We start from the raw sequence: 72,089 nt of genomic DNA on the forward strand, positions 1-72,089 counted from the left end.
GTCATACTGCAAAGCACAACAGTATAGTAACTGGAAATTTAGGGAGGAAGAGTCCACTTGTCCTAGATAAAGGGACAAACAACAGAGGACAAACAGAATGATATAACTTCAGTAAAGTACCACATCAACTGATGTGTATATGAAGCTGCGCACTCTCATTTTGTCTGTTAGTATCTCCTCGGAACTTGCTGCTGAGCAGAACGATGTATTCAGACTCTTTCTGTTGTAGGTGTCTCTCTCTGTTCCCACCTCTGACTGTCCTTTCGATCCTGTCAATATTAAAGAAAACAAGAAGGACAGCATTTTGTTGATGCATCCTCACCCAGTGTCTGGCAACAGGGTATTCTTGATCTAGATTCGTTATTACCCTGTAATGTTCCAAAATACACGTTTTGACCGGGCCGATATTACTGCCACATTTCTGTGACCACATGGACAAGTGGGGACATAGACACAGAAGTCACTTCCATAGGTATTACACTTTTTAATGCATTTCTGTTTACCAGTGGCTGTGATAAATTTGTTGATATTGCTGCTTCTTTTGCCTGTCTTGTACCTGCCACATTTGAAGACCCACTTTGTTCCTGCAGCCATCCCGCTCTCCTGTTGTATGTCCCTTCTTAACTATGTACCAGCATATCACGTAATGTTTTGGGTTTAAGGTAGGTGATTTGGGGAAATTTGCTGACTGTTTTGCCAATGACAGGACCACTCCTGATAAGGTGCCAATACTGTGCAACCACCTTCCTGACCTGTCAACTTGTCGACAACTGTTAAAAAATTTCCAATCTTCTCATCGTTAATTATATCACCTACTGGTGGTATTATTCCACCAAAAATATCTCCCACTAATTGAGTTCCATCTTCTGCTCTACATGTGCCTGTGTGATGGTATCATTGTTAATGCATGTGTACTATATACATCTTAGAAAACAATTAAACTAAATAGCAAATACCCTCCCGATCAGTGGAAAACGAAGTAAGATTCTTGTCCACAAACAAAGTAAACTGTAGGAATAACTGTTTCTTCCCTTTGTAAAATTAACCATGTACCCCCATAATTTCGAATGTGTGTTCGCAAGTACTAATTCCCATGTGCCTAGTCCTACTTTAGGTTCATCTTTCATTGTTCATGGAGAAGTGTGGCTCAATGGTTAGAGCGGCAGACCCTGATACAGAGGTCTGGCCCGGGACCAGGGTTCAATTCCCCGCCTCGGCGGGTCTTGGGCTCAAAAATTCCACGGACCTGATAACTCTCGCCTCAGTGCCTATTCCAATCATGGAGTCCCACTCTGCAACTCTGGGCAATAGCTTGCTTAATCTCCACAACGGCCCCTACAACGCTAAGGATGCCTGGCATCCACCTTGGGGGTGCCCAGGAGTGGATGACTCACAGGGAAAGTCAGGATGGGTTCCACAGCGGTATTCGTACAAGCGCCTTGAGACCCTTGCGGGTCAGTAGTGCGCTATACAAGTATCAATTTACATTTTACATTTTCAACACATATTTTCCCTTTTTGTCTTCTATCTAATTTCAGTTTTGTGTAAACCATTTTCTTTTTAAATTCATCTTCTTTCACATTTTTCAAACCATCTTCCTCCTTAGTCTTACTGTGTGAAATGTTATTACTTCTTACCTATAGTGTCATAATGAATACTTTCTCTAAGGGTCTAATTTGAATCAAAATATTCAAAGTCTTCTCGTCTATATACTAATTTAAGGAAAATACTACATGTGATTGCGTATGATAGAGGTTTGTGGTGGTAAGTCACTTCATAACATAACAGTCCTCTGCGTCAACAGCCTGAGTGTATTTTTGAACTAATCTAGAATAAAAGTAATTTGAGTGATTCTCTCTCTTGAAATTTGAAATTATGTTTTCAATTGCTCCTCATCTGTGTGTCTGCAGATGTCACAGGTGCATGTAGAGACCTAATTTCTGTATCAGGTTGTAACAAGCGGGGTTGCTGATATGGCTCAGACTACGGTAAGGGGAAAAAGCAAGGTCCACACATTCTCGTCTTCAACGTGGTTTATTTTATATCATGGACCCGTGTTTTTCAAGTTGCCAGAGTTCAAGGAAATACAACAAAAATAAGGGTGGATAATTCCGTTTATCCAGTTCTGGTTCCGGTAAAGTAGCTCCCATCTCCTTCTGAATCTTCCGTTTGGCATGCAGGCAATCTCAAAATAAAAGCAGAGCAGAGGGGCATGTATTAGGGGCAATGATTAAGCCTGAAAAGGGGGAAATCCGGAATTGTCAAGACCTCCTCTCTTTCCGGAAAGCCTTGAAGACCTGGCTCTTCAGACAAGCATTTCAATAACGCAACTCCCCCCCTTTGTTCATGTTACTGATGATCACAGCGCCAAGAAACCAATCGGTGAAAGCGCGCTTTAGAAATATTTTAATAACATAACATAACAAAAGGAGTGAGGGACCACCAGTGCACGTTCAGACGTCTATAGAGTGTGCATGTGTAGAAAAAGATACCAGGAGGCTTAAAAGAAGAGGCAGACACTCTACTGGCCGGTTCTCTCCCTCCTCCCAACCCAACCCGCAAACCGCTCCTGCACCAGGGAGAGCCGCGCTCCTCCAGGCGCGTGGCTGGGCGCAGCATCTTGACGTTGGCCTCCTGGCTCGCCGGTCCTTCAGGTTCCCTCCGAATATCGATATCGCTGCAGGGAGTCTTCGTCAGGCGTCTCCGTTGTCCTCTTCGTGGTGTACCATTGTGCCTCCTGCTTTCCTCTTCTGGGTTTATGACGTTAGCTCCCTCTTCCTGCATTTCTGGAATTGGCCTCGGGGAGTGACGCCAGATTTTGGGGCGGGGCTGTAGACGAAAGGATTTCCATTAAAGGTGCCACCCTCGAAGAAGGGGATATCGTCCTCCAGGGATGTATTTGACTCGCAAATCCAGTCACCCGTCTGCAAAGAAAGGAGAGGGTCTCATTCAGAGGGCACAGTCCACCAGTCCGTGTTAGACACATTTTCCCACTCTTCCCTTTTGGCATTCCTGCGGGGTTGCGGATTTGCGACACAGGTATTAAATAAAAGCCTACTACTGCTATTATAATTACTAATACTGCTACTATAAATAAAGCCTGGGCAGAGCTGGTGGAACAGCACTATGCGGAGGTCCAGGAAGTTGGGGACCAACTCCGCGGAAATGCCGCTCCCTCGCCCGCCTCCAATCCCCCCTAGGAAGAATTACATTAAATATACATTAAAGGTAAAAAAAATAAACACTTACCTTGACTGCAGTGTCCCCGGGCTGTCATTCTTCTCTTCCTCTGTTTTTTGATGATCTGTGCATGCACGCGCACCCGCATTTCTCATGAGGGATGCGCGGGCGCGCGGGCATGCGCAGATCATCGTGAAACTGCGGAAGAAGAGGATGGCAGCCTGGGGACGCGACAGTCAAGGTAAGTGTTTAGGTTTTTTTTTACCTTTATTGTATATTTAATGTAATTCTTCCTGGGGGGGTTGGAAGAGGGGGCTGGGCAACTCCACTCTGCCGCGGAGGGTGCAGATTTGTGCCTACTCTGCGGAACACGGAGTAGCCACAACTCTGCACACTCTGGGGTTGGAGCGGAGCTCTCCACCCACGGTTACTTTAAATGTAATGACCCAAAATAATCCATTTCTAATGCAACATGTTTGTCTGTAGTCAGACAGTTCAAGCATAAAATATACAGCAATAACTCAGCAGTTCAGGTTTTTCTCAAAGAGTTTTCTTGTGTTTTTCTTTTCAAGCAGTTAGTTTTCTTTTTAAGCAGTCTCTTTTTACATTGTCTCTTTATTTTCCTGAAATCTTCGTATACTGAACTTTCAACCTACTTCTTGTTCTTCTAAAAATGTTCATCCCTACTTATTGACGCAACCTTGAACCTAGGGAAAGTTTCCTAAAACAAAAAAAATATATTTTATTACAGTCTTTTACACTTTCTCAATCAATATTTGGCTTAAATGTCCCTCAAACTCTATTTTTTGGCTGATTTTTTTTGTGAAACAGCTTTATTTAATTTTTGTTGTTCTCAGAGTGACATCAAGAGGGTTAAAACAGTTCATATCTCAGATCAATTCATCCATCAATACATTCAGTATTTGATTTACGTAGTATGTCCATCGGGGGTGCAGAATACCTTTGACAAGGAACTTTCATCATTTCTGATCTTCTCAGTCTTTGTTGCTCTTCCTCTGTGTTACTTACACTACTTGACTCTGTTTCTTCAGTGATAGTCTGTGATATTTGATCAATTGACACACTTTTTCTTAGTCTCCTTTGACCATAATTTGGTGGCCATTCAGCATTGCAGTTCACTCTTCTGGTCTCGGTGTTTATTCCTTCACCCGAATCCTCTGGTGGTTCAGGTGCTGTTTCATTTGTTTTCTCATGTTGGGAACTGGTCTCTTCTTCTTCTTTGGTGTCAGATACTTCAAGGCCTCTTTGTGTAATCACAAGAACTTGGATTGGTGCAACTGTCTGCAAACCATCCTCCCTTTCTTCTCCTTGTTGTGGTGATTCTTGTGACACTGCATATTTCAGTCATTCAGCTTGCAGTGCTGGTAAAGATTACAGGAATCGCTTTTAGCATGAGCTGAAAGCCATTTTGTGCTTGGCAGCCATCTTAGTTAGCCATGTGCTCGCCATGTGCTTTCTCCCTCTTCCAGAGCCTTGCACATGCTCAAAAGGCCTAGCTGGTAGAATGCTCCTGCTCCTAGTGTAGAACTGTCAGGCTATTCTTACTGATGTGTTCAGTTTAGTCTCCCCTCCCATTTTGTTGAGCAAGCAAATTGTGTATACCCATATTAGTCAATAAGCATGCTTGTATGTGCCAGGACCTCCCCTTGGTTTTATGCTGACTATGTAACAAATGAATATATATGAGGCCCCTGTTCTCAGTATTCCTTATAATGCCTCCTACAGTGGCCTGAGGGTACTGTGAGATGCAATCTCCCTCATGTGAGGTTAATAAATGCATTGCTTTTATATTACAGCTTCTGTGCCAATCTCCTCTTTGTTGGTTTAAAGGACCCGGTGTATCAGTGAACCCCTTAGAAGGTTTTGATTTCTTCAAATGGCACCCAACATGGGGCTCAACAGAGAAGCGGATATCCAAGGGAGTGATCTTGACAGGAGGCAGGAATATACTGAGGTGGACAGGACAGAAATCTACTGAGGAGGTACCCTGCACAAGGAGATTGTTTGTCTTTCCAGTCCAGTATATTTCTGGTCTTTCCGATCTGATTCTCCAAGTGTTTGCTGCTCCTGACTGAAAACTTCTTTGGCGTGAGTATTCTAAAACGACCGTTAGGTCATTTAGAACTTGGCTGTGAGAGGTTGGATATTTGTGCTTGGTAAGGTCGTCGACATGTGCTTGACTTCAATTGGCCAATAATGTGATTATTGTGATTTGTGTGATTATATGTAAATTGCAATTTATGTAGGCAGGTAATGAGGAGATTTTTCTTTAAATTGTGAAAACTTGAACAGCACACATTAAGTTAAGTGCCACTTGGTGAATAATATTGTATATGCTGCAATGTTCTTGCATGCCTGTTTCAAGCGCACGTCGAAGAAAGTGCCGCTTTCTTGGAGGTACAAATGTGAATCTTGAATGAACTAAGCCGGTTCCCCTAGAGGGGATACCTAAATAGGTTTAGGTATATTACAAAAGGTATTTCTTCCTTGGTGACTAAGTCCCCAATGGAACTAAATATGTACATAAAAATGGATCCTGATCTGCGCACTTAGTAATATGCATAAGTGGTGATATGCAGAGCGTTTTTTGAGTGTTCTGCCAGCCAAACTGGCACATTTGGTGTATTTTGGCTTCTTGAACATGAAACAGTCTTTTGGGCTGTTTTGGTGCAGTCTTTTGGACTACGTTTGAGAGCTTTTCTTGTAAATATGACTTACAATTAGTATTTACAAGTTTTGGTTTATGTACAGTCTGTGGGCTGTCTTTTGTTTCTGTCCTAAGTGTTGATTTGTGGGTTGATTGTGTGTTTGAATGTCTATGTGGTTTGACACCAGTGGTACTTGTGTGAGTAAGTTCCGATTGAGTTTTTTGTGTAAGAATGGCTAGCCTTAAAAGCGCTGTATTGTGTGTTCTGAGTGTATGACCCCCTTCTGAAAATGTCTGGAATGAGCTCAATGTGTTTTTTGTCATCATTCTGTTTTGCAAATGTCATTGAATGAATTACATTTTTTTTAAAATCCAAAAATGAATTATGTACCTATGCTACATAGCTACACGCTACCATTAAAATTGACAAAGTAAGAAACTATAGATATGTGCAAAGTGACACAATGCAATAACTAGGACTAAAATACAAAATGTTACAGCATTCTCCTTAGATACATTGTATTAGATATTAAAAGGCATTCACATCATGAGTGAATTGTGTGTTGCTGAAATAAACACAACATTATCAAACAATAGATTTTCATTGGCTTGAAATGCCTGACTTTTTTAAATAGACTGTGACCGTGCTTACTTTCAACACTAGAAAACAGCTTTCAAACAGCTGTGATTAAGCTGTCTTAGTGAGAAGAAGCTGTCTGACACAACAAATGGAGATTAAACTTTGTCAGGACATTACAAATACAGAAAAAAAGTTTTTCTTTCTCCTGAGAGAGGCGCGGAAATTGACGCCTGCTGGTCAAGAGCGCAGCTGAGTCAATAACACATGGCTATTCTTGGTCCCAAGTCACAAGGAAACTGCTGGGTCAACTGATTTTAAAAGTTACAAAAGACAGTTTCATTCTTTTGGATAACAGAGAAAAAGATTAAAGGAAGGGACTTTCTTTCTTAATGCCTTTTTTACATAAGTACATCTGTGATTCTGATGTTAAATAATAACTGTCTTTAAAAAGGGATTCAGACTTTTCATATTTCAAGTTAGGCTTCTGTGCGTAGGGTTATAAATGAATGCATTAAAGGCAAAAGGGAAGGAATGAGGCTTGCTTTTCATATGTGGAACCATCAAAAGGGTTGGTGATCATTATTAAAAAAAAGGGGAGGAATTTTGACTAAATGAAAAAAATTGCTTATTAAAAATAAGTGCACTAAAATCGTTTTTTGATCTCTATAATGCCAAATAATCATACTGTGAACTCCTAGCATCAAAGTTGAATTTAAGCAGCGCTTTACCGCAATGGGGGGGACTAAAATGTAAAATGACACTTTACCTAGGCGTACAAAACTCATTTGTTTAAGGGTGTACCTTATACATTTCTGATCCCCCAATCCTGAGATATCTAGAGGACACTCTGGGGATCCCTAATATGCCAAAACACTGTTGGTTGTTAATTTTTAAGTGCCCCTACTACCAAAGTCAAATTTGGGCAAAATGTACTTTTTAAAAGCAGTTCTGCCACTCAAAGCAGTTTTCAAACTGATCTTAGGCTTCAGTAATGCACACATGTAAGTATAGAACAAAGAGCTGACCTCTATACTGCTAGAAAAGCACATCACACACTGCACACAAATGAAAATAAGTATGAAAAACCAGCAGAAGTTATTATCCTACCTTTAAATTACTGGCAAACAGGAACAGAATAGGACTGCTTTTCAGCTGTGAGTCTCCATAAGTTGTTTTGTATTGGAAAAGCCGCATGGAAAAGCCTTGCACAAAATAGGACAGCTGGTGAGGGTTAGAGGTCAAGTTCTACATATATCAGCCTAGCAGGGCTACAGGCACGGTTTGCTTTGACACTTCGACCTCTGAAAGATTCTGAAAGATGAGATGACAGCGCAGGGATAGAAAGAGAAGCTTTCCCTACTATTTTTGGCAAAAGCAAGTTTTTGTGCAGTCACATGAACCGAAGGACAGATAGTGGTATATGTGGGCCCTGAATAGAGCATATTTCTACCTTGCATATAAAAATGATGCTTTTAGCTTGAAGATTACTGTGCAAGGACTGAGATAAGGAGGCAATAGGATTTAGTTTGCATTCATTCGCCCTCATGTTCCACTAGTACAATTGCTAAAGGAATCAGTAGTTGGTTATTAATGTTTTCTAGCTAGCTCAATGTGCTATTTACCTCCTACAAGTTTGTTTGTGCCCAGTTGCCACAAATAGGGTTAGATAGTGTCGACAGACGGTAAACCTGTTTCAGGTTTCCTACTGTCGAAATAGGGGAAAGAGGTTAGCTCCTCTACAAATTAAGGGCAGGCAAATATATGTTTTTTCTCTCTTTTGCTCACTCTCTTTTGAGCCTGTCTAAATTGTCTAGGAAATAGCCCTGAGGCATTTAATTGGCTATTCAGTAATACTGGTTTAAAAATTGATAGCATTAATAAAATGAATAAATACATATGCCATGTTACTGCCCATCCTGTCTGATGAAATTGTGAAAGGATGAGTAGTCTAGATTGCTGTTCCCTTTTTTTGACCTCTAAGGGGAACTAGATGTGAGTAGTTTTTGTTCTAAAAATCTTAGGTGACAACACCATTATTGTTTATGTTATTCCCATGCTACATACAGTTTTGCAAGGGCATTGCTAGTCTTTTATTAGCTAGTCCGTGTAAATAAGCTGACAGTCCTTATTAAAAATGATGCTGCATAGTCTAGATTGTGAAAAGTAGAATGCAGTAAAGACGCCCATGTGATCCTCAGCAAACTTTTTTGAAGGAAAATATTGTTTTATAGGAGTTTGATTGTCCCAACATTTTCTGCTGGAGAAATGTATGTACCCACTATGTTGAAGTTTTTTTAAAGTTCTTTATGTAATAAGAAGCCCTGTTAAATTAGCAGTTTTAGATTTTCCTGCTGTACCTATAACATGAGAGCATGGTCCTAAGCGTACAATGTAGGTGCTTTTATTAAGATACATAAGTGTCTGCAGTGTACAAGTAATGCAAGGTTTATGAGTAAAAGTGTAGAACATTTCCTTTTTTCTTGAGGTTCTTCAGATGAATAATATAGGAATACACAAATTTAAGGATTTATAGTATTGTTTTTATCTTTTCCTCAGAATTTAGTAAATGAACACAGACTTGTAATAGGTTCAGGTTTTTACTCTCAGATAGATGAAGTGGTTCTTGGGTGCCTAGCTAATATATGGGGCACCCCAAGACTAAGGAAGTATTCTGAGACTATCCTCTCTGTTGATAGATTATTTGTATGCCTTGTCTAAAGACCTTTTCTTCTGTCCACCAATAGATATTTTCTGCCCTACAACCATTGCCAGAAGGGCCCAGACATCAGATCCAGCCTGGGGAGTCAGCACACGTCAAGCTTGAAGCCAAGGTGAAGGTAACCAGCACAGGCGTTGCTAGCAACTAGGACCTCAGTGAAGGCGGAAGCACTGGAATGTGAAGTGTGTACCCCTGCCATTGTCTTGGGCGAAAGACTGGGTCACAAATCAGAATGGAGAAATTATCCTTTGTGTATCCGGTTTTTTATGCCCAGCTGAGAGAGTCCCAGACCGACAAGGACGGCAAGGAGGCTTTTTCTCTGAAACAAGGGTTGCTTCAGGCCTCTGAATCCTGGTCCCAAAGTGAATGCAAGATTGCACCTTTGTTTGTGGATCAAGAGGTGCCTGGGCACACTGGATAAAATTTGTGGCCCCAACAAAAGAGCAGTGTGCCAGCAGAGCAATACAGGCGTTAGGGAGGGACTTGAGTTTAGGGTACAGGTGCTGTGTCCTTGGTGTCTGTTAGATTAAAGTGAAGAAACGGGTGCACTCTCTGAGACACTGGACAGGATCACTAAGGGTATTTGCCCCGGAAGGTGATTACCCTATCCTGAAAGAAAGACATTTTTACTTCTCAAACTGGGCTGTGATTCCTGAGTTGCGAGTTGTGCAGCTCCACTGTGGGAACAACAAGAGCCTGCCTGTGAGGCTCAAACGGACACAGGGAGAAGACTTCCCTCTGACTGGCTTCAATTTCCCAAGGACTTCTTTTTGCTAGTTATGTACCCCTTTAGTCGTCCCATTTTTGAGGAGGAGCAGCCTTTTGCGGCTCCTCGTCCTAATTCTCATGGCCCTGTGTGGGCATCCTGGTCCCCTGGAGCCAGGATTGTTTTATAATAATATGTTTGACTGATTTAATATTTAGAAAGGATCACTGGCAAAATATAGAATACTAAAATATAGAATACTAAAAATATCGAAGTAAAAATATAGAAAGCAAAAATATTGAAGTCCTATTTACAAACAGGTAAGTACAAAAATATAGAATCAAAAATATTGGAAAAAAATATATAGTTAGTCAAAATATCGAATTTTTTAAAATGTCTTAAAAGTAATTTAAAATAATTATTTGATAACTATAATTAACTAAAACATACCTAAAAATACTTAAATAACTTTAAAAGTATTAACTAATTAATTTAAGTTAAAAAAATAAACATACAATGAAATTCTTTAACACATATATATGTTAACATAATATTAATTAATAATATACAATATTTTTACTGTAGGATAGCGGGAGGGTAAAATTTACTATTACCACTCCAGCAACTGCAACAGTAGGGTAAACGTTGGATAGCGTAGGGGTAAAAATTACTATTCCCACTCCAGTGAGTGCAACAGTAGGGAAAGCGTTGGATAGCGTAGGGGTAAAAATCACTATTCAAACTCCAGTGAGTGCAACAGTAGGGAAAGCGTTGGATAGCGTAGGGGTAAAAATTACTATTCCCACTCCAGTGAGTGCAACAGTAGAGAAAGCGTTGGATAGCGTAGGTGTAAAAATTACTATTCCCACTCCACAGAGTGCAACATTAGGGAAAGCGTTGGATAGCGTAGGGGTAAAAATTGCTATTCCCACTCCAGACAGTGAACAGTAGGGAAAGTGTTGGATAGCGTAGGGGTAAAAATTACTATTCCCACTCCAGAGAGTGCAACAGTAAGGAAAGAGTTGGATAGTGTAAGGGTAAAAATTACTATTCCCACTCCAGAGAGTGCAACAGTAGGGAAAGCGATGGATAACGGGAGGGTAAGAATTACTATTCCCACTCCAGAGAGTGCAACAGTAGGGAAAGCGTTGGATAGCATAGGGGTAAAAATTACTATTCCCACTCCAGAGAGTGCAACAGTAGGGAAAGCGTTGGATAGCATAGGGGTACAAATTACTATTCCCACTCCAGTGAGTGCAACAGTAGGGAAAGTAAATACTTCGTATATTAATAAAAAGTAAATTAAATATTAATAACTATAAAAATTAATTAAAAGTAATTACCAATTTAATATAATATAATAAATAACCAATTAAAAATACAAATAAAAATTAATTATTGAAATTAATTACCTATTAATACAAATTAATTAACAATTAACACTTAATTAATTAGCAATGAAAAATTAATTAACAATTAATTCAAAATGGGGGAAAACATGGCGGCAGCCTGCTGAGCTGCCGCAGTGCTCCGTGTCCAAGCTCCTGCTAGCAGCCGCTCTGCTCTGTCTGCATTGAGGTAGCATGGTTACTGTTTTTTGAGGACACGTGCGTGAAATTGCTGCCGGCAAAGGAAAGGCAAAATACGGTTTGAAGACGCAGACAGGCGAAACCACGGTCCCGGTATTTTGGTTCTTACCGCGAAGTCTGTCTTTTCTCCTTATGCCTGATCTTCACTGTGGTGCTCGCGGCTGGGCGCGTTTTCCGCATTGTTCCTCCGAGGCAGTTTTAGCGTCTCCCGCTTTACTGCCGACTCCCCTGGGCTTACGCCTTTGGACTTTGGCCGCCCTGGAGCTGAGAAGGGGCAAAACGGCATGGATTTTCGTGCATGCGCCCCCAAGTGACTCTCTAAGATTTCAGCGGTTTGAGGCAGCGCAGAAAAGATCCCAGCCAATCCACACTGCGGCAGTAGGGGGGTCAGAGGAAGCTGGCTTAGAATTGAGCAGTAAGGAGGGTAACGAGGGTCTACCAGTTTCACCGGCACCGCAGGCCGAGTCTCCCCAGCTTTCCAAGCATCCAAGCAAAGCTAAATCTAAACGCGGGTGGAAAAAGAAAGAAGTATTGGTAAAGCCTGTCTCTCCGGGTGTAGATTTGGTCGCGAGTCCTGTGGCTATAAAGAAGAAGCCCTCATCGTATTTATCCACTGAGGTGAAGTCAAAGCAGACGAGATCTTCTAAAACTACAAAGAACCTAAAGGTTGTGCTCAGTTTGGGGTCTAAAATTACTCCTTCATTACGTTCCTATTTTAAGGCTATACCACAGGTACTTGAGCTTTCAGAGGATTGTGTTATGTCAGTCCCCGCAAGTATTTCTACTGTCCCTGTCTCTCCCCTTAAGTCTGCTTCCTTTTCTGCTGACATCAACGTATAGTCACTATTGCCAGAATTACAGAGGTCAGAAGCCGTTGGTCCAACCTTAGAAACTACTCTAGAAATGGCTCTAGAAATGGCTCAGAAATTAGCAGATCCACCTCTACTAGTGGCCCCGATGGCTCTTATTTTTGATGGGCCTAAAGGTGACTTGGGCATCAAGTAAGCGCAGGGGCGGTCGTACAGAATGTACAGAATGTTCAAGTGGTTTTTCAGCAAATTGACCTTACTAGCTCTTCTAGTACTGTATCAACGTCTCCTGATTCTGGCATTACTGTTGTCTCTCTACAAGCAATGTTCTCCTCTTTGTCGCTTGACATAAAAATGGGTTTTGAAGAGTCTCCGGCCAAGCAGCTAGAGATGAGGAACTACTGTGAGTCCCTGGACAATAAGATAGACGGTCTAACATCAAGAACAGGGAAACTGGAGGAGACAGTAGCAGCGTTATCCATTCATTTGGATCAGGCTACAGAGGATATCACCAAGCTTAGAAGGGAGGATCTGGCCTTAGCTGAAAGGATGGAAACTTTAGAAAATAACACCAGACGGAGTAACATCCGTATTCTTAATGTTCCAGAAGGTTCAGAGGGGTCCGATATTAAACAGTTTGTTACCCATTTATTGAAGGGGCCACTATGTCTGGATCAATCTACGAAAGATCTGGCTGTTGACATCCAGCGGGTCCACAGGGACCCGTTTAGACGGAATCCTCAAAGGTCTAAACCGTGTAAAATCCTCGTTAACTTTCAGACATATTCATTGAAAGAACAGATCCTTAATCTGGCCCTGAAACAGAAGTCCCTTGTTGGGAAAGGTTTTACTTTTCAAATAAGGTCTGGCCTTTCAAGGGTCACTTTAGAGAAGCAGTGGGAGTTTGACAGGAGGCTAGATGCTTTTAGGAAGTTGGGTGCAACAGCACAACTTATGTTCCCTGCTGCCCTAAAAATTATGCACAATAATAAGATGTTTAACATCAGATCAGTGCTGGCAGCTGATGAGTTATTACTGGATCTCGGTAATAAGAGCTCTTCTGATTAGGGTAACACCTGGCTAATTTTGTCCCAGCTACCACGTTTTTGTTCTACCCGTGCTGCCTGTTTATTATGGAAGCCACCAATGAGCATTTAATAACAAACCAAAAAAAAAAAGGGGTTGAAAAAAAAAATGAAAAAAATAAGGGGATAAATTGATGGCAAAAAAATAAAATAATATATTAAGATAATGGTTGGGCTAAGGTAATGAGCTGTTTAATCTCACTTAAATCATCCCATTAGATCTTAAGTAGTTCGAGGTCATGTCCCTGCTAGAAGTGATGAGGAGTGAGTTTGATCCTTCCCCTGTATTTATTGTTACTATGCGTATTAAACAGAGGCAGAGTTGCTTAGTGGGAGCTTGGGGAGGGGTACTATCTACTGGGCTTGTTCCGGTTAGATAGAGCAAGGGTTTTCCGAGGGGTGGGTGGGGGCTGGAGACCGGGGCACTGAGGGAAGAGGAGGGTTGGGTGATGGGAAAAATTAAAAAATGTCCTCATTTTCCAATTGATTATTGTCGGGCACGGTTTGAAGCAGGTACATTTCAACAAATTAATTTTTCAGTTAGCAGGGTATTTTGGTAACCTTGCTATATATAGGTGTTTAGGTGGGGGCTGGGTCAGTTTATATGGGAAGCATTAAAGTCATCTCCTGGAATGTTAATGGCCTCCGCACTAAACCAAGAGCTAATAAAATCATGCAGTATCTGCGGGACTCAGATGCGCAGGTCATTATACTTCAGGAGACCCATTTGACCCAGACTGAATCACTGGCTTTAGTTAAGAGGTATAGGTGGATTGACGTTGCGGTATTTACATCTCAAACTATGAATATTAGAGGTGTGTCTATCTTATTTAAGAAACAATTAAAAGCCAGGTTAGTCATTCAGTTGGTTGACCCAGGTGGCAGATGGGTCATCACCACGGTCATCATTGCTAGTGTACAATTTACAATTTTGGGTTACTATGGGCCCAACTTGGATGACCCCTCTACGTTAGAGTCTATCTCCTTACATCTATTGTCCTTCCCTGAACCAATTATCTGGGCGCGGGACTTTAACATAGTATTGAATCCGCTCTTAGATAAAACCCCTAATAGTCGTCCCCCTTGCCCGTTCTAAATGCAGAACTTTCCTGCTCAACACCATGAAACAATATGGATATGTAGACATCTGGAGAGTTAGGTCAGGACACCAACAGGGTATCTCTTTCCGGAATTGTAAATATTGTCACCAGTCTAGAATAGACTTTGTATTAATTAGTCAGAGATTGGTGGATTTCGTTAAGAGCATAATTTATCTCCCCTTACATCTGTCCGACCACTCTGCGATGTTTATGGAACTTGCGGTGTTCTCTAAGGTTCCCCCTAGAAGTTGGTCATTTGACCGCTCTTTACTCTCACACCCTGATGATATCTCTTTTCTTAAAACTGAAGCCCAAAGTTTCATGAGTATAAATATTGGATCGGCTGCATCCGGAGTTGTGTGGGATTCTTTTAAGCCCTTTTTAAGGGGTCTTATAACTGGTAAGGTGTCTTACCGATTGAAACAGTATAAGGAGGAAGTTGCCTCCATTGAAGCAGATATTGCTAGAGCACAACTAGATAGTGATGCTAATGATGCCTCCACTGACTCTGCTTTAGAATCTCTTCATAATCAATTACTTGTTTTGAAGGGGAATCTGGGTTCGGTTTTAAACAAGAGAATTCAGCAGAAATGGGAGGCTAGTAAGATAGCCCATTTTCAGTATGGCGAGGGGGCAGGGAAGCTATTGGCCTGGAAGACCAAAACAGATCAGGCCCGTAACAATATTGAATCAATCACTGTCAGTAATACTACATTTTCCTCGGATGAGGATATCAGACCAGCTTTTAGAGAGTTCTTCCAAGCAATCTATCATGATGACAATAAGATCAATCCAGAGCATATTAAGGGCTGGTTGAGTGGAATTTGCCTCCCGGCTCTTTCTGTAGAGCAAATTAAATAGGGGAACCCAATCTTCCAGAGGAACTGGGTATATACAATAACACAATAGAAAAGTGTTCCTGAAGGAATCATTCAAAACTTGATTTGCAATTATAAATTTATCACAGCAGTGAACATAAATTATGTAATGTTCAAGAGAAATACATACAGTGTATTAATTCTTTTATTGGATAATATTCTTCTTAGATTGTATGAATATGTGTATACATCATATGTCCATCCACCTATGGCAACCTAAAAATGTACTGCTTCCACTGTTTCTCAAATTGTGCAGTACCTTATGACACTTTTGTACAGAAAATGGTCAGTATTTACATATCTACCATATATACATTATTTTTGCAAATATATATACACAATTACAATTCAATAATTGGTGATACTATTTACAAAGAAGTGTTGTATCGTCGACGTTTCGGTCTCTTATAGTACAATTCATCGAGACCATCATCAGGACACGTGTTGCGCCATGGACCTATCACAAGATAATGTACATAGAGTCACAACTCTGTATATAAACACTCTTGATAACATAGTCTAAATTGTCTGCCCACACCAAACCAAGTGGTGAAATCTAATAAATAAAAAGTGCCAGCACATTATGCCAAAGGACTAAAATTATCATGTTTACAATTATATATATATTGTGGTCATGTCCCAAAACGACATACACCCACACCTCCGGTGACAACGTGAAATAAATCCAAATGAATACTCACAACAAATAGCAATGAAGCCTATTTAATCCTACATGAAACAAAATAGTGCATCATTAGTTATCAGAAATGTCCGGGTCGTGTTACAACCTCACCTAGTGGTACCCACTGGTGACAGTGTCTTACCTTCAGCCTCTTATAAACGAAACTTAGTTCAGGGACATCTCTGAAGTAAGATAAATCAGCTTTGTTGAGTTTGTATAGAAACAGAACCACAAAGGAGCATAAGAGGGCCGTTGTCAAGAATATCGACTGAAATCGTCCAAAACATATCGATAGAACTAAGTGCAAAACTCACTTTTAGGGGAATGAATCACCGCTCGGTTCACTGCTCTTGTCGGGAAACCGCAACCCACTTGTGGCGTTTACTCGGCATTCAAAGTTCTCAGTCGCGATCACGTGACCATACGTACAGCGTGGTGCGTCGGCCATCTTGGGATAAAAGATCAAGCCTGACTCTTCATAAGTTTATCATTAGAGGTCAGGCAGCAGAAGCGGAAAACGGATTGTGATGAGTCTTAAAAGAAAAAGACTCCCAAGACTTATGACGAATAACTGTAGTGAGCCACAATCGCATTTTCATTTTCGCATTTTGGACAGTTAGCCAGAAACTGGTTATATAATAATATATAACTGGTTGTTATATATTTTGCCTTCTAGACGATTAATTACACTTGCACTATCTCTAGTGTAGGATTATCGATGATGTATGCCTAATTTGGAAATTCACCATAGAACATGATAAGGAATATATTAATTTCCTGGATTTGAAAATATGGAATGACGGGGGGAACTGTCAACTAGCCTCTTTACTAAACCAACAGCGCGTAATACGGAAGAAATTGGACTATGAGAAATCACACGAATTGTCTAACCAAAAAAGTTATATACTGTATTAAATGTCCATGTGCCGTACATTATATAGGAAAAACCACACAAGAGATAAAGAAAAGAATAATACAACATCAGTCGAGAATAAGATGTAAAATTGAGACAGCACCTTTGGTGGAGCATATCTGTATAAACAACATTCCCCATGTGAGATGCAATGGTTTGTCTTAGAAACTGTTAAACAGTCAAAAAGAAGATGTGATGTTGATCGTTTGCTCACACAAAAGGAAAATAGGTGGATTTGGTCAGCCAATACCGTTGCCAAAGGACTAAATTCCTTTGTAGGATGGCAAGTGCTAGCGACTCTTCGCTGATGCTTTGTTATCTCTGTATGAAAAACATTTTGATCACGATTGCATAATGTATAGACATATTCTGTTAGTTTTCCTAATTAGAGTCTGGGTTGGAATATCTATCAGTTTCAAAATGCGAAAATGAAAATGTGATTGTGGCTCACTACAGTTATTCGTCATACGTCTTGGGAGTCTATTTCTTTTAAGACTCATCACGATCCATTTTCCGCTTCTTCTGCCTGACCTCTAATGATAAACTTATGAAGAGTCAGGCTTGATCTTTTATCCCAAGATGGCTGACGCACCAGGCTGTACGTATGGTCACGTGATCGCGACTGAGAACTTTGAACGCCACAAGTGGGTTTGCAGTTTCCCAACAAGAGCAGTGAACCGAGCGGTGATTCATTCCCCTAAAAGTGAGTTTTGCACTTAGTTCTATCGATGTGTTTTAGACGCTTTCAGTTGATATTCTTGACAACGGCTCTCTTATGCTCCTTCGTGGTTCTATTTCTTTACAGACTCGACGAAGCTGATTTATCTTACTTCAGAGATGTCCCCGAACTAAGTTTCGTTTTTAAGAGGTTGAAGGTAAGAGACTGTCACCAGTGGGTACCTCTAGGTGAGGTTGTAACACAACCTGGACATTTCTGATAACTAATGATGTCCTATTTTGTTTCATGTAGGATTAAATAAGCTTCATTGCTATTTGTTGTGAGTATTCATTTGGATTTATTTCACGTTGTCACCTGAGGTGTGGTTGTATGTCGTTTTTGGACATGACCACAATATATATATAATTGTAAATATGATAATTTTAGTCCTTTAGCATAATGTGTTGGCACTTTTTATTCATTAGATTTCACCACTTGGTTTGGTGTGGGCAGACGATTTAGACTATATTATCAAGAGTGTTTATATAGAGAGTTGTGACTCTATGTACATTATCTTGTGATAGGTCCATGGCGCAACACGTGTCCTGATGATGGTCTCGATGAATTGTACTATAAGAGACCGAAACATCGACGATACGACGCTTCTTTGTAAATAGTATCACCAATTATTGAACTGTAATTGTGTATATATATTTGCAAAAATAATGTATATATGGTAGATATGTAAATACTAACCATATTCTGTACAAAAGTGTCATAAGGTACTGCACAATTTGAGAAACTGTGGAAGCAGTAAATTTTTAGGTTGCCATAGGTGGATGGACATATGATGTGTACACATATTCATACAATCTAAGAAGAATATTATCCAATAAAAGAATTAATACACTGTATGTATTTCTCTTGAACATTACATAATTTATGTTCATTGCTGTGATAAATTTATAATTGCCAAGCAAGTTTTGAATGATTTCTTCAGGAACACTTTTCTATTGTGTTATTGTATATACCTAGTTCCTCAGGAAGATTGGGTTGCCCTATTTAATTTTGAAATATATGCGCAGACGCTGTCTGCAAGGGCCCTTTTTCTAAAAAAAGTAGTTGATAAAATTCATGTTTGTTGATCAGTCTGTCGTATTGTTTTGAAAATAGGTGCCACTATTTTACTTTCACGTTCTCTTTCACTGTGTTTGTATATACACATTTATAGTTTACTTTATCAAATGTCTGAACTTGAAACACTAATGTACACAGACGAATACATTGAAAGAATAGCAGGAGGCCCCTCTTTATTTGGAAACCAACCTGGTAATACAGGGTTAAGCACCCAACAGACGACACTAAGGAACAACTTAGAAAGATTACATAAAAAGCTTATAAGAACCGAATTACACGCAAAGTTTCTTACACATTGCCTGAACAATAATATTATCCCTGTGGGGCTACAGGTACGAAACATTCCAGTGATTTTTATGGAAGATGAAGATTTTAAAGTTGGATTTAGCTTTGTATCAAATAAGTGCTTGAGGAACTGGATGGTCCTAAGTATTGAGACCGCCCAAAAACATATAGATAGGTTGAAAAAAGAGATAGCAGAGCTAGAATAACAAGTACTGGAAGATAGTAGTTCTACAGACAATCAAGAATTTTTGAAAAAACTAGAAACCACAATTGCAGATTTCCAAAGAATGAATATCTTAAAAAAGACAGAGAAGCTACAGAAAGATATAAAGAGTTACACCAGAGACCGTACTTATCCCTATCTAAATACTTTTTTGTACCCAATCAAACTAATTGGACTCCCAAACATACTAATTTCTCTGAGACAGGGTCATCGAGCTCCGAGGATAATACTGACAGAAGTACAAGTTCCAACTACAGATTTGAGAGAGGCCAAAATCCTTCCCCTTTTTTAGGGTGAGGCCGGACTCCACAGAGAGGTCGCACACGGAATACCCGGAGGGCGTGGTACAGAAATCAATATACACCCAGCTTCCGACAAACAAGGAACAATTATTACGGGTGATAGACAACTCCACTGCCGCTGATTTATCCCCAATGGCCAATGTATCTGGAACTAAAAATGACAATAATTGTAATTTAGAAGTAGTTCCAATCTTCAATCTATCGAAACATATATTGAGCAAAAAAGAGGTAGATGTACTGAGCCATGGTCTATCATTCGTACCTACACGTAGGAATGACCGGTTCAATACACAAGTGGAAATGTTCAGACTGTTTAGAACAATACGATTGAAATGTCTTTTTAATAATGCTCCTCCACCAACACAAGCAGTTACAGGATTACGTTGCCCTTCGACATTCTACCCGGCAACTAATCTGATGCCCAAAGACTTACTCACTTTCGAAAATGTAGTCCTAACTGAGATTGATCAAATGTTCGAGGAGAGGAAGTATGTAAAATACAACTTCTCAAAAGATAAACACGAGACCCTCAAAAACCTTGCCAGCCGGGATGATATTGTCATTAAACCGGCTGATAAGGGTGGGAGTATTATTGTCCAGGACAAAACAGAATATGATGAAGAAGCACTAAGACAATTGCAGAATATCCTACATTATAAAAAACTATTACAAGAACCCACAGATAACATCAGGTCTCGTATCCAATGTCTTACCAAACAAGGTTTAGATGGTGGATGGTTAAATCCTAAAGGATTCGATTATCTCAATAAAAATGACTATTCTATTCCAGCTTTCTACACTTTGCCAAAAGTGCATAAAGATGATAAAAAACCACCTGGAAGACCTATTGTGGCAGGTTGTCAATCAATACTACAACCTTTGGCCGAATATGTTGATCATTTTATAAAATCGGAAGTGTAACTAACCAAATCCTACACTAGAGATAGTGCTAGTGTAATTAATCGTCTAGAAGGCAAAATATATAACAACCAAACAAATGTCCTAGTCACCATGGACATCGAAAGTCTGTACCTAAATATACCACAAGGAGAGGCCCTGAATGTAATCACAAATGTGTTGGAGAATAGACCATGCCCACATCAAGTCCCGACCGATTTTATAACTGAATGCGCTAAAATTGCATTAAACAACAATTATTTTATCTTTAATGGCGATTTTTATGGACAAATAAAGGGTGTCGCAATGGGGGCAATTTATCCCCGGATATAGCGAATCTGTATGTTGCTGCATTCGAAGAAAAAGTTATTTACAACAATAATCCATTTGAGAACTACATCAAAGAATACCTACGGTATATCGATGATGTATGCCTAATTTGGGATGGTCCAGTATCAAAACTACAGGATTTTCATGTGTGGCTCAATGCACAAGACAATAATTTACAATTCACCATAGAACATGATAAGGAATGTATTCATTTCATGGATCTGAAAATATGGAATTAAGGAGGGAAACTGTCAACTAGCCTCTTTACTAAACCAACAGCGCGTAATACGCTTCTAAAATACACCGGCCACCATCCACGTCATTTACGTGATAATCTCCCCTTTGAACAGTTTTTAAGAATTAAAACTGTACCAGACAAGAGGATTATTTTAAAGAGGCAAAGGTACTACAAACCAAACTATCAATGAGAGGTTACCCATACAGATTGTAAAGCGCTCAATGAAAAGACCGCGGTACTACGATAGACAGGCGTTATTGGAAGTAAAAAATAAACATGACCCTGCAAATGATTTAGTCACATGTATTACCACGTTTGGATCAGAATGCAATTTAATCAAAAAAATAGTGACAAGAAATTGGCATCTAATCCAAAAGATTGAACCTCAGCTCCCGTTACCACGATTTTCCTTTAAAAGGGCACGTAATCTGAGGGATCATCTTGCAAAAGCCTACAAAGAACCAGCTGCGAATACTATCCAAAACAAGTGGGGCCTAACACCAATAGTGGGACATTACCCCTGCAGTTCATGTGTTGCATGTCAAACAACGTCAATAACAAAGACTTGTGGTATAAATGGAAAAAATTGGACTATGAGAAATCACACGAATTGTCTAACCAAAAATGTTATATACTCTATTAAAAGTCCGTGTGCCGTACATTATATAGGAAAAACCACACAAGAGGTAAAGAAAAGAATAATACAACATCAGTCGAGAATAAGATGTAAAATTGAGACAGCACCTTTGGTGGAGCACTACCTGTATAAACAACATTCCCCATGTGAGATGCAATGGTTTGTCTTAGAAACTGTTAAACAGTCAAAAAGAAGATGTGATGTTGATCGTTTGCTCACACAAAAGGAAAATAGGTGGATTTGGTCAGCCAATACCGTTGCCAAAGGACTAATTTCCTTTGTAGGATGGCAAGTGCTAGCGACTCTTCGCTGATGCTTTGTTATCTCTGTATGAAAAACATTTTGATCAGGATTGCATAATGTATAGACATATTCTGTTAGTCTTCCTAATTAGAGTCTGGGTTGGAATATCTACCAGTTTCTGGATAACTTTCCAAAATGCGAAAATGAAAATGCGATTGTGGCTCACTACAGTTATTCGTCATAAGTCTTGGGAGTCTATTTCTTTTAAGACTCATCACGATCCGTTTTCCGCTTCTGCTGCCTGACCTCTAATGATAAACTTATGAAGAGTCAGGCTTGATCTTTTATCCCAAGATGGCTGACGCACCACACTGTACGTATGGTCACGTGATCGCGACTGAGAACTTTGAATGCTGGGTAAACGCCACAAGTGGGTTGCGGTTTCCCGACAAGAGCAGTGAACCGAGCGGTGATTCATTCCCCTAAAAGTGAGTTTTGCACTTAGTTCTATCGATATGTTTTAGACGCTTTCAGTCGATATTCTTGACAACGGCCCTCTTATGCTTCTTCGTGGTTCTGTTTCTATACATACTCGACGAAGCTGATTTATCTTACTTCAGAGATGTCCCCGAACTAAGTTTCGTTTATAAGAGGCAGAAGGTAAGACACTGTCACCAGTGGGTACCTCTAGGTGAGGTTGTAACACGACCCGGACATATCTGATAACTAATGATGTCCTATTTTGTTTCATGTAGGATTAAATAAGCTTCATTGCTATTTGTTGTGAGTATTCATTTGGATTTATTTCACGTTGTCACCGGAGGTGTGGGTGTATGTCGTTTTGAGACATGACCACAATATATATATAATTGTAAATGTGATATTTTAGTCCTTTGGCATAATGTGTTGGCACTTATTATTTATTAGATTTCACCACTTGGTTCGGTGTGGGCAGATGATTTAGACTATGTTATCAAGAGTGTTTATATACAGAGTTGTGACTCTATGTACATTATCTTGTGATAGGTCCATGGCACAACCCGTGTCCTGATGATGGTCTCGTTGAATTGTACTATAAGAGACCAAAACGTCGACGATACAACACTTCTTTGTAAACAGTATCACCAAATATTGAATTGTAATTGTGTATATATATTTGCAAAAATAATGTATATATGGTAGATATGTAAATACTAACCATATTCTGTACAAAAGTGTCATAAGGTACTGCACAATTTGAGAAACTGTGGAAGCAGTACATTTTTAGGTTGCCATAGGTGGATGGACATATGATGTATACACATATTCATACAATCTAAGAAGAATATTATCCAATAAAAGAATTAATACACTGTATGTATTTCTCTTGAACATTACATAATTTATGTTCACTGCTGTGATAAATTTATAATTGCAAAGCAAGTTTTGAATGATTCCTTCAGGAACACTTTTCTATTGTGTTATCTTTCTGTAGAGCAGCGCATATTCCTTGATAGTGATATTTCAGAGGAAGAAGTCAGGATGGCCATCCGAAGTGGCAAAAAAGGGAAGGCAGCAGGACCCAATGGGCTTCCAGCAGAAATCTTTAAAGCCTTAGAACAAGAAATAAGTGCCCCCCTTACCACTTTATTTAACCATATCTTACAGGATGGCCACCGCCCCCCTGTCTCCTGGGACAGTGCATCAATTACCCTTATTTTGAAACCCGGTAAGCCAGCTTCTTGTTGTGGGTCTTATAGACCAATCTCAATTTTAAACTTAGATTATAAAATCTTTACTACAGTTCTTGCAAGGAGACTGGCGATGGTGGCCCCTGACCTTTTACATCACGACCAGAAGGGGTTTATTAAGGGGCGGCATCTGTATGAGCTGACATATGACCTAATAGGTGGCATCGATATGGCCTCAGCTGAGTCCCTTCCCTTGGTTGCTCTAACTTTGGATGCCACCAAGGCCTTCGACAGGGTAAATTGGTTATACCTGTTGGAGGCCTTGGCAAAGTTCAACATAGGAAAGGGCTTCCGGGGTGCCGTTGGCCTTCTGTACCAGAGCCCTACAGCCTGTGTATTGGTCAATGGAGTATTATTGGACCCCTTCATTATCACACGACAGGGCTGCCCGCTCTCCCCTCTCCTATTTGATCTATATATTGAGCCCTTCGCTCAACGCTTGAGGGATGACAACAATATTAAACCTTTTATCTATAGGGGATGGGAGAGGAAAGTGACCCTGTACGCCGATGATGTGCTTATCTTTTCATCTGAAGCACATACTGCACTTCCCGCGGTACTTAATGCCACTTTAGAATTTGGGGAAGTTTCCGGATAAGAGGTTAATGCCTCGAAAACCGAGATAATTGTCTGGAATGAAGACGACTGTGACATTAGCATACAGCCTGGGTCTAGCTTGCGCTATCTGGGTCTCAATATTGTGAAGGACATTGACCAAATAGTTGCAACTAATTTTACAGCTGTAAAATGGGCACAACTTCCTCTATCTCTGTTAGGGAGAGTTAGTTTGATCAAAATGACTATTTTACCTAAAGTTTCTTTTTTATTCAATACCATCCCTCTACATTTTGATCCCTCCTTGTTAACGAAACTACGGGCAGAAATTACTTCCTTTATCTGGGATAAGCATCTCCCTAGGATAGCTTAGAAGAAACTTAGGAGGCGTAGGGAGAAGGGAGGGTTGGCGGCTCATGACCTACAGATGCATTCCAGCTATCCCATGCCTGTATGCTATTAACCCCTTCGCTGCTCATGACGAGCTCAGCTCGTCATGAGGCACAGTTGAGCTGTGCTCATGACGAGCTGAGCTCGTCATGAACAATGAGATATTACATTATTCAGCACAGGAGGAAAATGCCTCTAGCAGCCAAGGTGTTAAAGACGCCTGTAGATCTTGGAGTTCAGTCCTTATTCTCTGCTCTGCTTAAAGGGGAAGGAGTTAGCCAGTCAGGTTTTTTGTTCAAATTTGGCAACCCCAAATTCTTCAAGAAGATTCAATTGAAGGTCTTGCAGGGGATGCAAAAACCTGGGCCAAGTTAACGAAGGCTATAAAATTGGGCTACTCTGGCAGTAGAACACCTCTTTGGGGTCTTCCTGAGGGTCCTGTCTGGCTGGGTGACAGTTTAGCCATCCCACTAAAAGAAGCAGGGCTGGAAGTTTGCGGGGACCTATTCATGCAAGGGAGCTTGCTCCCATGGGAATGTTTAAGGAATAGGATTGGTCCCAATCTTGCAAGGTTTAAATACATGCAAATTGCTGGATGGGCCCACTCTTATGTCTCCCTGCCCTCCCGAGGAAACAGGTTCCTTATAGGAGGTCATGGTCTGTTAGTATCTCTACTGCTAGATAAACCCCCTGCAAAGAGGCAGATTTCCCTATGGTATAATCTGATCCTGGAAGAAGTTGACAGTGAATTTCTGTTACCGGATCTTCTTTGGGGATCTACCTTCACAGATCGCAATGTGCAGGATGTGTGGATTACATCGTTTAAAGTCTTGAGGGACATTGTCAAGCCAGCTTGGTTGCACAGGAACCATCTTTTTACGCTCCATAAAGCATATTATTCCCCCCTTAGACTCTCAAGGATCTCTCAAGGGAGCTCAGTAGCTTGTGCTAAGTGTGGGCTGGTTGCTGCATCGGATGCACACATGTTCTTGGAATGTCCTCGCTTGGCTTCTTTTTGGGATGCCATAAGTAGCACACTCTCTGCATCACTTGGCGTGCAAGTAGTACTTGATCACGCTCTAGTGATCTTTGGGATTTTGGAAGGGGTTCAAGGCCAGGCAAAAAATCTACTATTTTACTCCATCTTACTCACCAGAAGGGAGATTTGTAAAAATTGGAAAGACCCTTTATCACCTTCTTTCACCGACTGGCAGACCTCATTTTTGCAAGTCTCCAGACTAGATCTAGCAAGATCTGGCAATCAAGATAAAAGAGCATTCTGGCATTTTTTGGTCCGGGGCCATTGAGTTGTTCGGGGTTTTTTTTTTTCTCCCCCGGTCCGATGATTACACAGCTGTGGTTTATTCAACCTGTAAAGCCCCTATCCGCTTGGAAGTTCGGAAACGAATGGCTGTACTTCCCACCTGTATTTAATTTTTACATTTTATCTTCCTGGTTTCATTGGTGTTTGTCTTTGTGGAAACGCCATTTCTTAGGGATGTCGGTGGCCCATCTTAGCTGATCCCTGCCAGTTTTACAAACTGTGACAGTTTGTCGTATTCCGACTGCGGCTACACTTGAATCCATGGTGATAAATGAGGACAAAAAAACCCCCCAAAAAACCCAATTAATTCAAAATAGATACCGATAAATCAATTAAAATATTTAATTAATTACAATTAAATTACTTCCCACCCTATTCCCCTATAAACCCACAACCCGCTACGGGAAATACATTTATAACATTAACATAATTATCAATTAATCAATTAATACAAATTAATTACCAATTAAAACGTAATTAATTACCAATTAAAAATTATTGAACAATTAATTCAAGATGAATACCAATAAATAAATTAAAATATTTAATTAATTATAATTAAATTACTTCCCACCATATTCCCTTATAACCCATAATCCGCTACGGGAAATAAATTATTACAATTAACATAATTATCAATTAATCAATTAAGTAAAATTAATTGGCAATTACAATATTATTAATTACCAATTAAAAATGAATTAAAAATTATTCAAAATAAATACCAATAAATACATTTAAATATTTAATTAATCATAATTAAATTACTTCCCACCCTATTCCTGTATAAAACCACAACCCGCTACAGAATTAAATTACGTAAAAATTAAATAACATAAAATTCATTAAATTCATTACTTAAAATAAATTATAAAATGAACATACACTTTTCACACATATACTAACATACAAAACACTTTAAAAAAATTCGATATTAATAAAAATTCGATATATTTAATACCTATATTATATACTTCGATAATTTGACTTTCTATATTTATGAAATCGATATTAAATTACTTACCTTAACCCCTTCGATGCGGATGACAAAGCCAGCTCGTCATGGGCGTTACCTGCGCTGCGCGCATGACGAGCTGGCTTTGTCACAAAAGCCACGATTTTCAAATTTCAGCGCACAGCGGGAAAACCCGCTAGCGCGCATGCAGTTAAATTCGATATTTTTGTTGACTATATTCTATCCATTCGATATTTTGTCCATTCTATATTTTCACTTCGATATCAGTGCTATTCTATGTTTTTGATTCGATATTTTGTCTGTATACCATTTAGGAATAATGTTTATTCTGTGAGAGAAAAGTTCATCTGAGCAGTTGACAAATGTTACTTTGCCCTTTCCTTGATTATAATGTTTGATACTCTAGCCCGCATAAAAGGAATACTGGAAAAGTCTATTGAAAATGTTTTGTTAGGTATATGCTGTTTGCTATTCTGAAATTGAAATAGATGGTCACTAAAATGCATAGGAGCCCTTAAAAATGTTTTTTTACATAGAATTAGACTAGATGGTTCTAGGATTTGCTTTCTGCTTGGGGTTGACAAATATTTTTTTTTTTTTTAATTTTATTTGGAAAACCTCAACATTACAGCATGTGCAAAGCAAGTGTAGGCCAAGGGGCCACCAAACAATATAATTCCAGATGTCGAAATGTCGTGCAACAAAGAGAAACAATACGGTGTACCCCGGCCCGACCAGCCACATTAAATCAGGATCGACGTGCAAAATTGCCCACATTATTACAGGATATGGGAGGATTCCAATTTATAATAGAGTTGAAGGATCAAACAGCAAGCATTAGTACGACATCGCATATCAATCAAAGCACAGGACAGGATAGTAACCTTTAGTCGAACACAGCATTGGGAGAACAATAGGAAGATATTAAGCCAAATACGATCGAACTGAACCACAGTGCCCCACTCACGAAAGCGAGCAATGACAGCCAAAATCAGTAGCTTAAAAGGACACAAGCGATGATCCTCCCAAGGAACCCGAACCCCCACCTCCAACTATAAAGAAATATATAAGAAAGGAAGATACACCAAGAAAGAACGAGAAAAGAAGAAAGAAAGTAGGGCCATAGAGACAAAGAAAAAACAGAAATACGTTCCACCCCCACCCCCCACCCTGCATGCAGCGGAAGGCCACGCCCCCCCCCCCCCCCCCATAGGCATGCCTGTCGCCCCAGAAAACCCCACAAAAGGGAAATTGGGAGGAGGGCCCTAGCTTCGGCCCCAGATGTGCCCCCCCCACCCCTCCCGAAAAACATGTAAGCCCGCCTTGATGGAGGGCATACAACAATATACAGTCATCCCGATCACCCCAAATCACCGTCACAAGCCATGGTACAGTCCGGCACCAAGAACATCCAACAAGTACATAAACAGCCCAGGTTCAGCCCTGGCCGGTCCGAACTGAAATAGGAAAGCACCGCACATCATGGAGAGGCAAGTACAATGAGACCACAATCCCTGTTGGAGCCGATCCGACTACGAGTAAGAACAAAAGCGTCGATGCGATGAAGCATCTCCATGTCACACTAGCCATCGGGAAAACTGGGCGTTGCAGAGCAGGAGAGGAAATAATTAGCTGGAGGGTAGGAAAGTCAGCAAACACAGAAGCTCGGCCACATGATCCACCAATTCCAGTTTCCAGTGTTACGCACTCCAGGGAATCCTCAGCATCGGCAAACTGGGACAGAACGTGCTCTCGATCGACAGTTTGTCCTCCCATCGTTGTATAACTTGCCGCCGCCTGCAGGTCGTCCACGACCGTCCATCGACGTCTCAAAGCTGAGTGTAGATCTGTGAGGGCCAGCAGGATGTCCTGCACTGTGGGTTCCATCGCCATTTCAACGATTTACGTAGTGCACTCCTCTTCCAGGGAACCTCAGAGCAGGAGAGGAAGCAAGCCCCACCGGCAGCCGAGAAATCAGGCGCTGCCCGTAACACGCGCACGGGTCATATCAGGCACACTCGAGTCCACGAACACCCACCGCACTGCCAATCGCTTACCAGCCGTAGCCGGAGACTCCCATAAAAAACAGCATTGCAGGGAGATCGTTCGGCCGCCAGCAGTCCCCGAGGTAGGGCAAATCCAGGCCGTGTGTCGATAGGTGTAGCTGAAGTTGCACGCAATTACAGGCACCAATGCAAAACCGCAGGTGGGCTGCTCGGGGGCTCCAGCACCAAGCTCCGATCGACCGTCTATGGCCACGTACAGTTACAAGTCCCGGTCTGGGTCACCGGACAAACATGGCCGACCGGAGCCGATGTTGATCAATCCTGTGCCGGCCGCTGCGTCACTCGAGGTCCCGGTTCGCTCACTCCAAGGGCCAGAAAGTTTAGGTCGACGGATCACGGCCATCAGGGGTGGATTTCACGCCGGAGTCACACAGCCGGGCTCCACACGCCTTCACCAATACGGGGCCACGATCGGGATGCAGGATATACGCCAGGATGGTGCGGGAGGCGAGGGCGAGCGGCGGAGCCGGGCGTCTACGCGGCCATTTTGGCCGCCGTCTTGGCTCCTCCCCCGGGTTGACAAATATTGATGGTTCTGTTTGTAATAATAGCCATTACTCTCTCCTGCTATTAATTATGACCCAATGCTCTGTTCCCTTTGTACTCCTGCTTATACCTTTTATATACCTTCTTAATTAAATGTTTGAATGTGAATGCCCACCTAGCAATGGATTAGGATATTGATAAATTTATGAGAATAAATGTGCAAAATATTTTCTATGTTCCTTCTAGATCATAGGAATGTCTTTAGCTCATGCTAAAAGGACTATCTGTTAAAGATTACAGGAATCGCTGTTAGCATGAGCTGAAAGCCATTTTGCACTTGGCAGGCATCTCAGTTAGCCATGTGCTTGTGATGTGCTTTCTCCCTTTTCCAGATCCTTGCACATGCTCAGAAAGGCCTAGCTGGTCTAATGCACCTGCTCCTAGTGTAGAACTGTCAGGCTATTCTTACTGTTGTGTTCAGTTTAGTCCCCCCTCCTACTTTGTTGAGCAAGCAAATTTTGTATACCCAAATTAGTCAATAAGCATGCTTGTATATGCCAGGAACTCCCCTTGGTTTTATGCTGACTATGTAACAAATGCATATATATAAGGACCCTGTTCTCTGTACTCCTTAGAATGCCTCCTACAGTGGCCTGAGGGTACTGTGTGACGGAATCTCCCTCATGTGGGGTTAATAAATGCATTGTTTTTATATTACAACTTCCATGCCAATCTCGTCTTTTTTGGTTTAAAGAACCAGGTGTATCAGTGAACCCCTTAGAAGGTTTTTATTTCTTCAGTGCTCTCCGTTCAGGTTTAATTCTTATGGATTCCTTACTCTTCGGGTGTGCATGCACCCAGTTTGGTAATCAGGCACACTTAGCAGCAGTGTTCATGATTAAAATCACCTGGAATGTGTCTTTCCATCTCTCTCCAGAGAAGTCTTCCAAGCATGCCTATTGACCAACCAATGTTGATTTGGTATAGCAGCTTCAACCTGGTGAGAAACAGAATGCACCACATCAGTCAATCCTTTGCAGTAATCAAGTATCATGTCAACTGTGATGCTCACAAGTGTATTTGCAGGTACAGCAGACAGTCTCACTACACATCCCATCAAGATCTCATGAGGGAATAGCCACTTCTGGCAGGGATACTTTGGAGACTCAGTATATATAAAGGGCAAATCAATTGGCCAGTTCAGTGATGCAGAAGCACAAATGTTTGCTAGACTTTGTAGTTCAATTGAGCTGTTTCAACAAAGCCAGAGCGCTCTAGTCGATACTAGAGTGCAATCATTGCTCGATCTGTAATACTGCACAAAGTATTCTGAGGACCTCATTACTGAAATGACTCCTGTGATCTGACTCCAGAAAAACTGGCATTCCGTACCTAGGTATTAACTCCCTCAACAGCAGTTTAGCTACAGTGAGACTGTCTTTTCTCCATGTTGGGTAGGCTTTCACCCATCAAGAGAAAATTTACACTATAATCAGGACATATCTCAACCCATTTCAAACAGGCATCTCAATGAAGTCATTTGCACCCTGTTGAAGGGACCACCTGATCTTCCTATGTGACTCAGTGACACAGAGTTTGTTTTCCCTACGTTCAGTTATTGACATGTCACACAACCATGGCAAAATAATTCAGTAAGCATCCTAAATCTGGGATTAGATCAATTCTTTCTGAATAATGTTACAATTGCATCTCTCCCTAGATGTGTGTGTCCAAGAAAATGTGACGTCATAGGAAAAAGAAAACTGTTGAGCAACACTGGTCTTCCATTAGTAGACATCCAAATGTCATTTGCCTTTTTCTCAGAACCTGCTCTAACCCAACCTTGCTGTTTTGCTTTTGAAACATTTTTCCCTAATCTTTCATTTGTGTAAGCTCTGGGCACAATATCATGCAACATTGTCAACAGATCTGTTTCCAACTGCAATGCAACCATTGCCACTTTGGGAAGCTGCACATTTAACCACAGCGACTTCTATTGGTAACTGAAGTACCTTGGGCAACTTTTTTATATGTTCCCCATTACCTTCTGGGGGTTCGAGATGAAGCCATGAAACCTCTTTGTGACCATAACTGTCCAAAGTTGTGGCCGACACCAAAACCATAATGACTATCTGTGAACATAGTCACTCTCAGTTGGACTGTTAAACTGCAAACTCTGGTACGAGCAATCAATTCTGTAACTTGTGCTGAGGTAATCCTTGGAAGCCATGAAGCTTCTACCACATCCTGAATTGTACATACTGGGGTCGATTCCGATTCGGGAAACAAATCCGACGATGATTCTAATTCGTAGCCGTTTCCGTACAAATCCGTCTGAATTGCGTAATACGACCCGTAGTAAAATAATACGTCTGAATCGTTGCCAACCGTACGAAAAGCAAGGGGAAATCCGTATGATACGGACCCTGAAAGTGAACCGTACGAATCGTAAACATGCCGTACGACCCGACAAGTACGATCCGGACCGGGGAATGAGTACCCGATTTGTACGGTAAACGTCGCGTATGAGCAATTCCTACGGAGAGCCACATAATCACATAGGGTACGGTTCGTACACCCCATGATCGTAGGTGTACAGTTCGTACACCTACAATCATGACGTACGGTTCGTACACCCCATGATCATAGGGGTACGGTTCGTACACCCCATGATCGTAGGGGTACGGTTCGTACACTTACGATCATGGGGTGTACGAACCGTACCCCATGATCGTAGTTGTACGAACCGTACCCCTAAGTGCTTTCCCAACTGCTGGAGGGAACAACTTAAGATCGAGGAACATAACATCAGCCCTTGAGTACGACTTCACACTAAAAGAGACCACCCAATATGTTAACCCCTTTGGTGGTCATGTGTCATGACCACACACATTTCTATTATGGTCCAGCACAGCAGGGGAATATTTTAAGCAGCCAAGGTGTTAAGGAATCTCTTTCAGCGCAATGGTGTCCACATTCTGTGAATTCTAACCTAAGCTTAACACAAGGTCCGCTAGCTTTCCCCACATAGAAGGGGTATCCAAAGTAAAATGGGCTTGAGCATTCATAGTGGGTGACAAAAGTCTCATATAGAGTAATGTAAAACAGAAGCAAGTGGGACCAATTTATGGTCCGAATGAGTGGGGCCAAAAGGATTAAAAGCATTTATGGATTATCTATGGGAAGAATTTTCCTTGTTTGGGGAACAGAAAACTGTCAGTCTCTTGAGGGCGGAGTATCGAAGATTAGCAGAAAATATTCACAGCATGAATGTGTGCATTCTCTGTCTAGGGCACACTGCCCATAGTGGGCACTGGGCGTTTTCCCGGTGCGCCAGAAGGATGGGGGGCGTTTTTCTGAACCTCGGGCCAGTTTTCCAGCAGTGCTGCAATATCGGGCCCTTTTAACAAAATAACAAAAGGAGCAGCAGTGCCCCCCCACCTCCCCACCCCTCCATCCTCCTGGCCGGTCCAACTTAATTGCCAAGGGCTGGTTTACGTCTTCAGTCCGGCCGTGCCTCTGTCTGTCTTCTTTCAGCACCATAGCTCCAGGCATTGTGACCATCCTTTACCTGTGTTCCATGAATCAGAGATTCCTGCCTGCAATGAAAACCGACCTAAATATATTCAGTGGAGTTCTCCTTGATTGATAAGCAAACCGCTGATAGTGAATTTGAACTGAAAGGCAGCCAATTTGTTTCATACCTTTTATCTCGCTGCTGCACCTGTCCAAATGTATTTGACTTGCTGAGATACAGCAAACACATTCTTGGAAAACGTTGTGCAGAATGCAAAAATTTGTGAAATGGTCGGTGCATAAACTTGCCAATGATTTCTCTTTTTTGTGAGCATCTCTTGTTAATACGTTATTTTATTTTCCACATCCATGATTCCTCTGCTCTAAAAAAAAATCTTATTATATGATCTATATCAGTGAGACACATAGCTCTTAAAGGAGATATTATTTTAAAATGCTCAATCTCATATCATGCTTTAACATCAAACAGTACTATTTTCTACTATGATCCTCCACAACATTTGAATTTGAATTTAATTTGAATTTAAAATTACTTTTAAAGCGCACGTTCGCCAGCGGCTTCATGGCGCTACAACAAACAGAAACAGGGTGGGCAAGCCCATACATGATAAATAATTCAGATTATGGGGGGAGTAATTTAATTAAAGACTTTAGAAAACAAAAGGGTCTTGAGTTGCTTTCTAAACTGGGGATAAAGAGTCAGGGTCCTAAGCTCAAGGGGGAGGGAATTCCAGAGGAGAGGGGCAAGGGTCGCAAATTTCGAACCGCCCCATTTCTTCCTCCGAAAACGTGGGACCGTAAGAAGGGACTGGGTGGATGAACGGAGGTCTCTAGTGGGGACGTAGGAGGTAATCTCAGAAGAGATGAACGCTGGAGCCGTGCCCAGTCTCGCTTGAAAAGTGATGGAAGCTAGCTTGAACTGGACACGCTCGCGAACGGGGAGCCAGTGTAAAGATTTAAGGAGGGGGGTGACATGGTGAAATTTGGGTAATTTGAACACCAGGCGGGCCGCCTGGTTTTGGACCTGTTGCAACCGCCTAAGACTATATGCAGGTATACTAGCATACAGGGCGTTGCCGTAATCCAGGCGGGAGATGACCATCGCCAAGGTGATCAATTTAAGGGCTTGAAAAGAAAAGAAACGGGACACCTTGCGTATAGTACGCAGTGAGAGAAAGGCAGAAGACACCACGGAACTAACCTGGGAGTGGAGAGTGAGTTGTGGATTGAGCTTGATACCTAAAGTTTTTACTGAGGAAGAAGGGACAGGTGGGGAACCGAGAGAAGGGGGCCAGAACAAAGAAGACCAGGGGCTGGATGAACCACCTGTTAACACCAGTTCGGTCTTATCTGGGTTAAGTTTTAGATGGTTGTGGTTCATCCAGTCACGAATATGGGTCATAGTAGATTGGAAATTAGAAATAGAAGACAGAGAGGAAGAGAGATCAAAAACAAGTTGGAGGTCGTCAGCATAGTTATATACTGAGACCTCCATCTGCTGAAGAGAGAAGATAAGCGGGGCAATGTAAAGATTGAATAAGAGGGGAGAAAGAGAAGAGCCCTGGGGAACCCCGCACTGAACTTTCCGGAAATCTGCGGTAAAATCACCCAGGCGAACAGCCTGGGTGCGGTCCCTCAGGAAGGAGGATAACCAGACCAGTGCAGTACCTCCGATCCCCGCCGCCCTGACACGGGAGAGTAAGATGGTGTGGTCAACCGTGTCAAAGGCGGCTGAGAGATCGAGCAGTACCAAGGCCTGGGTCTTGTTGGTATCCATTCCCTCCCTGAGGTTGTCCAGGACCGAGAGTACCACAGACTCCGTAGAGTGTGCGGGGCGGAAACCGGCCTGGCGGGGGGCTAAGACCCCATGCACGGGGGGCTAAGACCAACATGCTTCTAACACAAAGATTTAGCTGAATATATGTGTTAAACAAGCGTTTTATTTCAAAGGACCCTCAATAAATTGAGAGCTCCAAGTAGAGTAGGATATCAAGGTGATAATTCTACCATATCAACATGATTGAATTTCTCAAATGTTTTAAGGTATATTCTAGCAAGATATAAATATATGCGACTTGGTGAGATTGTTATTGAATTAACCAAAAGGAAATAATTCCAACTTCCTGATCAGTTAATTGAGAAAATGAGGGCCAAATTTACAAAGGAATAATGCTACGCAGCACAATGAGTCGTTTTTCTGCGCTACATTGCATGAATGGGGCCAGGGAGCCGAGCCGTGCCATAACTACTAAGCTGTGTTGTTATTCTGCTCTTTCCCACTACAAAATCTATACTTTAAGGCACTTTCTTCTATGTATGTATGCTGTAGAATGCAGTACATATGCAAAGAGGGAAATTAAAACATTTCTCATTGTTACCCCTGCTTTAGAAAGTCACGGGACTTTCATGTAAATCCCTGTCTACAATTCTTTGTAGATAGGGATTTGTGACAAAGCCCATGCATCACCAATGGACCACCCGCCTCAAATAAATCTGGGCTTAAAACTGAATAGAAGGACCAAAGATCAGTTGAAATTTTAATTGGATCGATACTAAAGTCTCAAAGATATCTCACAGGAATGAGGTGCATGGGAAGGACAACATCTGACAGCACCCTCACAAGGGATGGCTCAGAAAAGATCTGTGCGAGCAGTGTTTCTTAGTATCAGAATAGATGGCGGAAGAGAAGACGTTTATGAAAATAGGCGAGCCCAAGGAGAGTTGGGTATGGGAGAGTCCTAACGCCAAGCTAAATGAACTTGAGAATTCAAACGGAAGCACATTATAGCATTGTTAAACGATTATCAAACATAAATAATTTCACTAAATGCGGTTACATTGATAATTATTTCATTCAGTAAAAGTACATGTGATTTCTTAATGATGGACTACTATAAAAAACACATATGTTATTAAAGGTAATTACATCCTGAATATTTAGGTTACATTCAAATATTTCACATAATAGATGTATAGAAGGTGGACCCCAAAGTTAGCTGGACCAGCCCCCCCCCCCCGTGATGGTTAGAATAGGAATCACAAATTAAATGAATGTGTTTGAGACTATCTAAAAAATCTATTGTGTTCAACATCTTGCATTTGGAATGTTTCCAACGCCTTCATTTCATCATAAAACTTGCAGTTGCTCTCCTCGAGGACCATATCACTTCTCTTTCTTACTTTCTTTGATCTCATATACTTGAATCCTTTGAACATAGCAATCAAGCAAATTAAACAAATGCAATGATAATAATAGGTCTCAATACAGAACCTAAAAGCTTACTACCTACATTACTAAACTTACTACCTACAGCAGAAAACCCTTTCCCAATTGCTTTCCCAATAACCTGCCACTTCCAATTCTTTAAAATCCTGTTTCAAACCTTTGATATGTTCGCAAACCTTTTTATCTTTGCACTCTTATCCGGTATGTAGGTACAACAATGCTGAACCTTCAGCCTCTGCCTTCCTTTGCCTGCAAAATATCTAACGCAAGGCTATTTTGTAAAACTACAGACCTAATACATATAATTTCAGTATCAATTGTCAGCTTTGATGCAGCAGTACTAGTGTCTAATGCATCTCTTTTAGTAGAAAGGTTTCTAATCTTAAGGTTATTCAAAGCAACTTTACAGAAGGAATCATTGCCTCAAAAATATTTCCTACTATTTCCGATGCACTACTACTACATATGGCCTAGCAGAGAAACCTACACCGTGCTCATCTATCTGCTCTACGTGATACATTTCTGGAAATACTGCAGCTAAATAACAGGTGACCGCACAATTTCCGGTAATTCAAAATATGAATGAGGGCTCCACACCTATTGGACGCCAAGAATAACAGAATCATGCCCTCCCATAATCTGCTCCGTTTTACCCTTAAATCAATGTATGTTCACACTTGCTCTCTAAAATAAACTTGCCATGTACCACATTAAACCCCTTATACACCCACACAGCTTACCTTAGTGCTGAAGATCTAAAGTGAATGTAGGTTGAGTTCCAAGTCCCTTATGCTTATTTTGTTCCTCTGCCCGTTTTCTTTACCTAGATCACTTCCCATTTCTTTTTTTCCTCTATCACCCTTCCTCTATACTCCAACTCCTATATATTTCTTTCTAATTGTGGTCATGGAGCAGGTCAAATTCTGTCTATTTCCATCTCATTGGCATTAGGGTGTGTATTCATTATTTTTATATTGGTACCTCTGAGAATACTAATTCATTATTCGAAAACAATACTCAAAGTTACCCTGTCAATATAAAAGACTAAGTAAAATACTACAGGTGATGCCATGGGTAAGAGGGATCTGGTGATATGTAATACCCTTAACCATTAAATCAGGCCATTGAATGACAAGTTAGCAATTCTTCACATTCATTGTGTCAATGTTTTCCTGAAGCAACCTAAAATATGTATTTGAGGTAAAATCTCTCTTTGAAGTATCTTTGTGTAACAGCTTAAAATTAAAATGGTTAAATTTTCCTGCAGCAGGAATAAGTTGGGCATGTTTGAGAGTGGATCTAATGGGATCAGTGTGAGTTGAGGAACTTAGTCCTATAAGCAAAGCAATTAATATTGTGATAGCAATCATTAATATTGCAGCTATTATTAACCTACGCTTGTCATGGTTATAAACATTCATAGCTTCTCTACAATCAGACCGTTAAAAGTAGAAAGAGCAACAAGCAGATTTTCACTGTAACGTTTCTACTTGTGAAAAATGCATAACTGTTTTGGCAATATAATGTAGGCGGCTTGTATACAACATTCTTTGCGAGTCAACCCTATCCCTACTCCATTTTCTGTTCCTTAGCCAATCTATTCTTGCATTTATCTAAATCACTCCAATTCTGTATGCTGTTAACCGATTTTACCACCTACAACTTCATCCCTGTAGCACTCATATTTAGGATAGGTTCATCATCTAACTGGGTGCCGAACGTTTCTGCAAAGACCTAATTCAGTTGATATTTATGTCATATGAGTCCGTCAATTCAGGCAACTTGTCATGTGCTCAAGCTTCTCAATGAGTTATGTCCTTACCCACATATATAAGTTCATTCTCCTAGACGTTATCTATATGGGAAGTGTCAAGGTCCCCCAAAAATGATCTCTTCTAATTCTATCTTCAACCTAGTCACACCCAAATGTCTCTCATCTGCTGTGGACCAGTGTTCATCGCTCACTTCTGCAGTCTCGCCACTATTGGGAGATCCGGTAAAGAAGCATATCAACTTATCAATCTTGTTCAAACCTGTCTCAGTGCATGGTCGGTGTCATAAATACTAACCTTCCTCCATGTTTATTCTCTGCACCTTAAACTGTGGACTCCAGACAGATATTTGTGAATTATGAGATGTTGGAGTAACTTCATCCACAGGCACTCACTGCTACCACCACTACTAACGTCATGAGCATTAGGATACTAATCTATGGATTAGATGTTGTCAGGACTATTATACGTTGTGCTAGTGACATAGGTAATATTGGTCCCAAAATAGGTACAGCGGGCCCAATAGTAACCAGGGTAAAGCAGATAAATCAGGCACAGTAGACCATTGAAGGGTTGGAGACGGTCCTCCAGCCTCAGTCAAAGTCGGATCGACAGGGAAAGTAGCAACAGTACTGCTACTAGTGACACTATTATTATTTGGAGATGGTACACCATTGTAGGATAATGGATGAGAAGACAGTTCGTTGTCAAAAAAGTCACCTCTAGAGTTGCTATCTGTACCAGATTTGTCTGGTTTCTCTGTGTCTTTCTATCCCTCAACTTGCTGTTTCCTAGACTTTTCATTTGTCAATACAGGTTACATTGCAGCTCCTTCAATCACCTTCTTTCTCCGCTTTTTCTGTTTTGCATCTCTTTTAGCATCCTGTTAACAGCAAACAGTCCTCTTAGCTATGCTTTGATATGTATCTTTCTCTTCAGCGTGAGGTGCATGCTCCCAAGCAGTCAAAGCCTCATACTGAGCGGGTGTAGACGGAGGCTACATATTATATAATGCACTATTCAAATGTTCAATTATTCCTAAGCTGAATGTTCCATGTCCGGGAGAATTGTAGCAGCCCTTTTATCTCAGTGATCGCATGCCACTGGCCTAGCCAAATGCACGCATGGAGCCCCATATTTAGAGCTGTGTAACGACCTGGTGTGCCTTCTGGAGAAGCTTCCTCGCTCTCTCACATGGGAACTCTCACATCCCTTCTCATCATATCTCTAATAACTCTGAAACATTTCATTTTCACAATACTTTAGACAATCCGGGAACAAAATGTTATTTTCAACAAGCAGAAATTGTGTCAAATCACAATTTTTAGACCTGGCATCTTTGGTGTGGTTTTCTCCGTAACTTTGTGACTTCAGACCTACTGTTTATCTGACTTTGGGTTTGCTGGACTTAAGATTCTGCACACTTTACCACTGCTAACAAGTGCTAAAGTGCTTGTGTTATTTCCTTAAAATATGGTAAGATTGGCATATTTATCAATTGACATATTTAATTTACATGTAAGTCCCTAAAAAGGCGACACTACCTGTAGACAGGACTCAGACATTAAATACTACTAGTGGATCTGAGGCACTGATTGTGCGACTGTGGCCTTTCATAGAAACTCACGGGAACAGTTAGTGTGGTGAGACTGGGCTTTATTGATTTCAACACCCTTTTCTTTCTTGTCGTGCTCCTATAATAGGGTAGGGCCAGTTCAACTTCTTTTTTATCCGGGGAACAGCGAAGCTTCCGTCGGTCAGGACCTCCTCTCCTCCACTCCAGTGTTGCGGGTGCCGGGATACCCAGAAAAGAAAAGGAAACACCCCGATTAACCCCACATTCTCTGGCGATGCAGTGCAGGGAAAAGGGAGTGAGGATACACACGGTGCTCTATAGTCTGTCTCTCGGGTGACGAAACAGTGCTCAAGGGGAGGGGAGTGCAGGAAACGAGAGGCGAGTGTATTAAGGTGGCTCTGGCCCCCTCCTTCGCGCACACGCCGCGATACGAGCCCGTACCTGGTAAAGCCACACTTCTCTTGAAGTGTGGCTCGGGGATTCACCTTGCCGTTGGCCTCCCGGCTTTACTGCGGTCTCATCGTCCCGGTCTGGTGCTTCTCCGTCTTCCGTCTCCTAAGCAGCCTTCGCTCTCACTCCTCCGTCGCCTGCCGGTGTAGAACACACCGGTTCCTCCTTCCTCGCTTCTTTTCCGCTCTCCAAGGAAGTCACGTCATCAGAGGGGGCGTGACCTGGGTCGAAGTCGGCCCAGTTAAAGAAACAGTGCTCGGATTCTTCGGTGTCTCTGTACACCGCCGGGACTTCGTTGCTCCACGCCTGCCTTGCTGCATAGAAAGAGAGGAAAGGCTCGTGGTCAGGCTCTCGGCCGAGAGTGACCGCTTCACCCCGTCACACACCACCCCCCCTGGATTCTCTCGATAGGGGAGAGGGAAGCGAGATAGGAAGTCTGCGCTAGCATTATCGATCCCTTTCCTGTGACATACTGTAAATGAGAATGGTTGCAAGGATAAGAACCACCTCATCACTCTTGGATTCTGTGAAGCATTGCAGCTCATCCACTGGAGGGGAGCATGATCCGTGTAAAGAGTAAATGGGTGACCCTCAAGGTAATACCTCCGTTTGTCTAGGGCCCACTTTATAGCGAGACATTCTTTTTCTATGGTGGGATACTTCACCTCTCGTGGAAACAGTTTTCTACTTATGTAAAGTATTGGGTGCTCTATACCTTCAGTAGATATTTGAGATAACACCGCTCCCACCCCATAGTCGGAGGCATCTGTGTGAACGATAAAAGGTTTGGAGAAATCTGGGGAAGAGAGCACGGGACTGGTGGTGATGGTTTTTTCAAGGTGTTAAAGGCTTTCCACATCTCTTCGGTAGGACTTTTGTAGGAGAGGGGCTTGAAGGTCTGTTTTAGAGTTTCGGTTAAAGGGGCTGCTATCTCGGAAGACGCTGGTATAAATCGTCGATAGTACCCAATTAACCCAAGAATAGTCCCCATCTCTTTTTTGCTAGTCGGGAAGGGGGTGTCTGCAATGGCCCTCACTTTTTCTATTTGGGGTTCGATCATTGCGTTCCCAAGGACGTAGCCTAGATATTTTACTTTTTGAAATCCCATCCGGGATTTTTTTGAATTTACATGTAAGCCTGCTTTTTGTAGTGCTTCTAGAATAATGCGTATTTGTTGTAGGTGTTCCTCCCACGATGAGCTGAAAATAATGATGTCGTCCAGATATGCAGAACTATAGGCCAGATGGTCTCTCAGAATCTCGTTCATCAGTCGTTGGAACGTAGCAGGCACCCAGTGAAGTCCAAAGGGAAGAACCGTAAACTCATAAAGTCCATCTGGTGTTGAAAACGTGGTTTTCTTTCGGTCTTCTTCCTGTTATGACACTTGCCAATAACCTTTGAATAAATCCAAGGTACTTATATATTGGGCCTCTCCTAGCTTTTCTATTAATTCGTCAATACGAGGTATTGGATAGGCGTTGAATGACGAAACGGAGTTTAGTGCACGAAAATCCATACAAAACCGGGTACTGCCATCCGGTTTTGGCACCATTACGATTGGCGAGGACCAATCACTCCTTGAGGGTCGGATAACACCCAAGCGTAACATCTCTCTAACTTCTTTCTGTACTGCTGACCTCTTCGCTGCTGGAATTCGGTAGGGCCGCTGTTCGATGAGAGAACAAGGTTTAGTTTCAATCCGGTGTTCTATCATATCTGTCTTTCCTGGTAAATTCGAAAAGATTGGAGAGAACGGCTCCAATACTTTATGTAAGTCTTCTTGTTGTGTTTGACGGAGATCTTCATTGATCACCAGGTCATTTATCGTTGAGGACCCCGAAGATGTTGTGGATAAAGTTAGTATGACCTCTTTTGGGGGTGGACCAATCCATTTTTTAAGTAGGTTGATGTGATATATTTGAGTTTCTCTAGCTGATATCTGCACTTTATAGCTGGTTCTTCCCACGGTATCAAAGACTTTATATGGTCCCATCCACTCAGACTGGAATCTTTTCATGAAGGAGGGCAGCAGAACAAGTGTCCAGTCACCTTTCTCTAGACGCCTCCATTTCTTCCCTTTATCATAGTGCGTTTTCTGTTTGGTTTGACTCTTTTCTAGATTGGAATATGCCAAATCCTTGATCTTGCCCAGGTTGTTCTTAAGGGTATGACTGTAGTCCAGTATGCTTCGGTCTTCGCACTGTTTTTCTGTCTCCCAGGCTTCTCTGGTCATTTTTAGTAATGATCTTGGCTGGCGTCCATACAACATTTCAAAGGAGGAACATCCCATGCTACTTTGTCTCTGTCCTCTTATTACGTACAGCGCCAAGGGCAGGAGCAAGTCCCACTCTTTTCCGTTTACGGAAAGCATCTTCTTGAGGGTGGCTTTTAGAGTTCCGTTATAGCGTTCAACGAGTCCTTCTGTCTGAGGGTGGTATACGAAGGTCTTGATTTGCCGGAGATCCAAGATTTTGCAGACCTCTCGCATCAGGCGGGACACAAACGGGGTGCCTTGATCCGTAAGGATCTCCTTGGGAAACCGACTCTTGAAAAGAGTTCGAGGAACTTTTCAGGTATCACCTTGGAGGTAGGGGAGTTTATTGGGAAGGCCTCAGGAAAGCGTGTGGCGTAATCCACTATAACCGGTGCATATAGGTTTCCCCTCTTGCTCTTCAGTAGGGGTCCAATCAAATCCATCCCCACCCTTTCAAACGGGGGTCGTGATTATGGGAAGAGGTTGTAGGGGCACAGCTGCTGGTTTGTACGAGCTCTTCTTCTGACATACCTCACATGCTTGACAATGCGTTTTGATATCTTGGTAAATCCCTGACCAATAGAAATAGCGTAGCACGTTTTGTGTGGTTTTTTCAGTACCTACGTGGCCAGCTAACATGTGGGTGTGTGAGTAAAACATTATTTGTTCTCTAAAAGAGACAGGGACCAACAATTGTAAAGGGTCCTCTTGTTTTCCTTGGCGATACAAGAGTCCTTCCTTAATCAAAAAACGGGGATAGTTGGGTGTAGGTCTGTCCTGGGTAGAATGGGCCAGTTCCCATGTGTTGAATAATGTGGCATCGTTTGCTTGGGCGAACTTGAAACTCCTATCTAAGGCCCATGGATCTGCTGTCACAAAGGCAGGGGCACTAGTACTTTGGGGAGGGGGAAGTTTGAGGGTTCTGGCAAAAAGGTCAAGGAACTGGGGGTTGTCGGTACCTATAATGATCTCTTCTGGTAGGGTCTCTAGCACTCCTACTCTAACCTGCTGGGACTTCCCGTCTGTTAACTCAAGGGGTATCTTGGCTAGGGGGTATCCCCTTATGTCCCCATGAACACACTTTATATATACTAGGGTTTCTGGGATTACTTGATTGGACTGTACAAACTCCCCTTGTATTGTCAAGTCAAGTCAAGTCAAGAGATTTATATAGCGCGCTACATACCCATAGGGTCTCAAGGCGCTTGAAGAAGGGTGGGGAATTACTTGTCGAATATCCAAGTTTTAAGTTGCTTTCTGAATGCTAGGTGGTTCTGAGTAAGGCGAAGGTGAGTGGGAAGTGAGTTCCAGGTTTTAGCTGCCAGGTAGGAGAAGGATCTACCTCCCATGGTGGTTTTGTTGATGCGAGGTACAGTGGCAAGGGCTTGGTTGGAGGATCGTAGCTGGCGGGAGGGGGTGTAGAAGGACAGTCGTGTGTTGAGGCATTCGGGTCCAAGTTCGTAAAGTGCTTTGTGTGCGTGGGTTAGGAGGCGGAAAGTAATCCTCTTATTTACGGGGAGCCAGTGGAGGTTTTTCAGGTGACCAGAGATGTGTTCTTTACGCGGGATGTCTAGTATGAGCCTGGCTGAAGCGTTCTGGATGCGTTGGAGTTTTTTATGGAGTTTTGCGGTGGTACCGGCATATAGGGTGTTTCCGTAGTCCAGGCGGCTCGTGACCAGTGCGTGGGTGACCGTTTTTCTAGTTTAGGTGGGGATCCAGCGAAATGTTTTTTTGAGCATGCGAAGAATGTTGAAGCAAGATGATGAAACGGCGTTGACTTGTCTGGTCATCGAGAGTGAGGAGTCCAGGATGACGCCCAGGTTCCGAGCGTGGTCCGTCGGGATGGGTGCTTTTCCAAGGGCCTCTGGCCAACAAGAGTCATCCCAGGTGGAGGGGGAGGTGCCTAAGATGAGGACTTCTGTTTTGTCTGAGTTCAGTTTCAGACGGCTGTGCTTCATCCACTCGGCTACTTCTTTCATTCCTTCGTGTAAGTTGGTTTTGGCGGTGTTAGGGTCTTTGGTGAGTGAGAGGATCAGTTGAGTGTCATCAGCGTAGGAGATGATGTTGAGGTTGTGTTGGCAAGCGATGGCCGCAAGGGGGCTCATGTATACGTTGAAGAGGGTGGGGCTGAGTGACGATCCTTGTGGCACGCCGCAGATGACTTCAGTGGCCTCTGACTTGAATGGTGGGAGGCAGACTCTCTGGGTTCTTCCGGTGAGGAACGAGGTGATCCATTCCAGTGCTTTTCCTTGGATTCCGACGTTACTGAGGCGCTGTAAAAGGGTGCTATGACAGACTGTGTCGAAGGCAGCAGAGAGGTAGAGGAGGATGAGGGCGACTGTGTCTCCATTGTCCAGTAGAGTTCGAATGTCGTCTGTTGCTGCGATGAGGGCGGTTTCAGTGCTGTGTTTGGCTCGGAAGCCGGACTGTGAGGAGTCGAGGGATTTGTTGGTTTCGAGGAAGGTGGCGAGCTGGTTGTTTACAGCTTTCTCGATGACTTTGGCCGGGAATGGAAGAAGCGAGATGGGGCGGTAGTTTTTGAGTTCGGTGGGGTCAGCTGTGGGTTTTTTCAGAAGGGCGCTGAGTTCTGCGTGTTTCCAGCTTTCCGGGAAGGTGGCGGAGTTGAGGGAGCAGTTGATGACATCTCGGAGGTGTGGTGCTATGATGGAGTCTGCTTTGTTGAAGATGTGGTGAGGGCATGGGTCAGTTGGGGATCCTGAGTGGATGGAGTTCATCAGGCGGATGGTGGTGTCCTCAGTGGAGATTGGGTTCCAGTCATTAAGGATGTTCAAGGGGGGTGAAGGTCCTGCAGAAGGTTGGGTGGGTTGGTCTCCGGGTCGGTTGTCGAAGCTGTTGTGGATGTCTGCGATTTTGTTGTGGAAGAATGAAGCTAGGGAGTCACAGAGGGCTAGAGAGGGGGTGATGTCGTTGGAGTTGGCTGATGGGTTGGTAAATTCTTTGACAATGTTGAATAATTCCTTGCTGTTGTGGGCGTTGTTATCTAGTCGGTCTTTTAATGCGGCTTTCTTGGCAGATCGGATTAGTTGGTGGTGTATGCGGGTGGCTTTTTTGAAGGCGTCCCTGGTGCTGGTGTTTGGGTCTTTTTTCCAGGCCTTCTCGAGGGAGCGACAGAGTTTCTTTGATTTCTTAAGATCATCGTTGAACCAGGAGGCGTTTTTGCTGCCTAGTTTGATTTGACGTTTTTTCAACAGTGCTAGGATGTCGGCGCTGTTGGATAGCCATTGGGTGAGGTTAATGGCTGCTTGGTCGGGGTTTGAGGAGTGGGCGGGGGGGTTTAGAAGAAGCGATGAGGAGATCTGGTCAATGGTGATTTTGTTCCAGTTTCTTCGCAGAGTGGGTTGAGGATGGTTGTGGATTGTGGTCTTATTGTAGATAAAGTGAACGCAGCTGTGGTCCGTCCAATGAAGAGCTGTGGTGTGACTGAATGAGACATGTTTGCTGGAGGTGAAGATAGGGTCGAGTGTGTGACCTGCAATGTGGGTGGGGGTAGTGACAAGTTGTTTGAGTCCGAGGTTGGCGAGATTGTCCAGAAGGATGGTGGCGCTGCTGTCATTGCTTTTTTCCAGGTGAAAGTTGAGGTCTCCCAATAGGATGTATTCCTCAGAGGGGAGGGAGTGTGGGGTGATAAAGTCAGTGATGTCGTCACTGAATTGTGCACGGGGTCCTGGAGGTCGGTAGAGGAGGGTGCCTCTGAGTGTGGTCTTGGGGTCGGTGTGGATCTGGAAGTGAAGGTGTTCGGCGCTGGCAAGGTTGACGTCTGAGCTGGTTGAGATGCGGATGGAGTTTTTATGGACGATAGCGATGCCTCCTCCTGTTTGGTCGGTGCGGTCCTTACGGATGATCTTGTAGCCTTCCGGGATGGCAATGGTGATGTCTGGGGCTGATGAGGTGTTCATCCATGTTTCTGTTAGGAAGGCGACGTCTGGAGAGATGGTGTCTAGTAGGTTCCAGAGGTCGATGGCGTGTCTGTGGACTGAGCGGGTGTTGAGCAGGATGCATTTTAGGTGGTTGGTGTCAGATCTCTGTTGTGTGTTCGTAGATGAGGAGTTGTTCTTGGTGCCGTCGAACTTGCAGGAGTTGCAAGAGAAGGGTCCATGGGTGTATCCAGGAGCGGCTTGGACGCAGTTGGGGGGACGGCCGGGGTTAAGGGCTAGGAGGGTGGTGGCATCGTAAGTAATGCGGGAGGGGTGGGTGGTACGGGGGACAGGGTGTCTGGCACTGGGCGCGGTCCAGGCGCGGACGGGCGTAGACGGACTTACCTTTGGCGCACCTTCGGCGCGGCCGCAGCGCGTAGGGACATGTGGCATAAAAGGAGAGAGGAGGGGGCGGAGCGTGGGAGGGTCAGCTGGGAGGCGGGGAGCAGGGAGGAGACACGGGCAGAAGTAAATAAACACAAAGATGGCCGCCCGGTAGCTAAAACGAAACTGTGGCACGGCCGGAGTTGTAATGTTACTCAAAAAAGTATACTGTAATGCCTATCGTGCAAATGCAGTCAGTCGCTCTACAATAGTACCAATGCACAAAGACAATGCCAGATAGAGACGATGCCAAGCGCGAACAAAGTAGCAAGTACAGCAATTAAAGTGCAAGATGAAAATAAACGATACCAAGCGCTGTAAAGTGAGCAACAATGCGCTGTGTCAGGGCAGGCAGGCAGCAGGACTCAGTGCAGGCAGGCAGCGGGGAGCAAAGCGTCCAATGTGCGAGCAGAGTGCTGGGTGAGCGACCACCAAGGAGGGAATCCAGATGGTCACAGAGTAGGAGAGGACGGGGCGAGAGTAATGTATTCGTGTGTGGGAGGGTCAGCTGGGAGGCGGGGAGCGGGGAGGAGACACGGGCAGAAGTAAATAAACACAAAGATGGCCGCCCGGTAGCTAAAACGAAACTGGGGCACAGCCGGAGTTGTAATGTTCTTCAAAAAAGTATACTGTAATGCCTATCGTGCAAATGCAGTCAGTCGATCTACAATAGTACCAATGCACAAAGACAATGCCAGATAGAGACGATGCCAAGCGCGAACAAAGTAGCAAGTACAGCAATTAAAGTGCGAGATGAAAATAAACGATACCAAGCGCTGTAAAGTGAGCAACAATGCGCTGTGTCAGGGCAGGCAGGCAGCAGGACTCAGTGCAGGCAGGCAGCGGGGAGCAAAGCGTCCGATGTGCGAGCAGAGTGCTGGGTGAGCGACCACCAAGGAGGGAATCCAGATGGTCACAGAGTAGGAGAGGACGGGGCGAGAGTAATGTATTCGTGTGTGGGAGGGTCAGCTGGGAGGCGGGGAGGAGACACGGGCAGAAGTAAATAAACACAAAGATGGCCGCCCGGTAGCTAAAACGAAACTGGGGCACAGCCGAAGTTGTAATGTTCCTCAAAATAGTATAATGTAATGCCTATCGTGCAAATGCAGTCAGTCGCTCTACAATAGTACCAATGCACAAAGACAATGCCAGATAGAGACGATGCCAAGCGCGAACAAAGTAGCAAGTACAGCAATTAAAGTGCGAGATGAAAATAAACGATACCAAGCGCTGTAAAGTGAGCAACAATGCGCTGTGTCAGGGCAGGCAGGCAGCAGGACTCAGTGCAGGCAGGCAGCGGGGAGCAAAGCGTCCGATGTGCGAGCAGAGTGCTGGGTGAGCGACCACCAAGGAGGGAATCCAGATGGTCACAGAGTTGGAGAGGACGGGGCGAGAGTAATGTATTCGTGTGTGGGAGGGTCAACTGGGAGGCGGGGAGGAGACAAGGGCAGAAGTAAATAAACACAAAGATGGCCGCCCGGTAGCTAAAACGAAACTGGGGCACAGCCGGAGTTGTAATGTTCCTCAAAAAAGTATACTGTAATGCCTATCGTGCAAATGCAGGCAGTCGCTCTACAATAGTACCAATGCACAAAGACAATGCCAGATAGAGACGATGCCAAGCGCGAACAAAGTAGCAAGTACAGCAATTAAAGTGCGAGATGAAAATAAACGATACCAAGCGCTGTAAAGTGAGCAACAATGCGCTGTGTCAGGGCAGGCAGGCAGCAGGACTCAGTGCAGGCAGGCAGCGGGGAGCAAAGCGTCGGATGTGCGAGCAGAGTGCTGGGTGAGCGACCACCAAGGAGGGAATCCAGATGGTCACAGAGTAGGAGAGGACGGGGCGAGAGTAATGTATTCGTGTGTGGGAGGGTCAGCTGGGAGGCGGGGAGCAGGGAGGAGACACGGGCAGAAGTAAATAAACACATAGATGGCCGCCCGGTAGCTAAAACGAAACTGGGGCACCGCCGGAGTTGTAATGTTCCTCAAAAAAGTATACTGTAATGCCTATCGTGCAAATGCAGTCAGTCGCTCTACAATAGTACTAATGCACAAAGACAATGCCTGATAGAGACGATGCCAAGCGCGAACAAAGTAGCAAGTACAGCAATTAAAGTGCGAGATGAAAATAAACGATACCAAGCGCTGTAAAGTGAGCAACAATGCGCTGTGTCAGGGCAGGCAGGCAGCAGGACTCAGTGCAGACAGGCAGCGGGGAGCAAAGCGACCGATGTGCGAGCAGAGTGCTGGGTGAGCGACCACCAAGGAGGGAATCCAGATTACAGACTGTTTACAGCCTGAGTCTAAGAGGGCTTTGATAGGTTTCCCATTCACCCATACTCTTACATGGTATGCTCCTCCTAACTCAGCAGAGTAGAGAACCGTCTTTGGGGAATACCCTACTTCCATCGACTCTTCTGGATGCTTCTTTTGCGGGCAAAGCCGAGCGATATGTCCCAAGGCCCCACACTCGAAGCATTGAGGTCCCTTAAAAGTCGGTATTTCCGGTTTAGGGGGACGCGGAAACAATGTCTCTGCTGGCGTTCTTGGCTTCTTCTCTACTTTCACCGGGGTTTTGTTAGGTTTGTCTGGCTCCCATGGAAATAAACGTGGCTGTGCTCGTGTGAAGGTGTGAAGGTGGAAGCCATCTCTACCGCTTGAGCAGTGGTTAGGTTAGAATGTTGCCGCAACCATTTCTGTGTTGCATAAGGAAGTGATTCCAAGTATTGCTCTAAGTATATTTTGTCCATTATTTCTTCTTTTGTACTGACCGCAGGGGTGAGCCATTTATCAGCGGCGGCCTTTAACCGGAAGAACAATGTTTTAGCATTCTCCCCTGGCAAACCCTTTTCTTTTCTAAAGCGAACCCGGTATGCCTCCGCATCGAGTCCCAAATGATCTAAGGAGATAGTTTTAACGGTAGCATAGGGAACCTGCCCTGTTGCATTGGCTACTTGGTATGCTGCCTGGGCCTCCCCTGTTAAGAGGGATGCCAAAAAGAAAGGCCACTTCTCTAATGGCCAACCACATGCCAGGGCGGCTCGCTCAAAATTTAGCAAAAAGGCATCAGGGTCTTCCCCAGCCACATACTTTTGAAGGGATATCCCTGAGGGTGTAGGATTGTGTAGTGGTCGAGGCTCCCTATTCGGGGGGTTAGCGGTGGAGTCAACCATTAATTTCTGTAGCTCTTCTATTTGAGCTGACACAGTGTTCTGGAAAGTTTCTCTGTCCGCTTTGGCCGAATTGAGTTGTTGCTCTACAACCCACCCCAATTGTTCTTGTCCTTTTACCAGGTGGTTCAGAAGTTCTTCCATCTTTGGTTCACAGGTGGTTATCGACTTGCCCGCATTCTCCACCACTTGTTTCCTTTCAGAGAAACTCGCAGGAACAGTTAGTGGGGTGAGACTGGGTTTTATTGATTTTAACACCCCTTTCTTTCTTATCGTGTTCCTATTATAGGGTAGGGCCAGTTCAACTTCTTTTTTCTCCAGGGAACAGCAAAGCTTCCGTCGGTCAGGACCTCCTCTCTTCCACTCCAGTGTTGCGGGTGCCGGGATACCCAGAAAATAAAAGGAAACACCCCGATTAACGCCACATTCTCTGGCGATGCAGTGCAGGGAAAAGGGAGTGAGGATACACACGGTGCTCTATAGTCTGTCTCTCGGATGACGAAACAGTGCTCAAGGGGAGGGGAGTGCCGGAAATGAGAGGCGAGTGTATTAAGGTGGCTCTGGCCCCCTCCTTCCCGCCCACGCCGCGATACGAGTCCGTACCTGGTGAAGTCACACTTCCCTTGAAGTGTGGCTCGGGGATTCGCGTTGCCGTTGGCCTCCTGGTTTTACTGCGGTCTCGTCGTCCCGATCTGGTGCTTCTCCGTCTTCCGTCTCCTCAGCAGCCTTCGCTCTCACTCCTCCGTCGCCCGCCATTGTAGAACACACCGGTTCCTCCTTCCTCGCTTCTTTTCCGCTCTCCAAGAAAGTCACGTCATCAGAGGGGGCCTGACCTGGGTCGAAGTCGGCCCAGTTAAAGAAACAGTGCTCGGATTCTTCGGTGTCTCTGTACACCGCCGGGACTTCGTTGCTCCACGCCCCGCCTTGCTACATAGAAAGAGAGGAAAGGCTCGTGGTCAGGTTCTCGGCCAAGAGTGACCGCTTCACCCCGTCACAGCGACCCACTTAAGTAACACTTTAATCATGTCTCATACCTGCCATTTAAACATGTTTTCCATTGCAAACTACCATTTTGTTCTGGCAAATTCTTTTGCCAGGCCCAAACCTTCCTTTATAATACATATAGGTCACCCCTAGGGTAGGCCCTAGACAGCCCAGAGGCCAAGGTGCAATGTATTTCAAAAAGTAGGACATGTACTTTTAAGCTTTACATGTCCTGGTATGAAAATCTCTTAAATAAATGTTTCACTACTGCAAGGCTTACCTCTTCCATAAGATAACATTGGTGTCACCTTATTACATTGAATACGCTGTAATTTCCTTATGGGAATAGGTAACAGGTTCATGTTTAGTGTGTTTGGAATGTTATGAGAACTCCTAACTGATGGTGAATTTGGATTTTAAATTTTAATTCTGAAAAGGCTCCTTTGAGAAAGTGGAATTTTCCTGCCTTACCCATTTGGTGCCTGCAAACTGTCTTTTGGTGAAAACAGGGTATCATTGAAAGTTTGGCTTGGTGTATTCCTCCTAGACATCCGCACACAATAGAGTGCTTATGTGTGCCTAGATGAGCCATCACTGCCAGGATGGGAGGGAGGAGCTGGGCACAGCACCACTTGCACTTTAATAATCTATGTCCTGCCTCCACATATAGGGCTGCATATCCCCAGTAGTTAGTCTGATGTCAGGGCCTAGAAGGCAGGGCACATGTGCACTTCAAAGATCTGCCTCTAGAAGCTTTTACCCATTTAAAAGGCAGAATTGGGTATAAATACTGGACCACAGACACCAACTCTTCAGTACACTTCTGAACCTGTGAATACACTGCCAAGTTGAATGACTGTAGTGCTGCTGAAAGGACTGCCACTCTACTGGACCACTGCTCAGAAGGAGTGGTGCCCTGCTGTGCTGACCTGCTTCCTGCTGCCCTCTTATCTAGGAGAGAAGGACTGAACCTGCCTCCCCTTAACCCAGAACCTGAGAGTGACATTAAGGGCTAATTGGTTGGCCTCCTGATCTGAAGCCTCTGGGATACAAGAGGCTTCCAACAACTTTTTACCTGCACTTGGACTCTGCCATCTGTGAGTCTACCCAGCAAAGTGGTGCCACTCCAGTCCCGGACCATTGAAAGTGGGCTTCAGGTGCTCTGCCAGCCTCTGTGGATTCAGTAGAACCAACATATCTCCTTTGCTGCACGGCGCTACCTCGAGAAGACTCGACGCATCGCCACTGCTGAGTGGATTGGACCTGTCAGCCAGCAAACTCTTCAGAATCTCTACTGTGCGATGCATCCTCAACACCAAATTTCTCATAGCAAGACCTCCGTGACGGGATCTTCAACAATGACTCAGGACCTTGCATCGCAGCCTCACCGCACCTTGGAAATGGCGCATCACTTCAGCTGCACGACGCATCTTCGATGTAGATCCTTGAAACATTCTACAAACCAGGACTTAGGGTACTTTGTTCAGCAGGCCTGAGTCCTTATAGCTGGCCCAAGGTCCATCACTGTCGGCCTGAACTTGTGTGAATTTTTCCCAGTCCAGCGCAACCTGATATTCACTGGTGGCACTTTCTGCTATTTTCAGTAAAATCTGTAAAATTGCATATCTCTGGTTCTAATGATTGGACATTTGCTGTTTTGGTTCTGAATTATTTTTTTAAATTAATTCTATTTTTCTAATCTGGTGTAGTGTTTTTAACTTTGTCACTATTTGAAGTGTTCCACAAACACTTTACACATTTCCTCTAAGTTAAGCCTGACTGCTCTGTGCCAAGCTACCAGAGTGTTGAGCACAGATTGATTTAGGGTTGGGTTGTGCCTCACCCTAACAAGGATTGTAGAGGCTGCTTAACGACTGCTCACACCCCAGTCAACGAACAAACTCATTTCTTACAACAGTTGACTACTTTCCCTACACCAATTCGCAATCTCAACACAGCACCTTCTGTTTGACCTATCACTGTTCAACACCTGCTGACCTAAAGACCAATAACAGCATTGCACCTACACCAGCCACCTAATGCCAGCGGGACACCCTACTATTCAACTCTCCCACACACAGTGCGTCACCCTCCTTTACAATTTCTCTGTATACGCAACTCTTTCAAAACTTTAAAACAAGCACCTGTTATACAAATTAATTGTCTGCTCCATTAAACAAAATCTAAAAGCAAACACTCATACAAGGGGAGAGTGGGCTATATCGTTTTCCGACGTTAACATACACACCGATGAGATCTCATCCAGCAAGAAATCACCTTGACTAATGCGGCTTTTTCCCTGTGCAACAGGATCTACTGGTACAAATCGCTATTAGTACTCTCACAATAAAGTTATGATTCCCTATCTATTGTGCGGTCTATGGTATCTCACAAATGAAACATTCCAAACTTTAGCAGATAAGTTAGACAACAATATACTTTTATCTATCCCGGGATCCTGGACTGTGACTAGCCCTATACCAATTATACCTGCTCAACATTATGTGTATTGCATCTATACAATAAACCCAAAAGCATCATCACACTGCAAGACACACAATGATGACAATACAATACTGCAATCTTGCCATAAACATTTTCCGCATGTGACTTTATTAATATTCACTCCTCAGCTACCGCAAACTCCTTCAGAACTGTTGCAACTCCGTCAATCCTTCGAACGGGACTGAACTTGGGCAGCTTCAGATTTCCTCTAGAATATTCTAGCTCCCTACTCTTCAGTGACAAACCATCAAGTGCCTCTACTTGATGGATCGGTGATATTTGAACCTCAATCTCTTAGTAAAATCATAGAATAGTATTCCCCACTGGTTGTATGGACCATTGATAGTCAATTTGAAGCGTTGAGAGGGGGTTAACCTCGTTAATGCACTTCAGTCACAGTGAAACCAATTTGACTCCACAATAATGACAGAGAGAACGGCATTCAAATATAAAAGTTTATTTTCCAAGTATTAGTCGAATCAGACATCACCAACATTTGAAATGGTTGAGGACATTTCAATACAGCCAAAATATTGAAATGCTCAAGCATTCTAAATTTCAGTATTATGAAATGTAGAGGCTGCAAAATATCAAAATTACGTGTTCCATAGAGTACTTAGGAGTTGGGGCTTTTTAAAGGGAAAGAGTGAATGGTGTTAGCATAATGTGACTTAAGATAATATGGGAGGTACCGTTCTTTTGGAAAAGGATGGGTATACAGAGACAAAACAAGATTTCCCTTTTCTTTAGTTGTAGTTAGGAAGAAAATACTTTTTTCCAAAATGAATTTACAAAGAAATGGTAGATAAACCAGTTTTCTCTTTTTGTAATATCATTCTACATTTTATCCTAAAGTACTGAAGGACCGCATCAATACCTGTAGCCGATTGATTGAGGCTTTAACACAGTACCTATCCTGGTATGCAATTACATATACAGTTTTCAAGTTGACATATAGCAATAAAATTTCAACTATAAGTCCCACCCAATATAGTTGTTTAAAGAGAATGACGGAAATGGGAGTGTCCACAGGTTACCAAATAAAAGGATGATTACTTGTGTACATATGTCTAATGTCTTAGATGAGGTTTTGCACCATGACATAGAGATGTTTAGCATGAATAGAAACGAAATATTTAGGTAATACATCATTGTCTAGTGAAAATGTGAGGAGCTACTGTGAATTTATTTGCCATAGCTAATGTAGAAAACAAGGGGAAAAAGCATATTCTTTTCACAGAAAAGGATGTTAAATGAAAATGTGGGAGATCACTTTATGGATCTCTTTAGAGCAAGCAAAAGAATGTTACTATAAAAAAATACCAGTACTTTTCAATAATATTATGTTCATTTTTTCGTTTAGATGTTTTTAAACTTGAAATTGTTGTCCTGAAAAAGGTGACGATCTTTTAGAACACCGAAACGCTGTGTCAACAGTCTTTTCATTGTATGTTTTTAAAAAAAATCATGGAGAATTGTTTTTAATGTAATGTATCAATAATGATGATATAAGAATCTACTGGTAATTAAAATAGGCAAACATCACATTCCTTTGCATTTGCATTTGCAAATTCATTTGCATTTGCACTCTCCGACTTCCCTTGCATCCAACTATGTGGCTCTCCATCTCCTCCTCTTTTCACTTCCTCTATGTCCGTCTCCACCCCCCTCGTTTTCCTCCCGTGCATGTCCCCTAGGAGGCTTGCCTTTTCCGGTTTGCCTGGCTTCCTGTTGCAATTGTGTCATCAGGCGGCCCTGAAACAAGAGAAGGGCGCAGTAGGTTCCCGGCAGTTTAGTAATGGGACACTCATCTGCAGGTCGGTGACACACATATACAACAAAATATGAGCCAGTAGTAGAAGCAGGGAAAGGAGCAAGGGATAAGAAAGAAAACAGATACACAGTACTCCACAATCTGCCACATCATTTCTGTGATCTTTGAAAGATGCAGGTTGTAGTGCCAAGAGAAAGAGATGCCTTAAGTAACTTGTCATTGGAACGCTCAATATAATTGTAATTGTGAAATGATATATCCAAGAAATATCTCTGTCTAACAAAAACTCTATGCTTTAATAGTATACTGGGAATTCTTGAAAGCTAAACATAAAGAGATAGACATATCTTGCTAGGCAGGGCTTTAGGCATACTATTATAGGATCACCAAAACTTCAGGTGTAGGCAGATGAGGCAAAGATCTAAAATTACTCATCTTAATCAAATTATCCACAATCACACACAGCCTTGACTCTTAACCAGTTCTGCAATAAAATCTATTCACTACATATGTCGAGGTTTAGTTGGAACAGGAACGATCTCAACAATTCCACTGATTCAATATGTGACCTCTTGACTTGGGCACACATTCAACAAGTAATTACATAGGATTTAACACCAGATCATAAACTTGGCCACCAAAAATATATTCTTGCCACTGCTAAGCTTTAGCGATTCCAGGATGCTCAGTTACTTTGGAATCATGACGCTAACTCATAGCTTAACTAATCTGATGGTAAATGCATAGCTTTTCCATGATTTGGCAACCAATCTTTTTCATGTCTACAATCTTGTACTTTTAACCATGCCTCTTCATGTAGGAATTGAGTCTCTGTATGTACTCTAATCAACAAAGCCCATATTTCCCACATTTGGACCCTTTTGGCCTTGTCAATTGCTTTTGAAAGTGCTGTACAATATTGTTGATGCTGTGCCCCATTGTCAAAATAAAAAAAGGTATGATGGTGGTCACGTCATTCCTCTTATGCACTCATGGGTGAGAATACATGCACACTCCCAGCATTATCATACAGGTGCCATTTGTTTACTTTTAAATTCACAAATCTAAAATGTCACCATTTGTTTGTTAGGCAAAAGTGCCATAAAAAAGGATTGCAAGGGTTCTTGGGGCAGAGTGGGGGTAATGAAGGAATGTGTAGGGGGATTAAGGGAAAAGCAGCACACACAGAGCAGGGAGAGGAGCACAAGTGGGAAAGGATACCAACGCATACTAGTGGAAGAGAGAGCAACATGAAGCATGGGGTTGGAGGAGAGAGGCACATGGACAATAGAGAGCATTATGGGGAAGAGAAGAACATGGACGAGATAGAACATCGCACAGTGGAAGTGAGGAAAGATGTACACAAGGTAGACAGCTGGAAAATGCATGAATTTGTGGAGTGCTTCAGCAAAAAGAAATAGTAATTTCCTAAAAGTGAGCAGTAAGAAAGACAAGGCAAGCCATCAAATAAGAAGCAAGCACTTAAGCATGACAACAAAGTCAACAAATGATAAGTAATGGACTGCTTTGGGCCCACTGTAAGATCTTGGTAAGTAGACAAAAGGTCTTTTGCAACCAGAGTTTTGGCTGTTTGGTAGGCTCGATCTAAAAACCAATCTACATAAAACAATGCAACTTAATGATCGCAACAGTGGTGTAACACTGGTCACCTCATCCTCCGTGGTGTGGAGGGCAAGCTCCAGGGGACCCCATCAGCACAATACTCTTGTTGGAGAGCTCCTTATCGAGCCTGGAGGGGGCCCCTCCTGGTACCTTGCTGGGAGGGGGTGTCATGTAGATAGATTTTGCCTTCACACTGTGTTATGTTAGCATGAGCTTATTAGAAGTTTAAATGCCATTTTCCTTTTCTACAGCCTCTGCACACGACACATTTTGTTATTAAAGCTTTTCGCCTAGTTGAATATTTTGCTTCACACGAGAATAATATGTTTGCTTATAATGTCAGCCTTGCTTGATAAGCTATGTCTGAACAGTGAGTGCCGAGGCCTTCAAGGTTATTTCAACACAGCGCTTGTTGTTCAGTTTGATCAGCGCACGGTCTAGACATAATACATATGTAGCTGTGGCCAACTCTGTTTTTTTTAGGCGCGATTAATAATGCACTGCACAGAGCATGAATACACACTTGATGAATTTCGCATGCAGAGAGTTGGTGCAGGAGATGATGTGATCCCTTTCTGCTAAGACCAGAGGTATGGGCCCGCCCTTTTAAACCCAAAGAGACATTCTGTAGATATAATATAATATACTAGCAAGGGAGGGTTAACTGAGGTTCTATTTAGGCCTTTTCCCTTTAGCATTTTAACATGCTTTCACCCTTTGTATTTTATAGAATAGTAACTATGCTTCTAACCTTGTTCCTTATAATATGTTTGCTTGTATTAGCTAAGATACTGTGCTTGAGAACACTGCATTAGAAATAAATATTTCAAACTTTCATGTGTCATCATTTACTCCTCCTTCTGGACTGATATGTTAGTATAACGAAAGAGTGTTCATGTGTTCCATGTTACCTGAGGTGTTCTAAGTCCATGTTCTGGGTTGTCTAATCATTGGGGGGTGTAAGAACCAATGAGACACTGATAGCTAGTCTGGTAGGGGATTTAGGATACTAAGGTGAGCTTTGGCACACCCTAATTCACTGAGGTTCCAAGTCTCTATGCACAGTTCTGTGTGGGAGCAGCGCCCAACCGTTGGTGGTCTTATTACATGACACATGAGTAGTACTTGTATCAGTCCTTAACTCCCTTCACTGTTGTTTCCGGAAGACAGTGGTGTCGGACAAACCTACCTATCGTTGCATTGGTCTTTTCAAGCTTGAATCTTTCTAAACGGTTTCCTTGAATTACTACCCAGTTGTGCTACATTGTTTTTATTGTGCCTCTTCCTTTCCATGTCACAATGGCTGTGGTGGACATTCCGCAACATAGTCGCATTGCGGTGCGCAATCACTTGCAGACTTATAATGTCCCTGTGGATGGAGTGGCTGTAATTATGGTAGTGAGTGCCGAGGTGGTTTACCAATAAGACATTTTTTTCTCGTGGGTGACCTTCCCGGATGTGAACGCAAATACTAATGTGTTCGACACGTACACTCCCACTGCTGTGCCACAGAACTATGCTCCATATAGGACACAGGAAGTTCCGATTAACGCTTGGCAGCACCGTGTTTGGTTTAATGGCGTCCTACCCCACTCTTTGTTAACACCGAGGTCCCTTGTCCATTCCAGGCGCGACTTGGCCTGTTTTGGTTGGATTTACACCTCATCCTCAACACGGGGCGTGTCCCCTTGCTGATATAAGACGACTACATGTAGTTGCAATTAGCGTGATTAGGTCGTTAGTACAATACATTACCCGCAATCTCCCGGACGGCACCCCAGGTGTTGCGGCGCTTACAGACGGACAGGTCGGAATGACTTTTAGTCCTGTGATGGTAAACGCAGTGATGGGCAAGCGCCCCCAGAATAAGGATTATTTTCCTTTCTGGCTTGCCGAGAAGTCTGACCAGCTGGAAGCGGTATTTCCTAACACGACTCCTGGTGATAAACACAGGATTCTGACAATTAGCATGCCTAAAGACTTGATCCCAGAAGCTGGTGACGGTGAGTCATGAGGTAAGATCTTTGCGGCAGTGTATATGAGGTGCTTCGGCACACCGTCAATGACTGTCCTTCCAACGGTCGTTAAGCGTGTTCAAGATGAGCACGGACCTGAGGCAGCGGTTGAATTGGGTATGCGCCTATGCAGCAGTTTTGACGTCGTTTCTGATCTCGTACTTGCAAATGTCAAGGGAGATGCAGTGAGCTTTCAGGTGTCTAATGCTTTGCAGGCTGTGCCCGATGCCGATAAACCCCGACAGTTACCAATTATTATTGTGGCGGCTTATAAGACCGTGGGCCGCAATAGTTTGGGAGTCATGCTATTTTCCACTAAAGAGAAAAAGAAACCCCAAGGTCCGAAGTATGACAAACAGCCCAAGGCTAAAAAGCAAAATTGGCCAAAAAAACAAAAACAGGGTAAACAACAACAGCAGAAACAGGAGTCTCGTCCTGCATCTCCAGTGCCTGCGCCTACAGACGTATTTATGACTTGCACGATCGCGCGACGATAAAATCACCTGATCTTTTTCAGGTTTCTGAACAATGCTCTCCTCGTTCTTTTCAGGACTCATTGGCCTCATCGACCGGTGGTGGAGGAGGCGGCAAAGGTCACGGTGGCCAGTAGGGACGCGACCAGCCCCACCCGAAAGACAGTAAAGGCAAGCAGGACGATTCAACACCGAAAATACCCCAGTTTCAGAAAAAGAAAGTTGCCGCTTTAACAGCGAGATATGCCACAGATAGTGAGAACGCAGCTTCGGAATCAGACATGGGCTCTGACCTTGCTGGACAGCGCGGTGGAGATTACCATAGTGCGAGAGGCCCTGCGTCCGCTACTGAAGGTGACAGCGATTGACCAATATGTTGTTGTGGAGACAGCTGACACTAGAGTATCTCCCCCTGATAGACTTTATAACATAGTACTTTTAATTGAAGGTGACATACAGCGTACCATCAGAGCGGTATTTTGGGAAAATCTTATGACTACCTATGACATTTTGTTAGCGGAGGCTGACTGGCCCCCACCTTTTGTGCTCGCAGCTCCGAGAGGGGAGGAGGTAACGCGCCCTAGTTTCGCGCACACAGTCTCGAAAGAGCATGCGCTGAATTTTGCAGAGGAGAGGGCTAAGGCTCTTGCGCTGGCTTTGTACCGTACACATTGTGGGTGGGATAAATTTTCCCCACACCACGAGATTCCTTTGCGGTCTATGCCACGGCCTCAACCTCAATATCCCATCCAACGTGAAGCTAAGGCTTCCGTCTCAGAAATCCTTGAACAGTTGGAATATCAAGGTGTAATTGAAACTTGTGTATCACCGATGAATAACCCTCTTTTTACTGTGACCAAGCCTAACGGCTCATACCATTTGGTATTGGAGTACCGGCATTTGAACTCGCATTGCTGTACCTGTGCAGTACAGAATACCCACGGCTCTGCTCTGTGGATGGTCTTGTGCGTAAACGGTTTAAAACCACAATTGACCTATCCAACGTTTTTTTTGGCCACAATTTGGACGGACTGAGTTCCCAGTGGACCAGTTTTACCTGTGGCTGCAAACATCGCCAGTATAAACGTTTGTCTATGGGCTATAAAAATAGTCCAGGCGTGTTTGCTGCCCGTATTGACTCTCTCTTAGAGAGGATAGACACAGATGCGTGTTCGTATATGGATGACATATGTCACCGACGACGAGCTTTGGGCGCATTTGTGTCACGTTGATCGAATTATTTGTAACTTTGCGGACTTTGGTTACAAGTTCAACTTTGAGAATTCTCATATTGCAGAGTACACAGTGTTGTTCTCGGGCTACGAGCTCAACAATGAAGGTCGAGGATTGGCTCCTCACTTCTTGGAGAAATGCGCACAACTACGCGCTCCTACAACTCTGAAAAAATTACAGTCCTTGCTTGGATTTTTTAATTTCGGGCGTACTTATATTCCCGAATATGCCCAGCGTATCAAGCCTTTGTATGCATTAATACAACCTACTTTTACCAAATCTTCCTGACTGCCAGAACATTCAGCTATTTTGCAATCTTTGCAGACTGATCTTCTAGAATCTAAATTCTTACTGACTCGTGACAACTACACCAACCTGGTGATAAGAATCATCCCTAGGGCGGTGGGTTTTACATACCTTACTTTTAACGAAGGAGACACAGTACCTATTGCTTACAAGTAACACTTGTACACTTTGGCTGAAATGCGGTTTTCCTCTGTGGAAAAAGTTTTGACAGCACTGCAAAATTGCGATTCTTAAGGAACGTGCACTGTCGCAGGGAAAACGCATGTTGGTTGTTACCCCGTATCCTGCACTAGAGCCAGTGACGAAGGCCAGTGTACCTAATTCTAAAGCTTTGCACCCACGGTGGATACAATGGGCAGCATCATTGACATCTCCGGATGTCACGTTTATTTTTGATGCCTCCTTACAGTCGCAGGAGTTTTTGCAGTATGAGTTTGTTCATCCTGCGCCTTTGGCTATGCGGCCTTTGGAGGATTTCCATTGCATCATATACACTGATGGTTCAGCGCAAGTTGCGCATGGGTCTAAACAAGCATACGTTTCCGCTTGCGCCATTGTGGTAGGTGCCATGGTGAATGATGAGTTCAAGGACAGAGTCGTGCACATGCAGACTCTTGGGGACTGCACCGCACAATTGGCAGAGCTTCGTGCTCTGATGCTTGCATTGGAGTACGCTGATCCTAGTGTGACAACTCTTATTGTGAGTGATTCTTACTACTGTGTCCAGTCTTACAATGAAAACCTATTCTTTTGGATTCAAAATGATTTTCGTGATTCCAAGGATAGCACAATAAAACATAAAATGATCTGGGTCCGAGTGGCTGAGCTTTTAGAGCAGTTGCCACTCGTGTTTGTGATTCACACTCTCGGCCATCAGCGCGTGGGAGTCCACGCTGTTGGCAATTCATTGGCTGATGAGGCTGCGAAATCAGCAGTATAAACATATTTGGTTGCAGCAGTTACACGTTCCAAAAGTAAGATCAATGATGATATCTTGGCAGCTGTTGCTGCAACTGAGAAGGGAAGTAGATATCCTAAAGGATTCCCTTTGAAGTATTCATACCACTTAAGTCCTGATAAACTTTCTCATGTGAAAATACCTGACGTTGGTGAGAGGTTAATTCCCAACGCGGCCCGCAGGCCCACACTGATTACTGGAGCCCACAAAGGTGTTGCATCTGCGCATGCGGGCGTTTTGGCTACTGTAGCTCAGTTACAACAACGTTTCTGGTGGCGGGGACTGTACAAACAGACGCATGATTATGTCCTTCAATGTAACATTTGCCAGCAGTTTAAGCCTTCGACTGCTGCGCGTCCGCCATAGACACAGTTGTACATATCTAAGAAACCGCTTGGGTGTGTTTAATTAGATCACTGCGGTCCTTTTTCTTCTGATACTGCGTATACGTACATCTTAATAGCAGTTGATTCATGTACATGCTTTCTGTGGGTGTGGCCACACCGCAGAACTGGCTGGCCCACTTCAATACCGTGCAGCGTGCTCTTAATAATCTCCCTAGAAGGTCTCTGGGTGGGCAGACCCCATACGAGATGCTCTTTGGTATCAAGATGTTTGTCCTGGACCTTGACAGTCTAGACTCGGTGGCAATTGCTGCCTCCTTTGATGTAGATGAACATTGCAATGTTTTACAGTATCTACAAAAGACAAGAGACAGTCTTGCAAAGGAACATTTGCCCTCAACCTCGGATGATGCGTTGCAGATCCCGGTAGTTGGCTGGCTACCCCAAGTTGGAGAACTGGTTCATGAGAAGATCAAAAACAAGAAAGAATTTAGTTCCTCTTATCCAGCTCCAGTTCCAGTGCTTGGTGTGAAGGGCACAAGAACAGTCATTTTACCACCACTTCCAGGTCGTAAGGAGAACAGGTATACCTCCATTGACAATGTCAAGATACACAGAGTGGCCGATTCTTCTTAGAATGACACCGGCGGTCTCATGTCCTTCGATTTTGAGAAATTTTGTTTTGGCCCTGGTTTCCAATCCTGCGTCTGATGTTTCTCTCGAGATGCCTGGTGTTTCCAGTCCTTTATTGAGTTCACTGCCTGGTACTCAACATGATGAAACTGACTACACTTACCCAACTGACTTATCGATGCCTGATGTGCAAACCCGCTTAGCTACAGAATCCAGATTTTCATTTGACACTGAGCCCCACACATCAAAAAAGCCTTCAAAGATTTCTGTTCTGTCAAGACTGTTTAAAAAACATTTTTGATTCCACCTTGGACCTATATTTGGATGGCGCTTTTTTCGATTTACCTTTTTATGTCAATTGGTTTTGTGTTTTATTTTTTCCATCTCATCAATGGACACTATGTCGAGGAGAGAACATGCATTTGACATATCAATGGAACATTGGCTCCCCATTCCTCATCACACAGATTGAAGAGAGACTTGGCTTTTGTTAATATCACTGTTTGGCCTGTCTTAGATGGGATTGTATGGGATGCTGTTTGAGTTCAAATCCATTGGCCCACTGAGGTTATAAATGTCCCTAATGTGCTTAGAGTGTCTATTGGGGATGTAGTTAAACAAAATATACATTCTGATGATTGGGATGTTCAGGCCGTAAAATCATTGTTTTCTGATTTGAAATATTATGCTGCCTTAGATGCTGAAGATTTGTATTTGGAGTCTCCTAATTACGGTGATTTATATTGTTACCAACATTTTGGCACTCACTATCTGCATAAAACTAATACCAGAAGGCTCACTGTAAATTATACCCAGTGGGAACACTGTCCAGCTCCTATACAAGGCAGTTCTGCTTCCTTTTTAAAAAGGTTCACTTACTTTAGGATTTTAATCAGTCTAATCCCAATGCATTTTCTTTTAAAATGACTGAAAAGTCCACATCCAAATTTAGACTTACCTATACTAAATTATTGTACTCAAAGTCCTTTCTAGACCAGTTAGCTGTTGGGGGCTACGAGTTGTGGAAGGATACCATTGACCTTAAATCAGTTTGGGGTTCTAAAAGCTGGCAAGTGCAAGGCACTGAGGCTTTGCACCGTGCATGCCTCATCCCGAACCATGTGTTGTTTTTGAATTCTACAATTTCTCAGACAACATGCTTTGGATTGGCTACTACTAAAAGATTAAATGCTCCTTCTTTTCCTGACTTAGAGGAATATTCCGGTTGGGGTAATACTACGGAATTTTCCATTAGAGAGTTCCAAACTCTGTTAATGAATTCCTCCTTTAACATATCCAGTTTGGATCCCGAAGGCTGGTTGCTCTGGCACAGAAGTGCTAACTCATGCTAGCATTGTTTTCTGGGCTTAGCTCATGGCTTTACACAGGTCAGGGTGGATCCCCGTTTTGAGAGTGGCCATTATGTGACTACCTATTCTGTAGGCAAACTATGTCAGAATTGGCAAAGACATTCTACCTTGGCGTCAGTTAAAATACATTTATCTAAACTGAATGACGATGTTGATCTGAATGATTTTATAAAAGGCCCGGCTAAAGGTAGATCTAAAAGATGGATATATGCTGTATAACGAATTCTGGAAAACATCCCAGATTGAGACGGCTACCCGCCTTAGAGCTATAGATCTAGCTAATTTAGAAAAAGTGCTAGCAGTTGTAGATAATAGCATAAACACGCTCTCTTCCCGCATTTACATGTTAGATAATATTGTGTCATCTGTTGTAGATATTGTGCAAGATGAAGTGTGTTTTGTACCAGGGTCAAAATCAATTGTGTTCTATTATGCAGTTTGCATGGACATTGCAGACCGTTAAGGCTGGAAAGTGCCATGGCATTGCTTGAATACATCGTCGTTGTTTGCCCCGTTTACTTTGACTGACAAGCAGTGCTTACTGTAGATGAAAGATGCTTTTTTTTCTATGTTATACATTGAGATGTTGGAGCCTTTACCGTTTTCTGTGGCAGAGGCCAATACTGCAGCGTGGCTTATACACGGTTTAATAACTCTCCCGTTCCCACTGTTCGAGTTCAAGGGTTGTATGAAGTACTTTGCCATTGGTAGATACGAGCCTCTTGGAAGTTCTTATCTCCATGAAGCTTGGTCGCTTCCATTTACATATAGATGCCTTAGGGAGGGAAAAGAAGTTTATTTGAATGGTGAAGAATGCACTGAAACACCGGATCATTCATTAATGTGTAGACATATCCAATGACACGGCTCCTGTAATCAGAACGAGCCAAATTTAGCCTGCATTTTGAAAGGTACCCCCGTGCCTGCAATAACTCCCACATTCACATTACTGGCAATTGGGAGTTATTTACTTTTAAACAATGAAGATTGCTGTGGGTTTATAAACTTGATGTTTCCATCTGGCCTAAGATTCCGACCTTGAAAGCAGAGTTCAATAAGATGAGTCGCATAAGAGCTCTATTGTCCCAAAAAGAAGTTGCCCTCACATCTGCTCGTGAAACATTTGTCCTTCACGTGGCTAACACCCGCACAGAGGTGCATGCTTTCTTAAATACTGATTTGCCCTTGCATTTCAGTGAATTAATTCACACAATCTTCAATGCATCCTCCACATCGGGGCTGGCTCACTCTTTTAAAGTTGTAAGCAGTGGCCTGGTGACTTCCTTTCAAAAGATATTCGGGGTCTTTCCAGCTTTCTTCCATTTTATTTTTTCCAGCGTCTTCGGTGGATTTCCCTTACTACTGGCTCTTGCGGCTGGCGTGCCATTGCTGTTTTGCTTGTTTCGAAATTGATGCACATCCTGTGTTACAAGACGGGCTGTCTCAGCTGGGGCTGCTTCGCGCCCGGATGCTTGAGTACTATGGGGGGCTGCCTCTTGCTACATTGAGTGCAGTTTATGGATTATCATTTCGGTTTTCCTACTTTACATGCGTCCAGCCTGTCTTTCATTGCCTGAGTTGCGACTTGGAATGGGCCCTGGATTTGTGTCGCTGAAAAACGGTGTCTCCCGATGCGGATTATAATCAAGTTATGAGCCCCTTAATTGCTCATGAATTGCTTGGTTCTGATGGAGGGATTATGGCCTTTGCAGCGATGCATGGAATACTGGGTCGTTGGAATGTGGTCGCAGCTGCGCAAGATTTCTTGGCTCGCAGCTTCCTCGAAAACCCACTGAGTTGTCCTCTGATGCTGCTAGAGGCTCCGGTAATTGAAGAACATGTATGTTCTTTCCCTTTGTTGAATTGAATGGGCGAATTATTTTTGGATGAGAACAGTGACATCCTGTTGGAGGCTGTTGCTGCATATTTTGCATATTCATTATTAGGATGAGATGTGTTTGCAGTCTCGCTTCCTTGATCGACACCTTTCATTGTATAATCGTATTTGTTTTTTCACACATTTTTTGGTTTTTTGAGACCTAACCTATTGACTTTATCAATGCCCGAAGGCTAGATTTTTTTCTTTTCAGAATTATGTTTATTTTATCTCTTCTCTTGAAGTACCAAATTGGAGACTTGTGTTCGGACTATCAATCTTGAACTCTGCATTCCTAAATTTGCCTCTTTACTTTTCTTATCTGTGCTCGGATCAAAGGGAGGGTGTCATGTAGATAGGTTTTGCCTTCACACTGTGTTATGTTAGCATGAGCTTATTAGAAGTTTAAACGCCATTTTCCTTTTCTGCAGCCTCTGCACACGACACATTTTGTTATTAAAGCTTTTCGCCTAGTAGAATATTTTGCTTCACACGAGAATAATATGTTTGCTTATAATATCAGTCTTGCGTGGTAAGCTATGTCTGAACAGTGAGTACCGAGGCCTTCAAGGTTATTTCAACACAGTGCTTGTTGTTCAGTTTGATCAGTGCACGGTCTAGACATAATACATATGCAGCTGTGGCCAACTCTGGTTTTTAGGCGCAATTAATAATGCACTGCACAGAGCATGAATACACACTTGATGAATTTTGCATGCAGAGAGTTGGTGCAGGAGATGATATGATCCCTTTCTGTTAAGACCAGAGGTATGGGCCCGCCCTTTTAACCCAAAGAAACCTTCTGTAGATATAATATAATATACTAGCAAGGGAGGGTAAACTGAGGTTCTATTTAGACCTTTTCCCTTTAGCATTTTAACATGCTTTCACCCTTTGTATTTTATGGAATAGTAACTATGCTGCTAACCTTGTTCCTTATAATATGTTTGCTTGTATTAGCTGAGATACTGCGCTTGAGAACACTGCATTAGAAATAAATATTTCAAACTTGCACGTGTCATCATTTACTCCTCGTTCTGGACTGATATGTTATTATAACGAAAGAGTGTTTATGTGTTCCACGTTAGGCGTTCTAAGTCCATGATCTGGGTTGTCTAATCATTGGGGGTGTGTAAGAACCAATGAGAAGTTTTGGCACACCCTAATTCACTGAGGTTCCAAGTCTCTATGCACAGTTCTGTGTAGGAGCAGGATCCCTGCGACAGGGGCCCTCAAGTTTCGTTACGTCAGTGGATCGCAACCCTTTTGAAGACAAAGTCAGTGAATGATTCTTAGTAACAAGATGTTCCTTGTCTGATTGATATTATTTTGATAAAGTATTTAACATCTCATTATTAAGGACTTGTCTAGAAGTAATCACAAAATCATGATCAAATAAAAGCAAAGTCCATCTGAGTTGCTGTGGAACTAGTGTTCCAGCTGACTTCAAAAATTGCAAATTTCCGTTCTCTATGTACTTCTCTATTATATTTGACTCATAAATGGGGACTATTGCAAAACTGCCTTTTGTAGTACGTTTAGTAGTACAACAATAGTAATATTAACATACTACAAAATGCAAATCACTAACCTAGAAGTTTAAATCTCCACCTCCACCTCTCCTATCTTTTATATGGGGACGTCCTCTTAATGTAAGTTTACTACTCGGGCCCTCCACACCGCATCATAATTGGCTGGTCGGATTCCATTTTGATGGGGTCGGTCGGAAGGGAATCCAAATCAGTTTTTCGAATACCCTCTGACGGGCTCGACGAGACTGACCGCCATTCAGAAACCCTACAGTTATTCCTCGGCTGGCTCTATCCGGCCAAGGGATTACGATGGCAAAATCCCACTCCCTTTCTGACAGAGAAAGGCATTGGGAATCTTTATTTGGGGAGCTCCCAGCAGGGCCTCCATGGGGGCAAGGTTGCCGAATGGTGGCCTACGGACACCATTGATCCTTGCACCTAGTGACAGGCACCTTGAGGTGCCTGCCATGTGGTGCAGGGATGAACTGCATCTCAGCTCTTTGCAATGAGAGCATGCATTCTGTTCGGAATGCATGCTCCCATTGTAAAGTATAGGATTGCGACCGAATATCCTACATCCTGGGCTGGAACAGACGACAGGAGGTCATTCGGTGCCAGTTCCAAACCGATATCGGACAGACTCAGGTCCGTCTGACATTACTTGGTAGTAAATGTGGGAGGGACAAGACAGTGGCTGAAAAAAGGTGCATACTTACTGATAAATGAAAGAGGTTTAGGGAGGAGTAAAAAGTGATTAAGGGAGGGGTGAGGAAGAGTTTGATCAGAAACATGCACCCATCCACAAAACAGTACGCCCATTGTTATTCACAAACTCCACTTCTAGACTTACTAAAGCCAAAAAAGAGACCCAAAACAGTACTAAATTATGCAGCACATTCAGCACCACACATGGACAACCACGAGTACCGCAACACCCTCCCATTATTTTTTTTAATGTATACATTTGTAACAATAATTTTATAAATAAAATATGATTAAATTAGTTTGATTTAAATCAATACATCACTTTTTATAATAAAAGTATTTTTGCAAATTTGTTTGAGTAAATAAACCTTTTTTAGGTCTCGCCTAGGCAACGCTTGTGCTCTCTCTTCGAGACATGCAATATTCAGTATATGAGCATTAAGCTCCGCACAGCTTTACAATTGACTTATCTTCCTGCCCTTTGTAAATGATGGCTTTTGATTCATCAATTGGCTTAGTGGACCCTCCTTAGTACCTCCTTTTCTCCTTTTGTAACCTCCCATGAGAAGTGGCCCTCTTACAGGTGTTGGTACTAGATATGTTTTATGGACTGTTTGTGAGCACTATTTTCTTAAATGACTTTCTGCTATCGCACACACGACATGCTTTCCTGCAATATTGTTTACAATTTACTACTGGCAGATGCTTGCTCTCTCTCCTCGGCTGCCTCCTCCTCTCTCCTGCATCATTCCTGCCATTGTTTGTCATGTATTTACATTCTGTTTTTTATTTCTTAAAAATGACAGTTTTGCCAAGACTCGAACCCTGTTCCACTGGTCCAAAGTTGGCAGCTCTGGAAGTTACGCCACAGCCTCCTTCCTGAGGGCTATAGATTTGGAGTGGTGTGCTTCTGTGTGTCAGGGTATTACTTATGATAGAGTTGCAGTAAATTAAGCATTCCATCTCGTTCTGTTTCGACCAGTTTGTCATGTTTATTTTTAGCAACATTTATGTATTTTCACTTCTGCTGGGTGTAGTTCTCTGCCCTGCTTTTTTAAAAAGTTTCTGCTGCAGAATTGCGAGTTGTAAACATTAGGTTTAGCGATGAATGAGAGCATAGAAAGATTAAACTTGGAAAAAGCAAGTTTTTTGGCAAACCCACATTAAATGTAGTTTTCCCCACAGTCGCATTTCCTTTCTCAAAAACGAGAGTTTTGCAGCCATTCTGATGTTAAAAATAATGCATTTTGATTTTCTTCTATTGTTGCCACCTTGTGGTCTCCAGAAGTCATTGCACATAAATCAGGACTGGAAACAGTAATTTCCCAATGGCACAAGCTAGCCAAACAGAACAACTATATGGAACGAGTCAATTATGCACACATTATGTTAGAGATGGCATTTCAAGAAGGACATAAATCATCTATATTCACAGATCTGTCTGAATTCCTTCAGAGAATTTCCCATTTCATTTATTTTAATTTAGGCACTTTGTATAACGAAAACTTCCACAAAGGTACAGGATGGCGCTTTTCAAAGAATATTTACATTGCAGCAAGAGCATTGGAAGCAAGACATTTGTATAATAGTACTGTTTATGAAGTTCAGTTAAAACCAATGGGCACATATATTTGGGGGGAGTACTAGATAGCACATTGCACAAGTTTTTCTTGCATTGACCTACATGGGATACTCCCTTTCATATTCATCAAACTATAAAGCAATGCAAAATCGGCATAAAATTGCCTTCCTTATTGTTTGCTGTGTAGAGCATTCACTAGGAAGCCGGTAGTGTGAATGCTAAGTACAGAATCCAATCATTCATCGTGATTATGTCATATAATATTCATATTATATTTACATGGCTCATATAGTGGCTGACATACCCCATACACGGGATGCAACCATCAATTTGCTTCCTTTTGCATTTATTCTAAAACATACAGTGCCATCACATAGATCCATCCAACTACAAAACGCATAAATAAAAAACATTTTATAAAAATGCGTAACCAATTGCATTGCAAATGCTTGCTACTTTTCTCTAGTATAGTAAAAAATTTCAAAAATGATCAAACTTTACAATCCATTTGTAAAAAAAATTGTTATTGTATTTAATTGTATATTTTTATTTTAAATGTAAAATACAAAATGCTACAGCACAATTAAACTATTTTTTTATTCAAATATTTAACACTATAAAAATTCAATCAAAATGGTTTAGCTGGTTTAAATAAAAAAATTAATTCCCAGAAAAAGTAACAAATTACTTTTGTATTATGCATTAATAATTATTTAAAGTGACATTCATAATTAATTATAAGTGGTATAATGGTATTTTAATAAAAAAAAAATCTTTTTTATAATTAAATAATACATGTTTAAAAAAATATTATTTAACATTAAATTATATTCAGTTATTTTTTAAACTGTTTAAAATAATTTAATATGACTTAGAATTAATTATTACTGAGTTTTATTTTCTCCATTTTATTGTCTCCATTAATTTCTACGGGCGGTTGTTGCTATATCTGTAGTTGGCCATGTGTGGTGCTGGACTACTGTTTCTTTTCTGCAGTAGTAACTTACACTCGTAAAGTTGGCACCACCCTCTTTTTCGGGGTGGAGCGTTTTGAGTAACTTTACATTCAGATTTTGTGTTCAACCATAAGTAACAGAGTTACTCAAGAGTCTAAGAGTAAATTACACATGTATATTACTCACAAGTGTACATTACTTTTTTGAATATGCCTAATAGTCTCCATTATTAAAAATATATATATTTTGTGGTCAACAATCTTGCCAGTGATGGTTTATTTTAACTCTGCTGGTGAAAAATTCTCAGACAAATTAGCTACTGGAAACTAGCCAGTGTTTGATCGTTAAGGGTTAAAGCACATTCCATTGCATAATAAGCATCTGTGCCCCCAGTGAAAGGAAATTATATATGAGGCTCTTGTGAAAATAGAGCATTCAAAAAACGTTCTTTCAAATTTTCCAATATACATGCCCCTCCCTCCTCCCGCATAGGTGTGTCTCTGTCTTGTTTAATTTATTTGTCCGAAAACCTGTTTGAAAGCGGGTCCGATGGAGCATGCAGGGACTGTGGGTCGAAAATGACCAAGTGACTTGCAGCTCAATTAAGTGTCATTATCTGGCGACGCACAGTGAACAACCCACATTTAAGTCATGACTGCACTTGCTTAGACCAATTACATTAAGGCGCTTGAAAAGGGGGTGGGAGATTGTTGTACTTATTCCTGCTGCTCAGCCTAGAATGTTTTGTGTGATAGGGTGCGAGAGCTTGTTAGAATGTTGAGTGTGTAATTGTGTGTGGATGGAGGGCTGAGCGGCAGGAGGCTGCTTCTGGTGGGGTTTGTATCCTCTTCTTCTTAACTTAACATCTTACCTAAATAAACTACTTACAAGGAACTACAGGGACTAGCTCCGTTTATTTACAACAGGGACCTTCTAACCTGATGGCCGTTTCCCAGCTGCAGCTCACCAGCACTGTCATCCTTGCAAAATATGTACAATAAACAGCACAAACAGAATCCTAGAGCATCCAGTAAAATGAAGAAACATTTGCATCATTAATGATGAAATTGGCCTGGTGAAGGCTGGCCACACATGCCCCACTCCCCCAATTATATTAATAAATAAACCCCCAGGACCTCGCCCACCTGGGGGGCTTTAGAAAAGAAAAGCATGGGAGCCTGCACTTGTGCTTTTTACATTTTGCTGTGGATACACAAATCCGCCACAATTTTGCAGTAACATTGAAAAATAAAATGTTTCCCTAAGGACCCCACTAGCAGACCTAGTGGGTCAGTGTATTCCTACCCTGCCCCCTTATTGTTTTTTTAACCTTTTTTCTCGGGACTCAAACAAGTCAGAGTCCCACGGTGGCTGCTCTTGGTTGAAGTGTGGCACCCAATCGTTTCTCACTATTAGATCTGTTGAATCCAGAGAGGGTTCACGTCCCAAGATATCTATATTTCTTTTTTCTTTAATAACTCCAAAATTACTGTCCGGACTTATGCCAAATCACAGCAAAATCTGTGGCGA

Source organism: Lissotriton vulgaris, chromosome 10, assembly GCF_964263255.1.
Source record: "Lissotriton vulgaris chromosome 10, aLisVul1.2, whole genome shotgun sequence".
Classification (NCBI taxonomy): domain Eukaryota; kingdom Metazoa; phylum Chordata; class Amphibia; order Caudata; family Salamandridae; genus Lissotriton; species Lissotriton vulgaris.